The following is a 72,089-nucleotide window of genomic DNA, read 5'->3' on the forward strand; positions in this document are numbered from 1 at the left end:
CATTCGACCGAGTTCAAGCGAGCGATTTAACTCCAATGCAGCACTCTGGTTCCTACTGTGACTGCAGTTCCAAAATCACAGCTCCGAGAAATCGTCACCTCCGATCGACACGAGGTTCATAGAGATGGCGACTGATGTACTGTATGATAGCTTCAGAGTGCAGACAACTGCAAGTTAGAAGGTTAACTTCAAGGATAACATATGTTGGAAAATACTATCGCCCCACTGTAGAGGTTAAGGAGGGCCACTCTTTGATACTAAAGCTACATGCACTCGCTATCGACTATATTCTTCCACGCATGACATTCTTGCGACACATCACAGGTAGCTCAAGTTAGAGTGTGTTTTGTTTTTATAGGTATCCTACAAGACTCTATATGCATTTCTGGATTCGCCCATACGTGCTACATGCCCTGCCCATCTCAAACGTCTGGATTTAATGTTCCTAATTATGTCAGGTGAAGAATACAATGTGTGCAGTTCTGTGTTGTGTAACTTTCTCCATTCTCCTGTAATTTCATCCCTCTTAGCCACAAATATTTTCCTAAGCACCTTATTATCAAACACCCTTAACCTATGTTCCTCTCTCAAAGTGAGAGTCCGAGTTTCACAACCATACAGAACAACCGGTAATATAACTGTTTTATAAATTCTAACTTTAAGATTTTTTGACAGCAGACTGGATGATAAAAGGTTCTCAGCCGAATAATAACAGGCATTTCCCATATTTATTCTGTGTTTAATTTCCTCCCGAGTATCATTTATATTTGTTACTGATGCTCCAAGATATTTGAATTTTTCCACCTCTTCAAAGGATAAATTTCCAATTTTTATATTTCCATTTCGTACAATATTCTCGTCACGAGACATAATCATATATTTTGTCTTTTCGTGATTTACTTCCAAACCCATGTCTTTACTTGCTGCCAGTAAAATTCCCGTGTTTTCCCTAAACGTTTGTGGATTTTCTCCTAACATATTCACGTCATCCGCATAGACAAGCAGCTGATGTAACCCGTTCAATTCCAAACCCTCTCTGTTATCCTGAACTTTCCTAATAACATACTCTAGAGCAAAGTTAAAAAGTAAAGGTGATAGTGCATCTCCTTGCTTTAGCCCGCAGTGAATTGGAAACGCATCTGACAGAAATTGACCTATACGAACTCTACCAATAAGTAGCCACGACGTCAACTCGATAGCCGCATACCGCTCAGTTGTCTTTCCGTCCACTCTAAAGATTTTTTGAAGGAGATGTAAATTGTTGGATGTCACAAGCGAACGAAGAGGCAGCTTTTCGTGTAGTTAGGCTTGTAGACAATATTGTACATTTTAAAAGAGGGGCAGCATATTGTGTAACTTTTAACTGGTAATTACTGGTAATAACTGGACCACCCCCCATAATGACATGGCTGTAAACACGGTAATTGATATTAAAATGGGGAGTGGAGGCCGATAATTGCTGTGGTCCAGCCACCAATTGTATAATCGATAAAAATCAGATGTGAAACGAATGGTGCAATGCGGTGTCGCTAGAGGGAGACAACAATTCATTTTATTTAATTACAAGACTACTGATAATCACACTGTATCAACTGCAGCGGCTAACATCGGCCAGCAGGTACAGTTTGTGTATGCGTACGTCGAATATACACAGACAGAAAAAGAGAAAGTAAAAATGAGATGGGGATATAGGGATGCAAGAACAATCAAAATGAATTGTAGATCACTTAAAGAGGATATAAAAAAACAAGCGAAGGTAGGTAGAATTTACGTAACAAAAGATAAATAAATAAATAAATAAATAAATAAATAAATAAATGAAATAATAAATAAGTAAATAAATAAATAATAAATCATGAATAAATTAATAAATAGTGGATAAATAAACAAATAACTACATTAATTAATTAATCAATAATAACTAATGACTAAGTAATTAATGGATAAATAAATGAATAAATGAATAATAATAATGAATAAATTAATAAATAATTAATGAATAAATCAATCAATCAATAACATTATAACGAATGAATGAATAAATAATTATTGGATAAATAAATAAATGAATAATAAATAACGAATAAATGAATAAATATTTAATGGATAAATAAATAAATGAAATAATAAATAAATAAGTAAATAAATAAATAATAAATCATGAATAAATTAATAAATAGTGGATAAATAAACAAATAACTACATTAATTAATTAATCAATAATAACTAATGATTAAGTAATTAATGGATAAATAAATGAATAAATGAATAATGAATAAATTAATAAATAATTAATGAATAAATCAATCAATCAATAACATTATAACGAATGAATGAATAAATAATTATTGCATAAATAAATAAATGAATAATAAATAACGAATAAATGAATAAATATTTAATGGATAAATAAATAAATGAATACTAAATAACGAATAAGTGAATAAATAATTAATGGATAAACAAATAGTAAATAAATATATAATAATGAAAATATTAATAAATAATTAATACCTAAATGAACGTCTTTATATTCATCTTCCTATACTGTAGAAATACCTCGCCTCTGGAATTCGTTACCTAATGATGACAGGGACTGCCGGACTTTATCACAATTCAAAATTAAATTGGAAAATTTTGTCTTAGTTAATGTTTTTTAGGTATTGCTAGAAGTATTGATTTGTGTTTTTTTTTTCCTTTTTCTTTTTTAACCTAGATTAGAATTGCAAGTTTCTTGTCTATGTTAGATAATTAATTAGGATAGAATTGATTATGATACTTAATCACTCATTTAAAGTTTGTGTGACTGCAACCTGTGTATATTTTTGTGTGCCTTTACTTTGTATATAGTGTTTTTTTTTCTCTCCTTCATTTCTTGTGTAGCTTTACTTGTATATAGTGTATTTATTTTCTGTTTATTTCTGTTATTGTATTTGTATTCCTGGTGTTGTGGAAGAGAAGGCCTGATGGCCTTAACTACACCAGAATAAATAAATAAATAAATAATTGATTAAATAAATTAATTAATTAATCAATAATAAATCATGAATAAATTAATAAATAATTAATCGACAAATAAATAAATAAATAAATAAATAAAGTAATCAATGATAAATAAATAAATATAATAATAAACAAATTAATAAATAATTAATTGATAAATGAATAAATTAATAAACAAATGAATATAGAAATAAATGAATAAATTAATAAATAATTAATGAATTAATGATCAAATAAATATGTAAGTAAATAAATAATGAATAAATAAATAAGGAACAAATTAATAAATAATTTATAAATGAATAAATAAAAGAATAAATAAATAAAAGAATGAGTAAATAAATAAATAATAAATCATGAATAAATTAATAAATAGTTAGTGGATAAATAAACAAATAACTACATTAATTAATTAATCAATAATAACTTATGACTAAGTAATTAATGGATAAATAAATGAATAATAAATGATGAATAAATTAATAAATAATTAATGAATAAATCAATCAATCTATAACAAATAACGAATAAATGAATAAATAATTAATGGATAAATAAATAAATGAATAATAAATAACTAAGAAATGAATAAATAATTAATGGATAAATAAATAAATGAATAAATAATTAATGGATAAACAAATAGTAAATAAATAATAAATCATGAATATATTAATAAATAATTAATGGCTAAATGAGTAAATAAATAAATTAAGTAATCAATGATAAATAAATAAATATAATAATAAATAAATTAATTAATAATTAATTGATAGATGAATAAATTAATAAACAAATGAATATAGACATAAATGAATAAATGAATAATAAATGAATAAATAAATAAATAATTAATGAATTAATGATCAAATAAATATGTAAGTAAATGAATAATGAATCAATCAATAAATAATTTATAAATGAATAAATAAATATATAAATAAAAAATAAGTAAATAAAGGAGAAAGGTTTTACTGTATATAGAATAAATTGTGAAAAAAATCAAGAATGGAAGTCAGTTGTATAAATACGAAGAATAACAATGTACAAAACAAACAGTAGTGGAGTAGACGTGGAAAAGAAGGAATGAAGTAGACCAAAAAATAAACAAATAAAAGCGAAACCAATGAAAAAAAGCGAAGGAAAGAGAACAACAAAAGCCAGAGGAGCTGCAATACAAAACCCAACACATTGTCTGCTTAGCGTCGATCCACAGGTTTCTGTGCCTGCAGGCTCTCCACAGAATGAGGATCATGTGACGTCACAACGTGCCATCATGTGATTTGCACCACTTTCCTTCCAGGGCTCGTTTTATCCCCATCTGTCGAACGCTTTTCCGATTTCCAGTTACTTGCACAGCCCAAACCGAAAGAAAAGATAACATCCACACCAGAAAAGAGACGACGTACGTCTCCATGGAAACAGTTCTAATTAAGACATCATCGGTTTCCAGGCTAGCAAAAACACTTCTATTCGTTTCTCTGGCAGCGACATCGAGTGTAACAAGACAGATTCAATTGAGAGCGTTCTATTGTTGTTGTCCAATAGGGCGACGAAGACCTGCTCAGAGATAAGATTATAATTAAACCTTCCACGACTCACAAGTCAATGACAAGTCTTTAAAAATATTCAATGCTCGCTGTTTTCAAATGCAAACCGTCTACGTGTATGACCGAAGACCTTGTACTGCTTTAAGGTATGACTTTTTCGTCACGACTAGATCTGAGATCTGCGGGTTGAAACCCGACTAGGTGATACTGTTTACAGAAATGAAAACATATTTTGTGCGAGATCGTGCGTATTTCCTTGGTTTCCGCACAAAACCAATCCGCGGAAAGTCTAAAATTCCACATTCAGTATTCCCAACCTAACACACATAACAATTTACCTCTTCTTACCGCTTAAGCGCCATATTTATTTTACTGCTTTAGGCTTTTAACATATTATTTTTAGAGACGTTCAATATAGTAATAATTATAAATTGGAAACTTACCACTGCAATTTCACCTAAATTGCACTGTTAATTATTGTTTTTTAAATATTTGCAAAAATTAAGTAAAATCTACAACTCCACTAAAGTTACTGGATTCGTGATGCAAGTAACATTAAGGATGCCGTGAAAAAATTAACAAGATTCCAGACTCATCATAGACTGGGGGGGGGGGGAAAAAGACAGACGTATATCACGGCCTGCTGCAGTATAGTAAACACAGAAAACATTTGAAAGCAACAATGTTGAAGATAGATATTTTTGTTTTGCAAATTTGCCGTCATTGAACAGAAACCAAGATGAGATTTCATTGCAACCATTCCTTTAGATATTCTATGCATAATTTCGCACATTATTCAATATTCATATTAATTCTAGTTGAAATGCGAAATGCCGGACATTATAAATTTATTTAAAATGCCTGCCGGACAGGATAAAATGCCGGGTAATCTTTTGGCGAATCCTCAAACCTCACCTCATCACTGTAGAAAATTACTACATTGTAAAACTGTAAAAACTGTAAAATATTGTAAAAATTGTAATTGTAATATTGTAAAATTTTGACTTGTTCCACATCTTAAAGCTTCATTGCTCATGTAAGATCTATGGAAGATAATAAATAAATGAAAAAAAAAAAATTAAAAAGAGGACATATCCTCCTTTTGCCGGACGGATGGTAATCGTACCCATACAAAGACTCAATTCTGCTGGTATACGCGACTTCAGTACAAGTAGGTTTTCCCCACCTACACCTACAGGTTCTACCAGAAGTTCAAGGATAGCCCTTCGAAATACAGCCTAGATGTTACGAGACATTCCCTGATGTTTATAAAGGAACCAAATGTCTGTGAAAAATGAAGTTCTTTTTTTTTTGTGCAAACCCAATCTCTCCATCTTTCAAACTGTAGATTATAGGCTATAACAATTTTTCTGTTACGAAAACGTGCTGAAAAATTACATTTTTTTTGTAGGAAAAAATTAATTACTCTAGATTGGATGTATTTAAGGAGATGCACTATCACCTTTACTTTTTAACTTTGCTCTAGAGTATGCCATTAGGAAAGTCCAGGATAACAGAGAGGGTTTGGAATTGAACGGGTTACATCAGCTGCTTGTCTATGCGGATGACGTGAATATGTTAGGAGAAAATCCACAAACGATTAGGGAAAACACGGAAATTTTACTTGAAGCAAGTAAAGCGATAGGTTTGGAAGTAAATCCCGAAAAGACAAAGCATATGATTATGTCTCGTGACCAGAATATTGTACGAAATGGAAATATAAAGATTTGAAATTTATCCTTTGAAGAGGTGGAAAAATTCAAATACCTGGGAGCAACAGTAACAAATATAAATGATACTCGGGAGGAAATTAAAGACAGAATAAATATGGGAAATGCCTGTTATTATTCGGTTGAGAAACTTTTATCATCCAGTCTGCTGTCCAAAAATCTGAAAGTTAGAATTTATAAAACAGTTATATTACCGGTTGTTCTTTATGGTTGTGAAACTTGGACTCTCACTTTGAGAGAGGAACATAGGTGAAGGGTGTTTGAGAATAAGGTGCTTAGAAAAATATTTGGTGCTAAAAGGGATGAAGTTACAGGAGAATGGAGAAAGTTACACAACACAGAACTGCACGCATTGTATTCTTCACCTGACATAATTAGGAACATTAAATCCAGACGTCTGAGATGGAGAGGGCATGTAGCACGTATGGGCGAATCCAGAAATGCATATAAAGTGTTAGTTGGGAGGCCGGAGGGAAAAAGACCTTTGGGGAGGCCGAGACATAGATGGGAAGATAATATTAAAATGGATTTGAGGGAGGTGGGATATGATGATAGAGACTGGATTGATCTTGCTCAGGATAGGGACCAATGGCGGGCTTATGTGAGGGCGGCAATGAACCTTCGGATTCCTTAAAAGCCAGTAAGTAAGTAAGTAAGTAAGTAAGTAAGTAAGTAAGTAAGTAAGTAAGTAAGTAAGTAAGTAAGTAAGTAAGTAAGTAAGAATGGATGTATTTAGATAAATGAATTTTGGGATAGAGTTAGATATTATCTGATGTTATTCTTCCACATGCCAATAATCTGCCACTTCACTTCCACACTCCTGAATTTCGACTCATTTTCACTTTTTTTTTTCAAGAAGGAAATTTAACCTGTCCATACTTGGAACATCTCTACAACTGTTTACTTCAATGGACGGAATAAGCTGATTGATCAGTGTTACCAACTCCCAATGTTATGATGTAAATGGCAGTGGCGGTCTCGAGTCAATTTGCTGCGAACTTCAAACTCAAAAGAATTTTTGAAAATGGCAATTTTTTCTTAAGAGAATAAAGAAAACATCTGGAATTTAATTAGTGAAAAAGGTTTCACAATATATTATTAAATTTAACCCTTAACTTGGCAAAACTTCATTTCTCACACTAGTTTATTAAACCGTGTCGGACCGTAAAGAAAACAACTATCGCAATGTCCATATTTTTATATGTTATACAATATTATAGTATTTTGAAATTTTAATTTTCCCACCAAATTTTTTTCTATTGTTCTATTAAAATTATAGCATATTAGCCTATTAACCTGTTGTATCCTATAGGATAGATTGCAAATTTAAGGGTTAAACAAAAAAGTAATAACTTATTTGTACACAAGCCTTTCAGATATGTATAACTCTATCCCAAATTTTATTGATGTAAGTACATTAATTCTGGAGTAATTAATTTTTTCTCCTACGAAAATTTAATTTTTCAGTAAATTCTCGTAACAGAAGAATTATAATCCACTGTTTGAAAGATAGAGATTGGGTTTGCAGCGAAAAAACTTCACTTTTCACAGACATTTTGTCCCTGTATGAACATCAGGGGATTTCACGTAAGTGGAATAGAAGTGAAACATCACTTTTGAAGGGGTTTCCTTAAACTTTTGATAGTAAATGTATACTCAATAACGTACAAGGACTTCTATACAGGGTGTTTCGAAATTCCTATTACAAACTACCGGGGATTGTATAGTGGACCTAGTATGCAGTTTCGAATAGGCATCCATTAGAGATGAACAAAACTAACTGACGCTCTCGCTCGCTGTGTTCGTTGCATTTGTCTTTCGAGTCTCGTCTCGTCATTCTCAAAATAGCATTTGGTCGGCGTGGAAAGATTTCGTAACTTTGAATAACATACATCATTGAAATAAATAACATTATAAATGTTTAAATGACACAAAAAAGACAAACAGAACAGTATCTTAGTTGCCAAAATGTTCTGGTTCTATTATATGATATTACCTATGGTTATATAAATAGAAAAAAAACAATTCTCAAACAAATTTGCATTTCTAAGAAACGTAAAACATAACGTTAATATCTTTTTACTTGAGATTGCACACTTGATCTCAAACATATGAAAAGGAAATTCCTAGCCTTTTAACAAGGGCCTAGTAATTAAATAAAGACTGGGGAACGGATTATTATACACTGAAAGGTAGAGATGATGTTTCAAATAGGCTACTAGATTGTTTATAATATATAACAGTTGTCAAAGTAGATAAAAGTTCAGTCAGGTATAAACAACTGTGGCGATTCAAGACTGCTTGACGTTCGGGACTTCGGGAGTGATCAAACTCGGTGTCTCGAAACAATCACAAGCAGTCTTTACGTCAACGACGGACGTATACAACATTGTCGTGCGGGTTTTCGGCTTTGCGGGCGCTGTTAGTCTTGCTTTCTCGGTCGTTGTTCACCTCTAGAACCCATGTCCAGAAACGCTCCGTGCCACAAGCAAAATAAGATAAAATCTATCATTTATAAAAAAATAAAAAGGCAGTTGTTTCTAAACGATAAACTGTGTGTGATATTTAGAATGTTAGCAACCTATAAAAAATTGTTTTAGTTCATTATGAACGTCATTTAGAACTTCAAGACATTTAGGTAATTATTTATGCTCGACCATGCCGAAATGTAGTAATTATACACCTGGTAGTACCCTTTAATGGACCTCATTAAAGTACACCTATTCATTATAATTCAGTTGTTCAGCCAATGAGAAATCACCTTTGTACCATTATAAAACCGCAAGTATCGATTATTCTCGGATATGCAATCGAAAGACAATTAGCGAAAAGTCACGGAGGCTGGAAATCCAATACTGTCGCAGAAGGTTATGTTCTGTTACTATAATAATTAGCTATATTATTTTAATGTACCGAAGTACATATGATATTTCCATGCAGATATTCTGCGTCATCATACGATGAAAGAGTAATGGAACGGAGAAAAATTCTCTCCGGCGCCGGGATTTGAACCCGGGTTTTCAGCTCTACGTGCTGATGCTTTATCCACTAAGCCACACCGGATACAACCCCGGCGTCGGACAGAATTGTCTCTGATTGAGTTCCAACTCTTGGGTTCCCTCTGTTCATAGACATCTATGACGTAGTGCAGAGGGCGGCCACTAGAGGGAACCCAAGAGTTGGAACTCAATCAGAGACAATTCTGTCCGACGCCGGGGTTGTATCCGGTGTGGCTTAGTGGATAAAGCATCAGCACGTAGAGCTGAAAACCCGGGTTCAAATCCCGGCGCCGGAGAGAATTTTTCTCCGTTCCATTACTCTTTCGTCGTATAATAATTAGCGTTAATTAATTGTAAATAATATTCAAATAAATTCAATTTGTCATCTCGTTTTTCAATTCTAAATCAATTTCCAGGTTATATCAAGACTAATCTTCATGTTATTCTATAGATTATATCAAGGTCAATGACATTCGTGCCTCGGAAAAAATCAATACTTTCGCGTCTGCGCACATCTCACAATTCAGGCCAGTTCCGCTCTTCACTTACATAACCATAACATGAATACTTATGAATAATTTCAAGTTAGAAATATGAGCGTGCATAAAAAGTCGTACGAAACTTGCCTATAATTGTAATTAAGACGCTCGTATGAAAATTATGAAACGAGCGCAAGCGAGTTTCATAAACAAACATACTCGCGTCTTAATTACTACCATTATAGGCTCGTTGCATAATGTACTATTATCAGTCAAATGCAACATTTTGCATTTCGGAATTATTCCCCTCAAATTTTAGTATTGTATAATTTATAGGAGTATTTTTTTTTTTTGGTGAGTCATATTTTATACAATAACAGCGGATTTACGAAATATTCGGTTGGAATGGTTTAGTCGGAAATTGTAATACAATTTAGCATTCAATGCTGAAGTCGAAGTTACATGTAAAAATAAATTTGATAACTGACGAACAAACAATTTATACTCTACTATGTATAAAATATATTGATTTTGTTTTCCTACCGTTCTGTTGGTGACAGATGGCCTCCGTGTTCTGATGGGCAAGCATCAGTCGCACAACGGGTGTTCTCTGTTGCCTTCCTCCATATTTCCTCTCAAATCCACTTCTGAAATTCATAACAAAAAGATTCTAAACACCTGAAAATTGTTATAAAATCATAGAGAGCTATAGGCCTACCATGGACGTGAAGGTTGGACACTACTGTAAGAAAAATATTTGATAAACGGTATCAATATACATTTTACGAAACAATAAAAAAATGAGTTTGTTTAGTCAGCAGTCCGAAGATCGGTCATTTCTCCGCTGTGGGGATGAGTGTTAACTCCAATCAGGAAAATGTAAACAAAAACGTCTCCTCGGATGTTTCGATCAAATTATTGTACATACGTAACACTTAACACATTACTTAACATTACTTACTTACTGGCTTTTAAGGAACCCGCAGGTTTATTGCCGCCCTCACATAAGCCCGCCATCGGTCCCTATCCTGAGCAAGATTAATCCAGTCTCTATCATCATATCCCACCTCCCTCAAATACATTTTAATATTATCTTCCCATCTACGTCTCGGCCTCCCTAAAGGTATTTTTCCCTCCGGCCTCCCAATTAACACTCTATATGCATTTCTGGATTCGCCCATACGTGCTACATGCCCTGCCCATCTCAAACGTCTGGATTTAATGTTCCTAATTATGTCAGGTGAAGAATACAATGCGTGCAGTTCTGCGTTGTGTAACTTTCTCCATTCTCCTGTAACTTCATCCGTCTTAGCCCCAAATATTTTCCTAAGCACCTTATTCTCAAACACCCTTAGCCTATGTTCCTCTCTCAAAGTGAGAGTCTAAGTTTCTCATCCACTTAACATTACTGTAAACTTAATATTAAATAAGTTTCATGGTATAAAATTTAGAGGTTATAGCGCATTAAAAGAAAGTTAAAAAACAAATAATTTGCACAATTAATTCATTGAATACTTTACGTTTTCATTTACAATAATTTGATCGGAAAGTATCTGAAGAGACATCACTCACGACCACTATAAAACAGTGACTTCAAGGAGCAATGCAGCGTTGCAACATGTTACATTTCGTATTTTCAAAACTATTTAACAAAATTTGTTCGTATTGATTTGATCCATTAACGTAATAGGTTCCCTTCGATCCTATACAGGGTGATTCATGAGGATTTCCCGTCACTTTCGGAGCTTATTTCCGAAGACATTCTGAGCAAAAAAATGTCATATAAACATTTGTCCTAATCTCAATATTTTCAGAGTTACATATTTGAAATGTTATATACAGGGTGATTCACGAAAATTTACCATCTCTTACTGTCTTTATTTCCGAAGACATTCTGAGCAAAAAATGCGATATAAACATTTTGTCCTAATCTCAATATTTTCAGAGTTACATATTTGAAATGTTATATACAGGGTGATTCACGAAAATTTACCATCTCTTACTGTCTTTATTTCCGAAGACATTCTGAGCAAAAAATGCCATATAAACATTTGTCCTAATCTCAATATTTTCAGAGTTACACTAATTCGAAATTATTTGTAAAATACCATTATTCTTGAGTTTTAAGGGTAAAAGAATATTACAGATAAAGAATCTACTATTCAGGAGTATCATTTTTTTAATCAGCTAGTATTCTGAAGCTAAAAATGTGTTGTGAATTCCATAGTTGCTTCGTACAGAAAATATATATATATATATATATATATATATATATATATATATATATATATATATATATATATATATATATATTCGGTTTTTAACTACAAAATTACATTTTCGTACGCATTTCTCACAACAATTGTTACAAATTACGCCACTCTTATAAATTCTTCAAGACTGTACATTAGGATGCATAATTAAACTGTAAAGAATCAAGTTCCTAAAGTCGTATGATTTGTAACAATTTTTGTGATAAGTACGTAAGAATGATGTAATTTTTAGTTAAAAATTGAAAAACAAAATCTTTACAAAGCAATTAACAACGCATTTTTAGCTTCAGAACACTAGCCAATTAAAGAAATGACACTTCTGAATAGTTCATTCTCTGTTTGTAATATTTTTTACCCTTAAAACTAAAGAAAAAAAGTATTTTACTAAATATTTGAAATTAGTGTAACCCTAGATCATAATATACCCAGATAGCTCGGTAACAACTTTTGTCAGATTTACTATAGGCCTACTGCCATCTAGTTGCTGCATAAGGAGTCACGTGGTAACAACCATTTGAATTGCATTAGCGACTGTACTGCCATCTCGTGTTCGTTTACAGCGGGCGGGTGGAGATCCTGGCGGTTGTTCTCTTCAACGTGCTGCCGATTTTAACACAGGAATGAGCCATCTGTTACATGTATGATCTAGGATGTAACTCTGAAAATATTGAGATTAGGACAAAATGTTTATATGACATTTTTCGCTCAGAATTTCTTCGGAAATAAACACAGTAAGAGATGGTAAATTTTCGTGAATCACCCTGTATATAACATTTCAAATATGAAAATCTGAAAATATTGAGATTAGGACAAATGTTTATATGGCATTTTTGCTCAGAATGTCTTCGGAAATAAAGACAGTAAGAGATGGAAAATTTTCGTGAATCACCCTGTATATAACATTTCAAATATGTAACTCTGAAAATATTGAGATTAGGACAAATGTTTATATGGCATTTTTTGCTCAGAATGTCTTCGGAAATAAAGACAGTAAGAGATGGAAAATTTTTCGTGAATCACCCTGTATATAACATTTCAAATATGTAACTCTGAAAATATTGAGATTAGGACAAAATGTTTATATGGCACTTTTTGCTCAGAATGTCTTCGGAAATAAAGACAGTAAGAGACGGTAAATCCTCGTGAATCACCCTGTATATGACATAACATTTGAAAGAGGTAGAACCAAATAATATATTGGAAAAATAAAAAAATAAATAAATCAAATTTTCCCTCAAAATATAATTCAATTTCCTCTAAAATGTTTCTCCTTTTATTTTCACATTCACATACTGTACTTCTCACCCCTACCTCCTGATGTTTGTATCCAGATAGGACGAGTTTAAAAGGTCCACGAACAGAAGGACCTTCATCCAACGCCTCCGTACACGTATAATATACGTCACGGCAAGTGTCGCAGAGAGGCGCCACCCCCACGGGCCCTGATTGGCCGGTCGCGTGCCTGGCGGCAGTTACCCGCAGAGCTGCCCCTGCGACAAGGCTTCCCGCACTACACGTCAGTCACAAGAAGGAGACGCGCCGATCAATTAGCACAAAGCGGCGTGGGGCCTGATCAAAGAGCGAGAGATCAGGGAGAAGATGTTACACTGAGACAGATTAGCGGGACAGACAAACAAAGGAAACACGGAAGCGAAGCGCTCAATGAAAGAAATAAGTCCATTTTGTATAGTTTTGTAGGAAAGCGAAGAAAAAATACTGCGGTATGTTTCCTGTATCCATGGAGACCAAGAATAAAGTGATATTGTTTTCAAAGCAGTGAATAAGATTTCGAAATTATTCCTAATGTCTTTCCATATAAATCACTAGTACGTCCAGTAATGGAATATGGTGCTGCATGTTGGGATCCTTACAGATTAGAACATATTAAGACACTGGAAAAGATTAAAAAACGGGCTCTCAAGTGTTGTCTCAATAATTCACCATTAAAATGGGACACACTCACGGACAGGAGAACGCGAATTCGATTATGCGCAATGTTCAAAACATACAGAGGTGAGCCTGCCTGGAGAGAAATAAAAATTAGGGTGCAGCCGCCAAATTACTCTTCAAGGAACGACCACTCATATAAATTCAGGGAAAGAAGACAGAGGACGGACACTGGAAAGTTTTCTTTTCTCAATCGTACTATCAGGGACTGAAATGCTTTACCTGCAGACTTACTAAAGGCTTTACCAACAACCAAAAATGTATTTAAAAATAGGCTTAAGGACTTCACTAATAGACGGTTGACAGCGAAATGAGTGTAGTGTTGAAAGGTACTTGTATAGATATGAACATATCATACTCGTGGGTTTTAGTTCGAACTTAGGTTTAAGATACAAATTAGATTTATTTTAAATGTTATTTTAAGTGATCGTGATTCATTTAATTTAGGATGTTCCCTGTTATTATTATTATTATTATTATTATTATTATTATTATTATTATTGATTATCGTTAGTATTAATTATTAGTATTATTAGTAATTGTATTTTAATTACTAAGTTTATTATTGTCATTATTGAGTGTAATTAGTTACCACTGCCACCGGGTATATACCCACTGCAGTGTGAATAAATAAATACATACATACATACAAAAAGGTACCTAATTCTAGACTAAATATCTGTGAAATGAACAGACTGAGAGCAGACATTACCAGAACTTCTTATGGAAAGGAATCCTTCAATTATAAGAATAAACCAAATAAATTTATGATAAGACTTTCTTGTGTTAAATTCTAACGTATCTTGTTTACATTATTCGACCTATTTATAGGTCATCCTCAGAACTGGTCGTTGTTGGTCTTGATGAATCTTGTTTTGTTTCCTGTGAGGGTGTGTTCGTGTGGTGTAAAGTGGAATCAAAGAGTGTGTTTGTTCTGAAATTGAGTTGTGTGTTGAGAATTTCATTGGGGTGTGTTTTTTGTGTCTGTATATTTCATATTATTCTAGTGTGTTTATTTTCTGGCTTTTTGGTTGGATGTGCAGTATTTCCATGTCTGTGTTGATGTCTCTGTAGGTGTGGTTAGCATTTGTGATGTGTTCTGCATATGTGGATGTGTTTTGTAATTTTGTTATGGCTGTGATGTGTTCTTTGTAACGTGTTTGAAATGATCTGCCTGTCTGTCCTATGTAGAAGTTGAAAATACAAATAAACACATATTTTTTACTGATGGTATGTTGATAAGTATTTAAAATATCAAATAAAGAAAATAAATAGTACACGCGTGAACTAACCAGCTGACTGTGAGACGGGAGCTAGCCGAGACAAGAAAGGCCAGGATACAAACACGTGATGTTTCGTCTAGTAGCGCATAGCTGGGCTAGCTTTATCACAAGTTTTCATAAACACAGGAGTAAAATGACGCCCAATGCTCTCTTATCTTCAGCTCTCGGCCAGTGCGTGCGGTACTGCGCCGTTCAAGTCTAGGCGTGTGAAAATAATTTATTTAATACCCTCGAAACTCATTGTCGAGCCACTAAGCAAACAATGCCGAATCCCTCTTAATAATGCAAGGTTACATCTCAATATTTTTTTACATTTTTACAAATGGACAAAAAGCCTAAAAGTAAGTAAAATCAGATTATCTGTCTCTCTGTGTACAATAAAAATAAGGATTACTTCTTAACATAACCTACCAAATATCAGCTTCAAAATGAGCTCTCGTTCAATGTTCTGCAGTAAATGGTTCCAGAGTTCTGAGCGCTGAAAGAGGCTTGTTTTTATAAAATACGCTAAATTTGTCGCTCAGCAATACGAAAACCGTTTGACTTTCGATAGTATATTTTTGCAAATGCACTCTCCTCAGCACCATGTATAAATAGGGAAAAAATTAGAGTATAAAAATATGCGAGGTTTTTTACTGATCGATTTCATATGGAATTGCCCGTAGATAGTTGCTAACAACTAGGATCGCTACTATCGCCTCATCACAGACAATGCGAAATACTACCGGCACAGTCTATTGTTCCTAGCACTCTCAGTTAGAGCATTGTATCGCGAGAAATGCAAAAAATCACATCAAGCTTCTATATACTAGGCTGTGGTAATATCTTGAATATAATCTATACTAATAATAAATCTGTAGCCGGAATTTTTCTGGTAATTTTCGATTTTCCAAAAATAATTGGTCCTAACATATATAATTAACCACCCTGAAAACGAAAATAGCTTTTTTTAAATATTTGTTTGTATGTCTGTCTGTCTTTCTGTCTGTCTGTATGTTTGTTACCTTTTCACGCGATAATGGATTAACGGATTTCGATGAAAATTGGAATATAAATTAAGTTCATTGTAACTTAGATTTTAGGCTATGTGGCATTTAAAATACATTATTTAAAAGGGGGCCTGAATTAAATAAATCGAAATATCTCGCTTATTATTGATTTTTGTGAAAAATTTTACATAACAAACGTTTCTTTAAAAATAATTTTCCATAAGTTTTATTCCTTGAAAAATTTTGATAGGACTGATATTTAATGAGATAAATGAGTTTTAAAATTAAAATAACTGCCATCTAAGGCCGTGTAATGAATTAAAAAACAAGTGACTTCGTCTATAAGGGGCCTTGGACAGCAACAATCGAAAGCTATGAAAAATAGCCTACATAGAATGTTTCTGTGTTTGTATGAAGTAATATCGGAAGCTAAATTAACCGATTTGTATAATTAATTATTTCACCATTGGAAAGTGTAGTTTCTCTAGATGGACATAATGCTATAATGTTATTACAGTAACTTCTGATATAATATAATATAATATAATATAATATAATATAATATAATATAATATAATATAATATAATATAATATAATATAATATAATATAATATAATATAATATAATATAACATAACATAATATGTAATATTATATAATATAATTTAAGTTATTTGAAGGATTCAGAAGCATAGTGGGCCAAGCGCCATTTACTGAATACGTAGAAAACAAGGTTTAAAATTAAGTTCATAATTCAATGGAAACCTATAACAAATAAAATAAAATAAATACATTCAATCTAAATTATGTCAATCTTCATTAAACTATGGTTGCATGTAATAAAAATTAAGAAACATGTTAAAGGAATTGTCATTGCACCAAATGAATGTCTCTGGACCAAAATGATCGCATTTTAATTATTTGGATGCAATTTAAATTAAGTAACATAATAAACGATTTATCCTTCTATCAAACACGAATGTTCCCTGGATCAAATGTCCTATTTTAATTATGTAATTACTTTATATTTATTTCTAACAGGTGCAGCGGAGCGCACGGGTACGGCTAGTAATAATATACGATGATATTCAAACCTTATTTGTTTTTCAATAACGATATGTTGCTGGTTCCTAAGCAACAATATGCGTGTAGAGAATAACAGAAATGGTAACGGACATTTTTCCGAAGGCTCTCACTTAAACGTTCCATGTTGAAATGAGATAGTTTGATCATGTAAGCGATTAAAGTAGACAGAGAAAAAGACAAAAACAAGGAATACGAACATAGGCGAAAGAAATAAGTAGCAAGGAAGGAGTTTAGATAACGGATAAGGCGTGAGAAGGTATAAAGTGTTTCGTGACACGTCCAGAATACATCCGACTGACACACGTGTCCATCATCTTCAGCGAATCGATCGAGGGTGTTGCGCGGCTCACATACACAGCAGGCGGCCCAGAGTGGCTGTCACCGTCCCTGAGGATCGAACCTCCAACAGAGAAGTAGTGGTGGGAAGAACTGAAATGTGTCACGTGCAGAGGCGAGGAAACAACGAAATAAACAGGAAATCTGGCAACTGAGCGTAATACATACTTCTGATTTATATTTAAAAGAATTAATCGAAATTCGGCAGCCCTTGGCTTCAGTGGTTTCAGTGACGAGATGAGAAAAATGAGTAATACAGAGATGTAGGTCTTTTATTATATCTGTGCCTTTATGCAACGTTAGAGTAAGGGAAGATAGATTACAGAAGTTTGCAATACTTTTTAGTACTCTGACGCACACGACACATATAAGCCATTTGATGTTTACCGGAAAAGACATAATAAAGAATTGTATGTGATGTGGAATATCTAGTCTGTTATCACATGTTGTGATCGAGTGTCTTAGTTATGATAGCGAGAAATTTTAAGGAAATCGGACAAACTAGTAGTTGTTCACTTATTAGAGACCTCCGATATTAGATCTCCTCTTTACTATAAAAGGAAAATATAAATAAATAAATAAATAAATAAATAAATAAATAAATAAAATTAACTAAATAAATAAATAAAATTAATAAAAGAAAATAAATAAAAATAAATAAATAAAATTAATAAAATTAATTAAATGAAAAAATAAAATACATTAAATAAATAAACACATAAAAATTAATTAGTAAATAAAATAAATAACATTAAATAAATAAATAAAATAAATAAATCAAATAAATAAATAAAATTAATTAAATAAGTAAAATAAATAAAATAAATAAATAAATAAAATTAATTAAAAAATAAATAAGAAAATAAAATAAATAAATTAAATTAATTAATTAATTAATTAAATGAATAAAAAAGATAAATAACTAAAATAAATTAATTAAATAAAAAATTAAGTAAATAAAATAAATAAAATGAAAAAAATAAATAAAATAAATAAATAATAAAAATTTATTAAATAAATAAAATACATGAAATAAAATAAATAAATAAAATTAATTAAGTAAATAAATCAAATAAATAAATAGATAAAATTGAGTAAATAGATAAATAAATAAAATAAAAAAATAAATAAAATAAAAATATTAAATAAATGAAGACATAAATTGAAAAAAATTAAATAAACTAAACAGATTAATTAAATAAAACTAAATATATAAAATACATTAATTAAATAAATAAAATAAATTAAATTAAAGTAAAATAAAATAAAATAAATTGAATAAATTAAATAAAATATATAAAATAAATAAATTAAATAAATTAAATTTAAAAAATAATTTAAATAAATAAATATAATAAATCAAATTAATAAAATAAAATAAATAAATATATATCCTGATATTAAACCCCTCCGATATACAGGGTGGAAGTGAAATATCATTTATAATTTATATTTGTTACTGTTACTCCCAGGTATTTGAATTTTTCCACCTCTTCAAAAGATAAATTTCCAATTTTTATATTTCCATTTCGTACAATATTCTCGTCACGAGACATAATCATATACTTTGTCTTTTCGGGATTTACTTCCAAACCTATCTCTTTACTTGCTTCAAGTAAAATTCCCGTGTTTTCCCTAATCGTTTGTGGATTTTCTCCTAACATATTCACGTCATCCGCATAGACAAGTAGCTGATGTAACCCGTTCAATTCCAAACCCTCTCTGTTATCCTGAACTTTCCTAATGGCATACTCTAGAGCGAAGTTAAAAAGTAAAGGTGACAGTGCATCTCCTTGGTTTAGCCCGCAGTGAATTGGAAACGCATCTGACAGAAACTGACCTATACGGACTCTGCTGTACGTTTCACCGAGACAGTTTAAAAATCTCAAAATCTCTATGTTTAGGCCTACTGTTACCTAACTTTTAAAAACTTTATTTCCATACTGCTCTTCTTTACATATCATCGCTGAGCCTCCAAGATTTCTTACGTGCATTTAAATACATTTTTTATGAGACAGAAAAAAGCACCATCATTTTTAATTCGCTGATTTCCAAAGCTGCTAGAAGACATTCCGTCCTCAAAGCGTATGAAAATCTCTGAAAATACAACTATCGTCGGAAGGAATACGTGTAATCGAACACGTGTCTCCATACGCCAAGTTTAATTAACTTTATTCCCGTGTTCTCGCAGGAGATCAAAGTGACTGCAAACTGTGCCATGCAAGACTCGAACTCGCTCTCTCAAATATTCATATGTAAATACAGGTGTTGGGGCAAGACTTTTAGGAACATGAATAGCTACGTGCTTTCTGCTACGTGCCTCGTCTGCAAAGAAAGCGATGGTTCAGAGGAAGTCTGTAGCCAAGGTAACGAAAGAATAACTCCGCTTTTCAAAGGCTTGTTAACATAGTCTAGGAAAGAGCACGGTTGCTATAGAAATACATGAAGCTCCTAACTTTAACAAGACTGCATTTATATGCAAAATTGCTATCGCATGTGAATTTTTATCACATCCAAAAGCGATGCAGATTTATTTCTCTTTTGTTTGAATGCCTTAATGACTTTAGTTGATTTTAATGTGTACAAGCACATTTACTGTACATTTATAGGGGAGGTATTTATGAATATTAATTTTATAATTTGTGATTTTTTTAATTGATTGTCAGCAGAAACTTTATTTACTTACTTACTTACTTACAAATGGCTTTTAAGGAACCCGGAGGTTCATTGTCGCCCTCACATAAGCCCTCCATTGGTCCCTATCCTGAGCAAGATTAATCTAGTCTCTATCATCATATCCCACCTCCCTCAAATCTATTTTTATATTATCCTCCCATCTACGTCTCGGCCTCCCCAAAGGTCTTTTTTTCCTCCGACCTCTCAACTAACACTCGCCTATACGTGCTACATGCCCTGCCCATCTCAAACGTCTGGATTTAATGTTCCTAATTATGTCAGGTGAAGAATACAATGCGTGCAGTTCTGTGTTGTGTAACTTTCTCCATTCTCCTGTAACTTCATCTCTCTTAGCTCCAATTACTTTCCTAAGCACCTTATTCTCGAACACCCTTAGCCTCTGTTCCTCTCTCCAAGTTAGAATCCATGTTTTACAACCATACAGAACAACTGGTAATATAATTATTGTCTTATAAACCTATGAAAATTGTGGAAAATACAATTATTTATTATTTTGTAAGCGAAGAGGATCCTACTAATTCAATATGAATATTCCCTTTTGCTATCATAAGTAATATTAAATGCTCATTCATTAATAAGCGCAGGTCTTTCACTACAAACCCAGCATTCTCAAATCTTTCCTATTTTCTGCCTTCCTCTTTGATGTTGTACGCCGAACTTAAATATAAGGTTCTCAGCCTTTTCAAAGCTCAATGGGAAGCATATTTACATCATCTCAGTATTTGCAACACATTATTGAGAACCCCGAATCCTCTTGTCGTTTCTACGAGGAACATAGGAGCAGAAAAGAAAGTCTGTTCAAGGAAGTTAAAAATTCCACCAGAAGATCTGGACATAAGTAATATCAATGTCCATAAACTACGACAAAATCTTAGGAAACAAGAGTACGACAAATGGTGTGCGCTTCCACATAAAGGAAAAGGTGTTATTTTATTTCAAGAATATACTCCCGGAAATAAATGGATTTTTTCTAAGGAGGGTCTATCTTCCTCTGAATGGCGGGACGCAATTAAGATGAATGCTAACGTAGCACCAGTGAGAAGTCTTCATGGGAGATCCTTGGACGGTTTCCGTTGCAGATACTGCAACGAGATTGAAACCTTAGCACACGCCCTAGGATCCAGTCATCATGGAGAACTCCTGAGAAATTCACGCCATCATAACATCCGAAAACTAATAGCACAAGCCCTTAGAAACAAACCCTTCGAGGTCCATGAAGAGGTGCACTGCGTTGCGTCTGAAGGCGGCGGAATTAGAAGAGCGGACATCGTGGCTCTAGACAAGACTAGTAGTAAAGGCTTTATACTGGACCCAACTGTTAGATTTGAGATGAGCCAGACCCAACCATCCGAGGTCAACAAAGAGAAACAACAAATTTATGAGCCTACTATTCCGTATTTTCGAGAAAAATATCAGATGGAAGGCACCTGGGAAGTACATGGTTTAATGATCGGAGCGAGGGGCACCATCCCACGATCAACTGTAAACACTATCAAAACATTTGGAATCCATGACATCATTCCAAAAATAATTACTTCTAGCATTAAAGGGTCTGTGGAAATTCTGAAAAATTATTTATACGGGATATCATAATCCCCCCCCCCTTTTCTATTCTTTAGTGTGTGATTGTTATATATATATATATATATATATATATATATATATATATATATATATATATATATACAGAAATTTATTATTTCTTAAATTTAAGCTCCTAGTTCACATTTCAATTTGACTCATCTATCTTACTTTAATCGTTACTACTCTTATATATGGGTTATTCTGTGTTTTTGGCAACCCAGGATGCCTGGACAGACTATTTCTTGGAAATAAATTACATATATCTTAATGTCGTCTTTCATCTGATATCTTCTTCTGCCCCGAACTCTTCTCCCGTTCACTATTCCTTCCAGTGCATCCTTCAGTAGGCAGTTTCTTCTCAGCCAGTGACCAAACCAATTCCTTTTCCTCTTCCTGATCAGTTCCAGCATCATTCTTTCCTTAGACTTTGATATATGTGTAGTATGATCAAGTTGAAATTTGATTCATCTGCAGTCCACACCTGTGGAGTAACGGTCAGCACGTCTAGCCGCGAAACCAGGTGGCCCGGGTTCGATTCCCGGCCGGGGCAAGTTACCTGGTTGCGGTTTTTTCCGAGGTTTTCCCTCAACCCAATATGAGCAAATGCTGGGTAACTTTCGGTGTTGGACCCCGGACTCATTTCACCGGCATTATCACCTTCACCTCATTCAGACGCTAAATAACGTAGATGTTGATAAAGCGTCGTAAAATAACCTACCAAAAAAAAAGATTCATCTGCACTGCTGTAAATACAGGGTGGGACAAAGAAACAGAAGATTTTTAAATAGTGAAATAGAATTTTATATATCGTATTAAATTAACGTTTATTATTTGAAAACATAGAATATTCTATTCTATTAGTATGTAACCAATACTTCTTGAAATGACATCCTTCAAATGCCCTCCACCAACGTGGATACATTCTTGTAATCGCTCTTTGAAGTTTCTCATTACACTTCGCAACATTTCGACTGTGATGTTTGAAATTCCTTCACGAATTACTGTCTTTAGTTCTTCAATATTTTGTGGTTTGTTTACGTATACTTTACTTTTTAGAAAGCCCCATAAAAAGAAATCACATACGCTTAAATCGGGGGATCGTGCAGGCCAGAGAATGTACCCATATCTCGATATTACATGATTACCAAAAAAAATTCGCATTTCCGTCATAGAAATGGCTGCAGTGTATGCTGTTGCACCTCTTGATAAAAAAAAAAAGTTGATCTGTTGATACGAAAATTTCTTATTCTCAATTGACCACTTAAAAAATTTTAATCATTATTACATAACGAGCTGCATTAACAATTTGCGGTAACGGTCAGCGCGTCTGGCCGCGTAACCAGGTGGCCCAGGTTCGAATCCCGGTCGGAGCAAGTTACCTGGTTGAGGTTTTTTCCGGGGTTTTCCCTCAACCCAATACGAGCAAATGCTGGGTAACTTTCGGTGCTGGACCCCGGACTCATTTCACCGGCATTATCACCTTCATTTCATTCAGACGCTAAATAACCTAGATGTTGATACAGCGTCGTAAAATAACCCAAGAAAAAAAACAATTTGCGTATGACCATTGGCAGTTATTTCTTTGCCTGGAGATTTCTACTTTAGTACTGAGTCCTTAAAGAGGAAGATCTAGAGATGGACAGGGGGAAAATTAGTAAAAGCTGTTCGGAATATACATTCTAGCAGCCAAAATTGCATCATGTTGTAAATGCTATAGACAAATGAATCACAGAATCTCCATAAACCGCAAAGATATAGGCCTAAGATAACTAATAGTAATATGCGTTACAAGAGAGGTATGTTGAAGTTTTTAATGTTCGAGGAAAAGTTTGAAAAAGCGAAACGTAGCTGAGCATTTTTAATTTCCGAGAATTGAAAGAAAACATACCGCTCGTGTATCGTACATTATTTTGTGCGAAGATCGTTTATTACATACCTGAAAGAGGAATTTCTAATTAGTTGTAATGAAATCTCCATCTTGGTTTCTGTTCAATCACGGCAAATTTGCAAAACAAAAATATCTATCTTCAACATTGTTGCTTTAAAATGTTTTCTGTGTTTACTATACTCCAGCAGGCCGTGATATACGTCTGTCTTTTTTTCCCCCCCAGTCTATAAATGCGAACTTAAAACAAACGGCTTCCTTAATGTTACATGCATCACGAATGCAGTAACTTTAGTGGAGTTGTAGAGTTTACTTAATTTTTGCAAATATTTAAAAACAATAATTAACATTGCAATTTAGGTGAAATTGCAGTGGTAAGTTTCCAATTTATAATTATTACTATATTGAACGTCTCTAAAAATAATATGTTAAAAGCCTAAAGCAGTAAAATCAATATGTCACTTAAGCGGTAAGAGGAGGGAAATTGTTGTGTGTGCTAGGTTGGGAATACTGAATGTGGAATTTTAGACTTTCCGCGGGTTGGTCTTGTGCGGAAACCAAGGAAATACGCACGATCTCGCACAAATCTTATTATGTGGGGCAGAAAAACGCAAAGTCGAAAAACTCACATTTCTAACACTACTAGTGGCTTGTGCAGCAAATGTTACAAACTAAGTTCATTACAATTCAAATTAAAACTTTTCATATTTATTTCCAATGAAGAATACCAGTTTGGAAGTCCCTATCCTGAGCAAGATTAATCCAGTCTCTACCATCATATCCCGCCTTTCTCAAATCCATTTTAATATTATCCTCCCATCTACGTCTGCCTCTCTCTCAAGGTCTTTTCTCTACAGGTCTCCCAACTAACACTCTATACCATTTCTAGATTAACCCGTACGTGCTACATGCCCTGCCCATCTCAAACGTCTGGATTTAATGTTCCTAATTATGTCAGGTGAAGAATACAATGCGTGCAGTTCTGCGTTGTGTAACTTTCTCCATTCTCCTGTAACTTCATCCCTCTTAGCCCCAAATATTTTCCTAAGCATCTTATTTTCGAACACCCTTAATCTCTGTTCCTCTCTCAAAGTGAAAATTCAAGTTTCACAACCACAAAGAACCGGTAGCATAACTGTTTTATAAATTCTAACTTTCAGCTTTAAATATCTATACCACACCGCCATTAAATGTATGGAAAAGACCTATACCACTTGATTAATAACTATAAAAATATTTCACTTTAATAACAATATTGTTATGTTACGTAAGTTTTTTATAGACTACTATACAGCCGTCACTCAGTAAATATTATAGAAATGAAGATCTAACTTCAGATATTCTCCACGCCTATTTATATAACCCCAAAATGTTTCGCTTTCATATCATCAATAAAGCATTAATCTGTATAATTGGTGACAATTCCTTCATGGCATTCACTATAATAATATTTCATTTTTAATGGCAATAATATTATCAAACATTCTTAAGTTTTGTAGCTTTTAATTTCCAATACACAGACAGCTGTACTCAGAAAATTACACACCAGAGAATCTTCTGTTTAGTAAGTCTTGAAGTTTTTAATAACCAGTATTACAGAAACGTTCAGAAAAAGTTAAACAAATGAAGCTCGACATGTTGGCATTATGTCAGCCATCTGAACTCTAAATATGTTAGCAGTCCTGCAGGTCATAGCCTTCGTGTGATATTGTTTATTGTAGTGTGTTTTGTTTTATTCTGAAAGGGCCATTACCTATTTCTCAAAACTGACGACAGATGGATTTTGGAAAATAGGAAAATGATGTAGGAAAATTGACATTTCACTAAAAATTACAATTTTTCTGAAAAACTTTGGGTTCCAAGCTTCAAAATGAGGGGTCATTTATTAAAATCCGTTCAGTCGTTTTCCCGTAATTTCCATTACCAGTTCAAATTATATATAGACTAGTAGCTTGTGCAGCAAATACTGCTGCAAACTACGTTCGTTAGACGTTCAAATAAAAATTTTTCAGATTTATTTTCAATGAAGAATACTTGTCTTTTTAATAGTTATTTGCTTCCATAATAATGAAACATACTCCCTCTGAATGGATTTTTTTTAGGCCAAATACTTTTTCTTGAACCTATCCAACTTCAGTTTTTGAGTTTCAACGCGAAAACGCAAGTATCAATGTCAGGACGATAGCAGTAGCTATTTCAGGTCATTGTGGATTGTAGGCAAAAGTTTAAAAAAATGTCAGGTTTGCTAAGCTTTCGAACAATAGCATTTTCGTATAGCTGCTGCATGTAGAACTTGAAATGTAGAGCGTAAAATCATTTTATCCTACTAAGAGATCTTGCTGAAATGATCTGGAGACTACAAAATTTTCTAGGCCTCTTATTTTAGCAGTAAGTAATACCTTTTGATCTTTCCTTAGGAACGGTAATTTTTGCGCTCTCTCGAGCCAATACTGAAGACAATGACACATATCAATATCTACACTACACCGCCATTAAGTATATGGAAAAAGACCCAACCCCACTGGGTTAATAAGTATAAAAATATTTGATTTTTAATAACAATATTATTATCTTACTTAAGTTTTGTAGTTATATATAGCAGCCACTCAGTAAATTATAGAAATGAAGATCTAAATTAAGATATTCTCTACATTTACTTACATAACCACAAAACGTTTCACTTTCATGTCATCAATATAGCATCAATATTATGTACAATTAATGAAAAATAGATGCATCATGATATTAACTATAATAATATTTAATTTCTAATGGTAATAATGTCATCAAACCACCTCAAGTTTCGTAGATTTGAATATCCAATACACAGCTGTACTCAGAAAATTATACACTGCAGAATCAGTTTCCAATAGCAAATTGAATTGAGCTCTAAATATGTCGGCAATCCTGCAGGTCATGGACTTCGTGTAATAGCATATTGTTTACTGTAGTGTATGTTTTGTTCTGAAATTCAATCAAGTCGGCCGTGAGTCAATAAAATTAGTTCTCAAAACTTACAACAGATGGATTTAGGAAAATAGGAAAATTATGTAGGAAAATTGACATTTCACTGAAAACTACTACTTTTCCGAAAAACTTCGGGTTCCAAGCTTCAAAATGAGGGGCCATTTATTACAATCCGTTCAGCCGTTTTCGTATAATTTCCATTACCAGTCCAAATTATATATATATATATATATATATATATATATATATATATATATATATAGATTATTAAAAGCATTGAAAATTGCAGCTGTGCGGTGTGGCTGATACCCAAAGAAAATAAAGAAAAATTAATAACTGTTCGTGCTGGAAATGTATTTTAGCGTCATTCAGTTGGATTTAGGAAGCCACGAGTGGAACATAAACACAACACTAACATTGGAAAAAAAAATGAAAGTAGAAATCACGGTTAGGCCTATAGACAATAAACGCAAGAAACAACTTTCTTCGTATGGCTATGGTCTTATGATGGAAGCCCAAAGATTACCTCAATAAGTGATGAGTTGGTATTGTCCACGAAGGAAGAGAAAATGGCGAAGGAAAAGCAGATATAAAGGAATTCAGGAGGCAATAAATGAACGAGGATTACAACAGGGAATGTGGTAGAATCAAAATGAATGAAAAAAAAAACGACGTCGACAAACTTTTAAAATAGTATATACAGGGTGATTCAGAATATCTGCACCAAACTCTGAGGGGCGATAGGTCTCTCATAGAGGGCCATTTTTAGTCAGATAACCCAACAGATTTAAAATAATATTTTTTGTTTATGTTTTCCTTCATTTTTCACACAAATTAATTACTTTTTAACATGCGAAATCTCTCATCGAATTATTTGGAGAGGCTATGCCCTGTATTAATTTTATTGGGTCGGGCGAGATTAATTAAAATGTGTCTCAGTGAAACGTACCGCAGAGTCCGTATAGGCCAGTTTCTGTTTGACGCTTTTCCAATTCACTGCGGGCTAAAGCAAGGACATGCACTATCACCTTTACTTTTTAACTTCACTCTAGAGTATGCCATTAGGAAAGTCCAGGATAACAGAGAGGGTCTGGAATTGAACGGGTTACATCAGCTGCTTGTCTATGCGGATGACGTGAATATGTTAGGAGAAAATCCACAAACGATTAGGGAAAATACGGAAATTTTACTTGAAGCAAGTAAAGAAATAGGTTTGGAAGTAAATCCCGAAAATACAAAGTATATGATTGTGTCTCGTGACAAGAATATTGTACGAAATGGAAATACAAAAATTGGAAATTTATCGTTTGAAAAGGGGGAGAAATTAAAATATCTTGGAGCAACAGTAACAAATATAAATGACACTCAGGAGGGAATTAAACGCGGAATAAATATGGGAAATGCCTGTTATTATTCGGTTGAGAAGCTTTTGTCATCCAGTCTGCTTTTAAAAAACTTACAAAACACTTATATTACCGTTCTAAGTTGTGGTACAACATAACTAATATAAATGTTGATGACAAATAAATATCCATCTATCTATCTATCTATCTATCTATCTATCTATCTATCTATCTATCTATCTATCTATCTATCTATCTATCTATCTATCTATCTATCTATCTATCTACCTACCTACCTACCTACCTACCTACCTACCTACCTACCTACCTACCTACCTACCTACCTACCTACCTACCTACCTACCTACCTACCTACCTACCTACCTACCTACCTACCTACCTACCTACCTACCTACCTACCTACCTACCTACCTACCTACCTACCTACCTACCTATCTATCTATCTATCTATCTATCTATCTATCTATCTATCTATCTATCTATCTATCTATCTATCTATCTATCTATCTTACCGTTCTGTATGGTTGTGAAAATTGAATTCTCACTTTGAGAGAGAAACAGAGGTTAAAGGTGATCGAGAATAAGAATATTTCGACCTAAGAGGGATGAAGTTACAGGAGAATGGAGAAAGTTACACAACACAACTGCACACATTGTATTCTTCACCTGACATAATTAGGAACATTAAATCCAGACGTTTGAGATGGGCAGGGCATGTAGCACGTATGGGCGAATCCAGAAATGCATATAGAGTGTTAGTTGGAATACCTACGGAAAAAGATCTTTGGGGAGACCGAGACATAGATAGGAAGATAATATTAAAATGGATTTGAGGGAGGTGGGATATGATGATAGAGAATGGATTAATCTTGCTCAGGATAGGGACCAATGGCGGGCTTATATGAGGGCGGCAACGAACCTACGGGTTCCTTAAAAGTGTTTTGCCCCCTCTGGAAAAGTCGGCGCCTAAATTATTGGCAGTAATTCTTCGTATAACCGCTGCCCATTTATGGTCGCATTTCAGAGGCGACTCGCGACCCACAGTTGAGGAACCGCAGGTGCGGATAAGTCGCCGTAGCTAGCTGCCAGCGCCTCGCGCATCGATTTTGTAATTTGACGCCAGCAGGCGGCAGGCTTGTATTGTTGCAGCGCTCACCGCTTCATTATGCTGACACTGGCTCCTTTCAGCGGACTGTTTGTCGGATTCATCAAACCATCTCGCTGCCCTACTCCAGGGGTTGATAGATGGAGGCACCAGTTAATATAAACTAGGAAACGTCACGGCTTAACGAAAGAGGCTCAAACAGATGCAGACGCTAGGGTAAACGCCCCAGTGATTGACATCTGTACAAAGATTTGACAGATCACACTGAAACGAATTTTATAGAAAGTTTCGTGCTTTTTAGACGAATGGTTTCACTTATATCTCATAGATAGGAAACAGAAAGTTGAAATCAACATGGGGAACTATTAATAATGGAGTTCCTCAAGGATCAATATTAGATCCCCTACTTTTTCTAGTGTTTATAAATTATCTTGCCCCCCCCCTAATAAAAGACGTAGGTCATCCCATATTATTTGCACATGACACAAGTATAGTAATTACAGCCAATAACTCCAACACATTCCAATCTTCAACAGAGGAAATTCTCTTCAAAATATGTGACTGGTTCTCAGTCAATAAATTGGTATTAAATTGTAACAAAACTAACATAATTCAATTTAAATCCTATGCAAATTCAACCTCGCAAATTTCTAGCGCAATAATTATCAATAGATCCCTATTAGAAACAACAACCAAATTTCTTGACTTAAAAATCGATAATGTGTTAAATTGGAAAAATCATATTAAAGAAATTACCCCCAAACTAAATTCAGCTTGTTTTGCTATTAGATCTATGCAAAAGATAGTAAATATCAATACCTTAAAAACAATATACTTTGCATACTTCCACTCGGTAATGAGTTTTGGAATAATATTCTGGGGAAATTCCACAGATAGTAACAATATATTTCTATTACAAAAAAGAGTAATTAGAATAATAGTAGGTGCCAAATCTAGGGAATCTTGTAGGACTATTTTCAAAAAACTACAAATAATGCACATGGCTTCTCAGTATATTTTTTCATTAATAATCTTCCTCGTATGTAATCGTGAAAAACTTTGTAACTAATTCAACAGTTCATAGCATAAATACACGTCAAAAAAATGACTTTCATACTCCATCGGCAAGTCTATCATGCTATCAAAAAGGAGTGCGTTATATGGCAGTAAAAATGTTTAATAGCCTCCCTATCGATATAAAAAATGTAACTCAAAACATAAGATTATTTAGGGCCAAATTAAAGAAGTACCTAATTTCTCACGCCTTCTATTCTGTAGGTGAATTCATGACATTCAATATCGCTTCATGAAATTGATACTAAAACTTTGTGTAGTACTAGTAGACTATATTGTAAACCTCTTCTGTATATATTTCATCTAGACTGTGACCATAAATTAAGACTTTATAATAGTATTAAGTTTTTTGACTTGTTCCATATTTTAGCTGTAAAGCAATGTATGAATACCATGGAATGTTAATAAATACAATACAATACAATACAATATAATACAATACAAAATAATTTGAGTGTTTAGGAAATTGCATATTTTCAGATTTCCAACAGACATACTAACGGCATGCACAAAATTACATTTTTTTTTCTTCACTATTACCTAAAATATAATTTTTATACTCCCATACTGGTATTTACTTATTTACTATGTGTTCATTTCTATACAGATTTCCGTTGCTATGGCGACTACGCTCACATGGCTTACTTTGTTTTGTTTCCGACTATTTCAGACGGTGTTGATAATTTCATATCGTTAGTTACTTTCTTACTTATAAATAGCTTTCTAGAGAACCCGGAGGTTCATTGCCGCCCTCACATAAGCCCACCATCGATCCCTATCCTGAGCAAGATTAATCCATTTCCTACCATTATATCCCACCTCCCACAAATCCATTTTAATATTATCCTCCCATCTACATATCGGCCTCCACAAAGGTAGTTTTCCCTAAGGTCTTCCAACTAACACTCTTTATGCATTTCTAGATTCATCCATACGTGCTATATGCCCTGCTCATCTCAAACGTCTGGATTTAATGTTCCAAATAATTATGTTAGGTGTCCCGCCTAGGACTCGTGTTACGAAATGCGCGCTAGTTCGAGTCCTGATAGGGGAAGAAATTTTCTCATGAAATTTAGGCCAGTATATGGGACCGGTGCCCACCCAGCATCGTGATGCACTTGGGGAGCTACGATAGGTAGCGAAATCCGCTTGCGAAAGCCAACTATAACGGCTGGGAAAATCATCGTGGTTAGCACCACACGATACCTCCATTCTGGTTGGATGATCGTCCACCTCTGCTTCGGCATGTGGGCGTGAGGCCAGCAGCCGGCTGGTCGGTCTAGGCCCTTCATGGGTTGTAGCGCCATTGATTATTATTATTATTATTATTATTATTATTATTATTATTATTAATTTGCCATTTTTAACTAGATTTTACATATTTTGGTTATGATATTTATATTTATCTATTCTTCATTTTTTTTTATTTTGTATTTTTTCATTTATATCTGTACCTGTGTCTCTTATTTACGTACGTTGTATGTACTCGTATCTGTCTGTTTTTTTTTTCATTTTTCATTTGTATTTACACATGTATCTTGCATTTGTATCTCTTTTTATCTCTTTTTTCATGTTATCTTCAGTTTCATGTTCTAAGCAAATATTTGTACTGTCTACTGTAATTGGGGCTTTGCCTTGTTACAGGAATGCATGAATGAATGAATGAATGAATACATAGATAAATAAATACATAAGTAAATAAATACATAAATAAATAAATAAATGCATAAATAAATAATAAATACATAAATAAATACATATATAAATACATAACTGAATAAATAAATACATAAACAAATAAATACATAAATCAATACATAAAAAATATATAAATAAATAATAAATGCATAAATAAATAAATCAATACATAAATAAATAATAAATGCATAAATAAATAAATGCATAAATAAATACATAGATAAATAAATACATAGACAAATAAATAAATACATAAATAAATGCATAAATAAATAATAAATGCATTAATAAATACATAGATAAATAAATACATAAATAAATAATAAATGCATTAATAAATACATAGATAAATAAATACATAAATAAATAAATACATAAATAAATACATAACTAAATAAATACATACATATATAATACATAGACAAATAAATAAATACATAAATAAATGCATAAATAAATAATAAATGCATTAATAAATACATAGATAAATAAATACATAAATAAATAAATACATAAATAAATACATAACTAAATAAATACATACATAAATAAATACATAACTAAATAAATACATACATAAATAAATAAAGAAATACATAAATAAATAATAAATGCATTAATAAATACATATATAAATAAATACATAAATAAATAAATATAACTAAATACATAAATAAATACATAAATAAATACATACATAAATAAATACATAAATAAGTAAAGAAATACATAACTAAATAAATACATAAATAAATACATAAATAAATAAATAAATACATAAATAAATAAATACATAAATAAATAAATACATAAATAAATATATATATATATATATAAATACACACATAAATAAATACATAAATAAGTAAAGAAATACATAAATAAATACCTAGATAAATAAATACATAAATAAATGCATAAATAAATAAATGCATAAATAAATAAATGCATAAATAAATACCTAGATAAATAAATACATAAATAAATAAAAAAATACATAAATGCATAAATAAATAATAAATGCATAAATAAATAAATGCATAAATAAATACATAGATAAATAAATACATAAATAAATAAATACCTAAATAAATAAATGCATAAATAAATAAATGCATAAATAAATAATAAATGCATAAATAAATAATAAATGCATAAATAAATAAATGCATAAAGAAATAAGTTCATAAATAAATACATAACTAAATAAATACATAAATAAATACACAAATAAATACATAACTAAATAAATACATAAATAAATAAAGAAATACATAAATACATACATAAATAAATAAAGTTTGCTTAATTTAAAAATGTTATTAAGTTTTATGCAAACATTCGAATGGTGATGAAAAACTGATGTAGGGTGTATTATGGCTCGTGACTTAAGGGTGGTTTTCTTTAGTCACTTCTTATTAATATTTCGATGTCAGTACTGCAGAAAACTGTTTTTCCACGAAAATCTCGAAATTTATTTTCTGCAGCATTAATAATTTCCATAATATAAATAATCAGTTGTGCGATAGCCCATGTAGGACCACACCCTAACAGCACATTGCTGGTCTCATATCCACCTCACTTGACAGAGGTGAACGATCATCCAACCAGATGATTCCCCCAGCAGTTATAGTTCGCTTGTAGAACAGGATTTCAGTACTTACTGTAGCTTCCCATATTCATCACGATGCTGGGTGGGAACTGTTCCGATACACTGGTCGAAATTTCGTGAGAAAAATTTCTTCCCTCATTAAGACTCGAACCAGATCTCATAAAGTAACGCTAGTGCAAGGCATTGCGTCTTAGAGCAAGGAGATACGGTAGGGACTTACTTTCTATAAAGATAAGGAAAATAAATGAAGGTAGAAATGTCATAATTCCCTTTCACGTGAAGATAAAACACGAATACAAAACCAAACTCCCGGACGTGTGCCGTGGTCCCTGTACAGTACTCCATCAATTTAAATGAAAACTCCCCCTGAATAATTCATCACTACCTCTTCCTTTCCCCTTAACATTATTACTCCAAACCACGTGACTTGTCACTCCTGATATGCGAATCTCAATTATCAATCAACTTTGTCAACTTTGCTTTATTCTCTCTCTCTCTCTCTTTTTATTGTAGAAATTTATCTGCGCACCATTCGAGAAAAACTGTAACAAAAATTGCAACATTGGTCTCTATGGGCGGTGTGTCGATGCCACCCGAAATTCATTCGTTCAAAAACCTAATTTGTTCACTCATAGCCCAAGTTACGCTTCTACTACAACATTGATCAAATGGAATGCGCAAGTTATGTTAATTTATTTATTTATTATTTTGCTAATAATTGTAACATGAAATATAATATATACAGAAAAACTTTAGCTCGCCCCTGAAAGAGTAGAACTCGTGCTCAGGGGCGGATTCCTGAATTTAAATTAATATTTATACAATACAATTTGTCTTATGTCTACTATGCAGTTAGAATATATAAATTTAAATTTACAATTTTTCAATTTTTATAAAATCCATACATAACTTTCTAAATTTAATACTAGAACTATTAGAATTGACAAGATTAGGATATTTAAATGTACATTTTTTATATATTCTTGGGCCTAAATTACTACTAAGATTAAATACTGTAGCAGTGTTGCATTTTGGTTCAAACAATCTTAAAGAATTCATACCTTTTGTTTCATAACTATGAGAATACAATTCAAAATTATTTCGATTTTTATGTATGAATTTTATTAATACAATATAATAAATTTGTCTTACGTTAAGTACATTAAAGTCTAGAAACAAATTTTGATATGGAAAATCAATAGGTTTATGAAGACATATTTTAATTATTTTCTTCTGTAATAAATAAAGTGGATTAAAATTGGATTTAAATGAGCTACCCCATCCTATAATTCCATATATAATTACCGATTGAAATAAAGTTAAATATATTGTGCGTAATAAACTTATTAACAAGTAATTCCTCAATAAAACAAAATAATATACTATTTTACGTAATTTATTACAAAGGTAATTAATGTGTTGGTTCCATTTTAAATGATTATCGAAAATTATGCCTAAATACTTAACTTCAGAGGACTCTTTAATAATCGGACATTTACACTGTATAAGGCAACAATCAGAATTATGTAATTTAATACTTAATATAGATGTAGGAGGTTTGTTACATTTTTCAGATAATGAGAATGGAATAATTATGGTTTTATTTTCGTTGATAGAAAGATAATTTATGTCAAACCATTTTTTATTAATTTAAGTCCATTATTTGAATTATTATATGCATCGTACCAGGTTTTTCCACCAAAAAGTAAAACTGTGACATCTGCATAAGAATAGTGAATAGTGAATTATATTGGCGAATTCATTCTCACTTCTTTTTATATTTTAAGTGCTATTTGCATCGCACTTTCCTGAAACAAACCCCCCAGCTATCCCGGATGTAGTCTCCTTATATAGAGAATTCCAACAATAACGATGACGTATTAATAATTAATAAATGAATAACGTATATCGATGCTTCTTTATTTCAGCGATTTATTTCTTTATACAAGGGGGCCGTGTCAGAAAGAGTTGCTGTAGATCTGTGATTTCGGCATCAGATTACTTGAAATTATCATTACACATAATTTGAATTTAATAATAGTATATTATGCAACGAGCCTATAATGGTAGTAACTAAGACGCGAGTTTCATAATTTTCATACGAGCGTCTTAATTACCATTATAGGCAAGTTTCATACGACTTTTTATGCTCGACCTTATTTCTAACTTGAAATTATTCATAAGCATTCATGTTATTCTTATCTGACTGACGAGCGGAAGTGACCTTGTGCAATATCTCGTAAATTGTGAGATGTGCGCAGACGCGAAAGTATTGATTTTTTTCCGAGGAACAGATTGTTATTCTAGATTTAATTTGTAATTCAGTAAATATAAAATATTCTTTGTTTCTCTATGATAAATTATCTAGCTTTAATTATTCAGGTAATCTTTTCGTACTTTGATTTTATTGTAATTGTAAATTTAATACTAATTGTAATTTTATTGTTGATATTGTAGTTGGAATCTCCTGGTAGAGGGGCAGAGAAGGCCTGACGGCCTTATCTCTACCAGGTTAAATAAATAAATACTACTAAATGTCGACATTACATTTATATAATCTAGATAGTAAAATGAACATTAATCTTGATATAACCTGGAAATTGATTTAGACATTGAAAAACGAGATGACAAATTGAATTTATTTGAATATTATTTACAATTAACGCTAATTATTATAGTAACAGAACATAACCTTCTGCTACAGTATTGGATTTCCAGCCTCCGTGACGTTTCGCTAGTTGTCTTTCGATTGCATATCCGAGAATAATCGATACTTGCGCTTTTCTATCTATTGCTACAATGGTGCTTTCTGATTGGTGGAAAACCTGAACTTTAATGAATAGGTGTACGTTAATGAGGTCCATTAAAGGGCTGCTACCAGGTGTATAATTACTACATTTCGGCATGGTCGAGCATAAAAATTATTCGTACACAAACAGCTGTGATTAATAAATGCGGTGGGTATAAAGACAGAAATAGTTAATTTAACATGTGTAATTCTGAAGTATTTAACTCTGATATTATATTCCAATTAAATCCAATTCTTTGTAGTGGTATAATTATTATTAAAAAAATATTTCAAACAAAATATCATTGGCGTCATATTGATGTGTGAATCGTTTCGACTATCAATAATTGCATTGTTGTGTGGTGACAAGGCCTCATGGAACGAGGAAGCGATTATGAAGTAGTTAACGAGAAGGCTCCGCCTTGTTAAATTTAAATGCGGGGAGTATGAAGACAGAAATGAAAAGAAATATCAAACTTTTATTTCAATTCCCAAACATAACTTAAAATCCTAACCATGCTTGCAATCATACTCACGAACAACATAAACTTTCCATGAATTTAGAGGTAGTAGATGAATAATTTATTAATTTATTTTTTTTTAATTTTGTGCCATTAGGAAAGTCCAGGATAACAGAGAGGGTTTGGAATTGAACGGGTTACATCAGCTGCTTCTCTATGCGGATGACGTGAATATGTTAGGAGAAAATCCACAAACGATTAGGGAAAACACGGAAATTTTACTGGAAGCAAGTAAAGAGATAGGTTTGGAAGTAAATCCCGAAAAGACTAAGTATATGATTATGTCTCGTGACCAGAATATTGTACGAAATGGAAATATAAAAATGGGAAATTTATCCTTTGAAGAGGTGGAGAAGTTCAAATATCTTGGAGCAACAGTAACAAATATAAATGATACTCGGGAGGAAATTAAACACAGAATAAATATGGGAAATGCCTGTTATTATTCGGTTGAGAAGCTCTTATCATCCAGTCTGCTGTCCAAAAATCTGAAAGTTAGAATTTATAAAACAGTTATATTACCGGTTGTTATTTATGGTTCTGAAACTTAGCCTTTCACTTTGAGAGAGGAACAGAGATTAAGTGTGTTTGAGAATAAGGTGATTAGGAAAGTATTTGGGGCTAAGAGGGATGAAGTTACAGGAGAATGGAGAAAGTTACACAACACAGAACTGCACGCATTGTATTCTTCACCTGACATCATTAGGAACATTAAATCCAGACGTTTGAGATGGGCAGGGCATGTAGCACGTATGGGCGTATTCAGAAATGCACATAGAGTGTTAGTTGAGAGGTCGGAGGGAAAAAGATCTTTGGGGAGGCCGAGACGTAGATGGGAAGATAATATTAAAATGGATCTGAGGGAAGTGGGATATGATGATAGAGAATGGATTAATCTTGCTCAGGATAGGGACCCATGGCGGGCTTATGTGAGGGCGGCAAAGAACCTCCGGGTTCCTTAAAAGCCAATAAGTAAGAAGTCATTTCTTATTTGAATTCTGAGAGTTTTCTGAAAAAAAAAAAATGACAAGGGATTGCGTTGTATCACAGATAAGCTTATACTGACACGTAGAATAAGTCAGTCAGTTTTTGGAATGAAACTACATATTCTGTTGGTTTCAATGTTTTATTTTTGTTTCGGTTTACAAATGGAGAATATGGATTTAGGAACAGGTAATTAATTAATGAAGGACATGAAATATATTTTCTCTTTATGCCAAGGGGCATTTCGAAATTAGTCCTAGCTCACAACAAATATTTCACCATAGTTCACTCAAAGTGTATCGTAAGTGACTATTATCACTTTAAAATTGCAGAACTCTCGATTACAAATCAAACTAATTGTCACACAGATCTGTAGTTGCTCTCGATGCCGAGATATTACTGAGAGAATCCACATGGCACAGCTAATTTTGAATGCAACTTCGGCGCCCTCATGCCCGTAGGAAGAGAAGGTGACGTCATTAGACGTGGTCACTAAAGTTATATTGGTTCATGGCCTAACTTCTAATAACAATAGCATTGAAACAGTAATCTTGAGATTCTATCACTTTTTGTTTCACCACAGAACGGAGTCCATAAAGACGTATTCAATGTCGAAACTTGCATTCCAAATGTTTTTAATGATTTACTACGAAATGGCCTCCCTTGCATGATATGTATTATCAATTTCTGTATATCACAACTGATTGATTGTTTATGGCTTAAATTTAATTAACTTACTTGTTTTGTATTATAATATAGCTCAACTTATGAATGATCGTTTGCGTTTGTAAATTTAATAATCTGATTGGCTATGCATTGTATACTTTTAGTACAGCCATCGATGTAGCTCAGTCGGCAGACTCGCTGGGCTGCTGATCCGGAGCTGCGTTCGGGCTTGGGTTGGATCCCCCTTTTGTCTCATTGAATGGTTTCTTCCGAGGTTTTCCCCAGCCGTGGGATTGAAGCCGGATGGTCTATGGCGAGTCCTCGGCATCAACCCCTTTGATTCGATTACCCCCCTTTGATTTGATTACCTGGTTGGGTTTTTCCGAGGTTTTCCCCAACCAAAAGGCAAATGCCGGGTAAACTTTTGGCGAATCCTCAAACCTCACCTCATCACTGTAGAAAATTACTACATTGTAAAACTGTTAAAATTGTAAAATATTGTAAAAATTTGTAAAAATTGTAATTGTAATATTGTAAAATTTTGACTTGTTCCACATCTTAAAGCTTCATTGCTCATGTAAGATATATGGAATAAAATAAATGAATGAATGAACTACCCCGTTACCTCCTGGCTTAGTTGTCTCATGAGTGATAACTTAATGGTGTCACTTATGAAGTTAAAACTATTTCTGGACAGTTGACTAAACAAAAGCAGTAGGACAATGTTCTATCTGTCTTCTGGGCTTTGACGTATGCAAATTATTCATTTGTTTTCGTACTTTAGTGGAAACATGTACTTAAGTCGCAGGAGAAAAAGTGGTGGAAACAATCCTTTGTACTCTTGGAGTAGAGTGACTCTGTCCCCTGCTGTTTATACCACCAGCAATACAAAGTGGGAATCTGTGTTAATTCACTCTAATATGAACCTAAAAGGATTATGATGCGAAATCCTCACCCTGTTCTCAAATGTCTTTTGCCACCCTTCGTTTTAATAGAACAACTAGGTTCATAATCCAGGAATTGCGCCCTCATGCTTACTTCCTTTGCAGCCCCACCAGAAGGATTCCAACCCTTCGAATCCCAGTTGTAAGACTTCAGCACACACTTCTTGTCTGGCTTTCTTTCCGAACATAACATAATGTGGAACCCAAGTGAATGGTTTACTGGGTACTTTACGTATGGCTAACTGGAGAATCAACGTAATAATAATAATAATAATAATAATAATAATAATAATAATAATAATAATAATAAAATCCATATGTAGACGAAATTATTGCGGATCATCAGTGTGGTTTTAGGCGTAATAGATCAACTATTCATCAGATATTTTTCATTCGAGAGATAATGGAGAAAAAATGGGAGTATAAGGGTACAGTACATCAGTTATTCATAGATTTCAAAAAGGCATATGACTCGGTTAAGAGGGAAGATTTATATGATATTCTTATTGAATTTGGTATTCCCAAGAAACTAGTTCGATTAATTAAAATGTGTCTCAGTGAAACGTACAGCAGAGTCCGTATAGGTCAGTTTCTGTCAGATGCGTTTCCAGTTCACTGTGGGCTAAACAAGGAGATGCACTATCACCTTTACTTTTTAACTTTGCACTAGAGTCTGCCATTAGGAAAGTCCAGGATAACAGAGAGGGTTCGGAATTGAACGGGTTACATCAGCTGCTTGTCTATGCGGATGACGTGAATATGTTAGGAGAAAATCCACAAACGATTAGGGAAAACACGGAAATTTTACTTAAAGCAAGTAAAGAGATAGGTTTGGAAGTAAATCCCGAAAAGATATGGTATATGATTATGTCTCGTGGCCAGAATATTGTACGAATTGGAAATATAAAAATTGGAAATTTAACCTTCGAAGAGGTGGAAAAATTTAAATATCTTGGAGCAACAGTAACAAATATAAATGACACTCGGGAGGAAATTAAACGCAGAATAAATATGAGAAATGTCTGTTATTATTCGGTTGAGAAGCTTTTATCATCCAGTCTGCTGTCAAAAAATTTGAAAGTTAGAATTTATAAAACAGTTATATTACCGGTTGTTCTGTATGGTTGTGAAACTTGGACTCTCAATTTGAGAGAGGAACATAGGTTAAGGATGTTTGAGAATAAGGTGCTTAGGAAAATATTTGAGGCTAAGAGGGATGAAGTTACAGGAGAATGGAGAAAGTTACACGACACAGAACTGCAAGCATAGTATTCTTCACCTGGCATAATTAGGAACATTAAATCCAGAAATGCATATAGAGTGTTAGTTGGGAGCCACGACACAGAACTGCAAGCATAGTATTCTTCACCTGGCATAATTAGGAACATTAAATCCAGAAATGCATATAGAGTGTTAGTTGGGAGCCCGGAGGGAGAAATACCCTTGGGGAGGCCGAGACGTAGATGGGAGGATAATATTAAAATGGATTTGAGGGAGGTGGGATATGATGATAGAGAGTGGATTAATCTTGCACAGGATAGGGACCAATGGCGGGCTTATGTGAGGGCGGCAATGAACCTCTGGGTTCCTTAAAAGTCAGTAAGTAAGTAAACTATGTTAAATGAAGTATTTCTGCCTTTTTTACTTCCCGCATTTATTAAAAACCCTCATTTGTGAATGAAATAATGAAATTGGGATTTTACATTAAAGTTTGATATTTCTTTTCATTTCTGTGTTCATACTCCCCGCATTTAAATTTAACAAGGCGGGATCTTCTCGTTAACTACTTCATAATCGCTTCCTCATTCCATGAGTCTGGAGACAACAATGCAATTACATCACTATGACGTCAATGAGTTGTTTGAAATTGTAATGAATCATATATTACAAAATACAGATGATGACGATGATGATTCACGCATAACATCCATGAGTACCAAACGAGCACCAACGTTGAAGTGATAACCTTTAGAAGGCGGAACAGTCCGACACGGCTAATTGGTTCGACGCCTCCGTAATGGCGGACGCGTGTCTGTTAATACTCTTGACCTATAAAGTGTCCGCCGGACCACATCTGGCTCCCCAGCGCCCATACTGGACGTTGATCAGGTCCATCGCAGACTTGCAGGCAGATGATCAAAATTTAAATTACGGTTTATTTTAACGACGCTCGCAACTGCAGAGGTTATATTAGCGTCGCCGGTGTGCCGGAATTTTGTCCCGCAGGAGTTCTTTTACATGCCAGTAAATATACTTACTCACAAATGGCATTTAAGGAAACCACAGGTTCATTGCCGCCCTCACATAAGCCCGCCATCGGTCCCTATCCTGAGCAAGATTAATCCAGTCTCTACCATCATATCCCACCTTCCTCAAATCCATTTTAATATTATCTTCCCATCTACATCTCGGCCTCCCTAAAGGTATTTTTCCCTCCGGTCTCCCAACTAACACTCTATATGCATTTCTGGATTCGCCCATAAGTGCTACATGCCCTGCCCATCTCAAACGTCTGGATTTAATGTTCCTAATTATGTCAGGTGAAGAATACAATGCGTGCAGTTCTGTGTTGTGTAACTTTCTCCATTCTCCTGTAACTTCATCCCTCTTAGCCCCAAATATTTTCCTAAGCACCTTATTCTCAAACACCCTTAACCTACTGTATGTTCCTCTCTCAAAGTGAGAGTCCAAGTTTCACAACCATACAGAAGAACCGGTAATATAACTGTTTTATAAATTCTAACTTTCAGATTTTTGGACAGCAGACTGGATGATAAGAGCTTCTCAACCGAATAATGACAGGCATTTCCCATATTTATTCTGCGTTTAATTTCCTCCCGAGTGTCATTTATATTTGTTACTGTTGCTCCAAGATATTTGAATTTTTCCACCTCTTCGAAGGTTAAATTTCCAATTTTTATATTTCCATTTCGTACAATATTCTCGTCACGAGACATAATCATATACTTAGTCTTTTCGGGATTTACTTCCAAACCTATCTGTTTACTTGCTTCAAGTAAAATTTACGTGTTTTCCCTAATCGTTTGTGGATTTTCTCCTGACATATTCACGTCATCCGCATAGACAAGCAGCTGATGTAACCCGTTCTATTCCAAACCCTGCCTGTTATCCTGAACTTTCCTAATGGCATATTCTAAAGCGAAGTTAAAAAGTAAAGGTGATAGTACATCTCCCTGCAGTAAATATACTAACACACTTAAATGCCATCGACCTGGGCCGGGATCGAACCCGCAACCTCGAGCATAGAAGACCAACGCTATACCGACTACGCTACCCAGGGCGTCGGCAGATGATCAATCTTTCAAACACGGATTTATTATCATGTCCACTTACGAACTATTTGTTTCATCGGTCCCCTTCCACCCTATATAACTCGGTTTTTCACTAATTAACCCTTAAATTGGCAAAATATCCTATAGGATACAACAGGTTAATTGGCTATATGCTACAATGTTAGTAGAACAATACAAAAAAATTGGTAGGAAAGTCAAAATTTCCCAATACCATATAATTGTACGACAATGATGTCAAAGCAAGCGCATTTTTCTGACCTTGACGTCGTGCGCGGGCAGCAAGCGCTAAGTATGGAAAGAGGAAGGGTTGTGTATATGTATAAGCAGCCTGTTGGATTAAGAAAACAGTGGTGCACAAACTTCAAACGGAACGTGAAATTTTATGTCGTTATTTTTATATGGCTTCTTTCTGTTTAATATTATCTATATTGTCTGTAAAACAAAAGTACTAACACTGATTTCTTAACATTGCACTTGTGTTTTAAATCTTAATAACATAATAGAGAGTTAAGAAGGAATATTCACTTAAATTCCATAGTAGTATAATATTATACTGTATTAAGTGGATGAAACACATCATTCATAAAGAAAGTGATATTCCAAAGAAAGAGATTGAGTATGACATGATAAGTTAGAATTTATATTGATGGTATCTTTAGCCTTACAAAAGTGATCAATAAACCAATTAAAACAATATTACAGTACAAAGAAAAGTTACCTAGGTACTGTATCTGTTTTAAGTGTAACTAATATTACATAACAAAACTCTTATCGCTTTATGCTTTTAAGGTGATATTTGTGAGCAACTTCCTATCATCAGAATATTAAATTATTTTCTCGAAATCTGCTGAAGCTATAGAGCTGACATTTTTACAACACATGGGCACGTATCTTTTGCTTACGATGTAACAGTAGTTGCTTTGTTAATTCATTTCCTTACAAAGAATTTCCATGCGAATATTTTCAAAATTTTCAATACAGTACCTTCAGTAATAGGTATATACGGTATATTAGATTTACGAAAACATTCTGTAAGGCTACTAAATAAATAGGCCTATACCTGAAAATTTCACTTTTCTATACGAAAAGTTGAGACAATATTTCTTTTGAATAAAAAATCAAACTTGTGAAAAATGAGCATTAAAATTAAAACTTACATTCTTATAATGCACTTATACTTCTCAGACAAATCTAAAAATTAACATGGATACAGTTTTAATAAGTTCTCTTCCCTTTATCTATTGAATCAGTGCTGGCCATCCCTGAATATAGCTCGACCAAGCGGCATATACCACCTCTTTCGTCTGTCTCTTTCCTTTCCGCTGTAAAGCGCTCAGGCTCTCCTGGACTCTAAAGAGCGCGCTTGCTCCTGTGGGCATCAATTGACATGCCTGTTGTACGACATATAAAATATGTACATTGCGATAGTTGTTTTCTTTACGGTCCGACACGGTTTAATAAACTAGTGTGAGAGATGAAGTTTTGCCAAGTTAAGGGTTAAGATGGATTTTCCCCCCATTAATCCGAATTTTAGAGGTTCCACTGTACTTTTGTTTAAATACGTAACAACCACTAATGAAGCCTTGGTTTAATTTAAGCGAAGTCATTAACTACTATTTCTCGAATGTTTATAAAAGTTTAATATTTTAATACTTAAAGACAGTTTTTACATTATTTTGTTTCTTTAGTACTTGTAGTACTAAATGATTCATTTCTTAAGCCCAGAAGGAGGACAACTGCCCCTCTCAGTCACTCCTTGGCTGCAGTTTCAAAAGTTCGCTTTAACCGTGGCGTGCAAGGAGATCGACAAACAAGCTTTCAGATTACGAGGATTCCATTTTCTTGTCCCGCACTTCCTCCCACCAGAACACGCGCATTCCTTTAGAAGCAACCTCATTAAAGTGGCAGAGTTCTTTCACATCCTCGTGCTTTCATCTCGCATTTAATTCCCAGTATACGCCTCAAACTTCAGTCAGATTCATTTTCATTAACTCCTGCCCTTGCAGTTACTCGGTTTTAAAGGCGCATTGTCATGGCGACGGGAAGGTCGTAAAAAAAAAGACAATCGAGTCATTTCCCACACCTGAAACTCGTAAAGAATGTATACACAGAAATTTTCTTCAATGTACAACAGAGCTTTTTTGTTGAAAATGTTGGCCCGAACTACCGGAATTCTTTGGTGTGGAGATTAATATTTGAAATAACACGAAAAAAAAAATGCAAATATTGTGTTATTTGAAAACTCAGACATATTGTATTAGGTTGAAACATGATTTCGTAGCTTTTTTCCTTCATCACAACACAGCGTTGCTAGGAGATTTTTATCGTTTGTCATTTGGTATTTAGAGCGTTGTGCTTGTAAATACGCCTCTAATTTTGCGGATGTGACAAAAGTTTGTGGTTTAAAAAAGATGAGCATCAAGTGAAAAAAAAAAACTCTTCCGACATTTTTTAGTTGATTATTTAACGAAGCTGTATCAACTACTAGGTTATTTAGTCTCGATGGATTGGTGATAGCGAGATGGTATTTTGAGAGATGAGGCCGAGGATTCGCCATAGATTACCTGACATTCGTCTTACGGTTGGGGAAAACCTCGGAAAAAACTAGTGTTGTGGAATTTAATCGATTAATCGATCAATTTCTGTTGTAAGATTAATCGATGAAAAATATTTAATCGAATAATCGAGTCGACTAAAATTAATCAGTTGTAGTTGATATTAATTATTCTTTTAATACAAACTCATACTAAAAATTCCGACAATATTCCTCTCTCGGAAATTGCTTGCTTAAAAGCACAATAGTACTGTTATTTTCTAACTGCAAAACAGGTAGCGTAGGAAAATTTTTGCACAAAAACTTTAGAAAGAGATGGAGATTTGAGTACAGTAACCTAGTCTACCTCTATTGAAAGTTGAAACACAATGCGAAACCCTTATTAAGTTTTATGGTTTTCCGAGAAAACTTCCACCTTGTTGTCAGCTCATCTTCCTAGCATGTGAAATACATACTTTTCTGAGATTCGTCCCCCTCATCCCTTATAAAATAGCCATGTCTACACTGAGTGCAAGTGAGAGCGTAACTATCTTCTTCTCTTTCTAAAATCTGGTAATTCTATTACAATAGGGGCCAGTCTTCTGTTTCGACCGCTGTACTTTTGCAGTTGCAGTTTCTGTACTGAGTTTGTATATGAAGGTTGTGTGTTTAGTTTGATAAAGAAAAGAAATCAGTTTTCTGTGGTTTGTGAAAAGTGTAAACTCCATTATGTCATATGAGATTTTGAGAGGTAAACTCAGTGAAACGTTTGGATTTAAATTGAACGATCGTGGAGAAGTGCTTGACAAAAAAAAAGTTTTTTCGTGTTTAGTTATGCAGGAAACATTGTTACTAAACGTAGAGTGGCACTTAATTCGGAGCATGTGAATGCACTCACATGTTTAAAATCATGGATGAAGCAGTATTAACTAGGCGAGTCTTCATACTTTTTGTTATTTATGTTTGTCTCAAAAATTCCCGGAGAAATTGACACAATAAATTATAAGCCTCATAATAAATATGTTAGTAAGTAACTAAAATAATTGTTTTGTAATATAACGATACAATGTATATTAGTACATTATGCAACGAGCCTATAATGGTAGTAATTAAGACGCGGAGTATGTTTATGAAACGAGCGCAAGCGAGTTTCATAATTTTCATATGAGCGTCTTAATTACCATTATAGTCAAGTTTCATACGACTTTTTATGCTCGACCATATTGATTTTTTCCGGCAATTGGTGAAATGAATTTGCGGGAATGTGCTTTGTGAAAGGCTGGAAGATGACGGTGAATTGATGTTAATTTGTGTCTTGTTTTTTTTTCGACTGAGTTTAATACCGTCTAATCTCGCGCTAGTTGCCTTTCGATTGCATATCCGAGAATAATCGATACTTGCGCTTTCATATTGCTAAAATGGTATTTTCTGATTGGTGGAACACCTCAACTTTAACGAATAGGTGTACTTTAATTAGGTCCATTAAAAGGCTGCTACCAGGTGTATAATTACTACATTTCGGCATGGTCGAGCATAAACAGATATACAACATTTAATGCTTATGCTTATCAACGAACAGAAGTTAAATTTAACAATAATTGTGTATTACAGTATATTAAAACATTTTTTTTCAAATCGATCAAAACTCGATTAATCTACTCCAGATTTCGTACATCATTTCAATTTACTTACAATTTAAAAGTAACCTATGGACGCAAAGTTATAGCTAATTAAAAAGTGGGATATCCCACTGAAACACACTGTATTATGGCGGTTATATAACCTACACGCAGCCCCCAAAGTGGAGGACCATACCTGTGTTTGGTTAGCGGGTCCATATGACCGGGTTTGTCAGACAACCATATTATCTCTTCTTCGCCACTTAAGGAACGTCTCTGCATGCCATGGAAGGTCAGCACGCTGAAATGGCATTTCCTCTATTTTTGATGGAGTGATTTGGTTCCCAGAGCCTCGTTTGTTAAAAACAGGTTGCACCACGGGAAGGTGAGGATGGGATTTGAGTAGGAGAGGTTATGGAATGCACTTCACTACTCTTTGCAACCCAAGTAGATTCTTCAACTTTCCTTAATTATCGATCAGGTTCAGGAAATAATCCAGTTATCTTGCTAGTTTCATCAGATGTTGTCAGAAAGATAAATATGAGAGCTATAAAAGGGCTTATCGGCTAAAATTCTTATTTTGTATTATTTCCATAAGCTGAAGCCTTAATATACTATTATTCCTTTTTATTCATTCAATCCAGGTTCTGACCATAGAGTTATTTCAATCACATATTTAAATAAATCAAGAAATAACTCATCTCATCTGAAATTATAATGTAATTTAAAAAGGCACACTTAAAAGAATACAGAGATGAGTTAGAAAATATGTTCGGCGAATCTTAAGCACACTTAAATGCCATCGACCTGGGTCGGGATCGAACCCGCAACCTCGAGCACAGAAGGCCAGCGCTATACCAACTGCACTAAAATAAAAAAATAAAGAATAAATAAGTAATAAATGAAAAATAAATAAATACAAAAATAAATAAAAAAGAAAAAAAAGAAAATAAAAATTGATAAATGAATATAAAAATATATTAAGAAAATAAAAAATAAAGAATATATAAGTAATAAATGAAAAATTAATGAATACAAAAATAAATAAAAAACAAAAAACAGAAAATAAAAATTAATAAATGAATATAAAAATATATTAAGAAAATAAAAAATAAAGAATAAATAAGTAATAAATGAAAAATAAATAAATACAAAAATAAATAAAAAACAGAAAATAAAAATTAATAAATGAATATAAAAATATATTAAGAAAATAAAAAATAAAGAATAAATAAGTAATAAATGAAAAATAAATAAATACAAAAATAAATAAAAAACAAAAAACAGAAAATAAAAATTAATAAATGAATATAAAATATATTAAGAAAATAAAAAATAAAGAATAAATAAGTAATAAATGAAAATAAATAAATACAAAAATAAATAAAAAACAGAAAATAAAAATTAATAAATGAATATAAAAATATATTAAGAAAATAAAAAATAAAGAATAAATAAGTAATAAATGAAAAATAAATAAATACAAAAATAAATAAAAAACAAAAAGCTGAAAATAAAAATTAATAAATGAATATAAAAATATATTAAGAAAATAAAAAATAAAGAATAAATAAGTATTAAATGAAAATAAATAAATAAATACAAAAATAAATAAAAAATAAAAAACAGAAAATAAAAATTAATAAATGGATATAAAAATATATTAAGAAAATAAGAAATAAAGAATAAATCAGTAATAAATGAAAAATTAATAAATACAAAAATAAATAAAAAACAGAAAATAACAGATTGCGTAAAACAATCCACAAATTTTCCATTCTACGCTCTTATTTACCTGTTTATGTTCTGCGTACTGTGTACTTAGCTCTGTTTCAATCAATAATTCAGTATGGTATTTTAGGTTGGGGAGGAATGGCAAAATCGACTCTCCGTCCTTTAAATCTGCTCCAAAAAAGAATTATCAAAATTTGTCTATATAAACCTTTTGATTACCCAACAAAATTAATTTTTCAGGAATTTGGCGTATCAAATCTAGAACAAATTTATAAACAAAAATTGCTGATTTACTTCCATAAAAACCACAATAAATTTAAATTTGATCCTCATGAATACCAGACGAGACAAAACTACAGTTTCTTTCTAAATACTCCCAAATGCCACACAACTGCTGGATTAAAACACAGCAGAAATTTTGGACCCAAAATATATAATACATTAATTAGAGCTTACCCTGAGCTAAGTACACTTAACACACATAGATTTAAGAAACAAATCAGATTAATTATTTAATTGTTTAAGCTAATTGAGTTAAAAATTGTTACTCTAATATTCATGTACTTTTGTATTTTCTATTTGTATATAGACCCTGTTATTACATGCTGTATGTATTTTACCATTTATTAATGTTATTGTGCTCAATGAACTCTCTTAATTTTGTGATATATTTTGTATAACTGATCTGAACTGCGCCCGAGCACGAGCTTCTGCTCTTTCGGGCTGCAATGCCTAATGTAGCTCAAGTGTAAAGTATTAAATAAATATTATTATTATTATTATTATTATTATTATTATTATTATTAAATGAATATAAAATATAGGCCTATTAAGAAAATAAAAAATAAAGAATAAGTTATAAATGAAAAATAAATAAATAAAAAATTAATAAAAAACAGAATATAAAAATTAATAAATGAATATAAAAATATATTACGAAAATAAAAAATTAAGAATAAATAAGTAATAGATGAAAAATAAATAAATACAAAAATAAATAAAAAACAGAAAACAGAAAATAAAAATTAATAAATGAATATAAAAATAGGCAAATAAAGATAAATAATAATAAAATATAAAAAATTAATAGATATATAAACAAGTAAAGAAATAAGTAAATAAGAGAATAAATAAATAAATAAATAAATAAATGATTAAAAATTTAAATCTTAAAAAAGTAAAATAGACTAAATAAATAAATGTATTATTATCTTCATTATTATTATTATTATTATTATTATTATTATTATTATTATTATTATTACTTTCTTGCCCGCTTGACAAATGGCGGAACAGCAAATTCACGTCCTCGATCTCTAAAGCTTTCGCAATAGCCAGTTAGCGACGTAGGTAGGTTTGAAACCCGTTGTGTTAAAGGCCAGGCATACAAGGGTTGTTTCCACTCTAACACGCTCGTTGTCACACGCGCTACTTAGCACGGCCATGACTTGTCAGTGTAAGAAGTAACAACATATAATCCTCATGTCAGACCTGCATATTCATCACAGGAGTGCAGCCTAGCTATCTGATGTGTGCACCGACGCTAAACCAGTGGCAAAGCCTATTTAGCACCGATGAAAACTTATAGGATGATCTTAAATGGCTAGATGGAACTATTTAATATTCGGATATCGTCCTCATGACACGATACTATGCTAATTGAAACAACCACCAGCACATGATTTAGTATTCGTCAAATGAATCAGAAAACATGCAGCGTTTGGTGCATTATAACAGGCTACATACAGGGTGGATCAAAAGTTTGTGTCCAAACTTACAGAGTATAAACAGAGTGAATCGTAATTAATTTCAGGTGGTTATTCTTTGAGATATTTCAAACAAAAATTTGCTTATTTTTTGCTTCCTTTCGGAAATAAAAATTATTTTATACGAAACATTTCATAACGTCTTTTTAGAAAGCCAATGATTTAATTTCCAATATGCTCAGTGAATTTAAGAGAGCAGTGTATTATGATAATAAACGATTGAAAGAATTTTAGTTTTGTCCTTTAAATGTGCAGAAATTTGATCCGAACAAATGTTACATTGTACATTTTTTTTTGCAGAACGAAATTCTGGTGTACTCTCCAAAATATCCCCTAGCGGTGTTTCAGAAACGACTCTCTTGATATGGTCCCAAAAGAAGTGATCGAGAGGCCTCAAATCAGGGGATCGGGCTGGCCATGCAACTGGACCTCCTCTTCCGATCCAACGCACGGGCCAGTGGCCTGCAGCATCTGATGTGATTCGAAAAATGGCTGGGATATTTTTTTTGGGGAGAGTGCGCCAGAATCTCCATAGAAGATGCCCTGTCTCATGTGTTTACATATTGACATCTTATTTCAATAGACATTACACAATAATGTGCATTCAAAATTTGATAACATGTATTCAAAACATTCTCAATCAAGAATAGAAAAACTGAAAATGTTAAAAATGTCCGTAATTATGTGAACAGAAAGTAATGTATTCCACTGTACATAGAAACTAACTACCAATAAAAGCATCGTACCACGTAGCAGAAATTAGATTATTTTACGACGCTGTATCAACATCTAAGTTATTTAGCGTCTTAATGAAAGTTACCCAGCATTTGCTCATATTGGGTTGAGGGAAAACCCCTGAAAAAACCTCAACCAGGTAACTTGCCTCGATCGGAATTCGAACCCGGGCCACCTGGTTTCGCGGCCAGACGCGCTGACCGTTACTCCACAGGTGTGGACCGTAGCAGAAATTAAGCTATTTACAGATGGGGTGGTTGTTAAGGAGTGCCTTCCAGCTGTGTATGATACTTTATTTTATAAATTTCAAAATTCAAAACAGAGCACAGGTAAAATAAAACAGCAAATCGACCTGCTCATATTGATATGATTTTGCATAAGAGTAGCAAAATTCCAATAATATGCATCATTTCTGTTACTTTACATTAAAATAATAAAAATAATAATAATAATAATAATAATAATAATAATAATAATAATAATAATAAAAGGCAAAATAATTTAATAATTAAAAATCGGCGCATTTGTCAAGATTCAATATTGTGAAATGCATTGTGGCTCTAGGCTATTTACTATTCCGCACTTTTGGCTTTACTCTAAATTTCTAGAGAGTACCACTGCTCTACATTTTTCGGGAGTTTGGGTATAACCTTTAGAATCACCCTGTATAATGGATTTACAAAAATATGTAACAAGTGTAGCTAAGGGAAATTAAATAAAAGAAAGAAAGATAAGTCGGCCTGGATGGCGCAGTCGGTATAGTGTTGCTCTTCTGTGCCCGAGGTTGCGGGTTCGATTCTGGCCCAGGTTGATGGCATTTAAGTGTCAGTAGATTTACTGGCATATAAAAGAATTCCTGCAGGACAAAATTCCGGCACACCAACGACGCTGATATAACCAAATACCTTACTATAATAATACCGGTCAGCTAGCGGTTTTACGTGCGAACGACGCTGGTGCTGCTACCTACCTGCCGGTGTGGAGATACTCGCGAAACAAGCTGTAATCAACTGCAATGTATATTGTTGCTGGGCTAGTTAATTTGTTAATAGTTCTATGAATTAGTACTAGTGTTAAAATGTCGGGTGTATATGTGCTGTTTATAATTGTGACAATTGCAGCATTACAAATTGCTCCAAATCGTACTTTCGATTTCCGAGGGATCACAAAACTTGAGTCAACAACATTCTTTAGTAGGCATAATTCCTTCGTCTTTGTGTTGATAGAAAAATACTAATTAGTTTTTTTTTATTTAGACCTAATAAGTGAATAGAAGTTAAAATCTATTCGATTTTAAGGTTTTACCAAATTAAGTTTTATTGTTGTCCACATGCCTTTACTAATTATTACAAGCATCAGATTACTATCAATTTTATCTCTGCAGTTGCAATGCGTATATAAAACATTACTGTAAATTCATTCCTAATATCAGATTGATTTTGTCTCGGTAAACCAAAGAAAAAATATGTAACAATTAATTACAGAAAGTAATATGAAGTATGCAATATTTCTCATAATATGCAACTTTGATATAAGATAATAATTTTGTGAGAGATCGTGCGTATTTGCTTGGTTTCCGCACAAAACTAATCCGCGGAAAGTCTAAAATTCCACATTCAGTATTCCCAACCTAACACATATAACAATTTCCCTCTTCTTACCGCTTAAGTGACATATTGATTTTACTGCTTTAGGCTTTTAACATATTATTTTTAGAGACGTTCAATATAGTAATAATTATAAATTGGAAACTTACCACTGCAATTTCACCTAAATTGCAATGTTAATTACTGTTTTTAAATATTTGCAAAAATTAAGTAAACTCTCCAATTCCACTAAAGTTACTGCATTCGTGACGCAAGTAACATTAAGGAAGCCGTGAAAAAATCAACAAGATTCCATAGACTGGGGAAAAAAAAAGACAGACGTATATCACGGCCTGCTGGAGTATAGTAAACACAGAAAACATTTTAAAGCAACAATGTTGAAGAAAGATATTTTTGTTTTGCAAATTTGCCGTCATTGAACAGAAACCAAGATGGAGATTTCATTGCAACTAATTAGAAATTCCTCTTTCAGGTATGTAATAAACGATCTTCTCACAAAATTCTCGGAAATTAAAAAAACTCAACTACGTTTCGCTTTTTCAAACTTTTCCTCGAACATGAAAACTTCAACATACCGCTCTTGTAACGTATATTACTATTTCATTAAATATTATTCAACTTTTCTTAAGTGTTTCATATATTATTCCACATTAGTAACTCACGTTTTAAATAGTCCGAATCTCGCTATGTTAATATTTGTATATGTGGACGTAATTCCATCCCTCTCCGCTAGATGTCAGGTCCGCGATTTTTCGCACTCACGCCAATGCTGCTAGTATACAGCTGTCCGGTATTATTAAAGTAAGGTATTTGCTATAACCTCGACAGTTGCAAGCGTCGTTAAATAAAACGTAATTTAAATTTTAAGAAAGGTATAACTGATTTTGCATCGAAGACAGGACAGGGGAAAAAAAGCTGTTTCGTATGACAATAAATAATTGATGACAAAATGGAGCAATGATAGAAAGGCAGTAAACGAGGCAAACAGAAATTCTGGAGTCAAATATGTCCTAGAGACATTGTGTTCGAATCCAGTTGACGAAGGCGGGCAGTTTCATTAGTCACGGGTGGCGGAGCCCTTCAAGGACGCGGCGGTCACAGCGGCTGACTCACGCGAGCCGGCCGGGAGTCTTTGGCCTCCGCCAGCGAATTAAGACGACTTTCAACAGAACTGAATGCAAGTTGAGTTGTCCCCCGAGGCTGACAGCAACCGAAATGCGTGGCATCAAAACGATAGAATCACCTCAGGAAGGAGGTCTTAAGGAAACAAACAAAAGACAACTACTGTTCAATTTACTAATCCACGTTCAAAAGTAGGCCAGGGATTAGATTTCACAACAGGATATGTATTCCAAACGAAGGGACGAGACAAAATGGGAACTGACGATAAAAAATATGGCAGTGGATTTATCGATTTTCTGTAATTGCGTACAACGTTTATATTTTATTGTGAGCATGGTCGGCCTCCCAAAAGGTCTGTTTCCCTCCGGCCTCCCAACTAACACTCTATATGCATTTCTGGATTCGCCCATACGTGCTACATGCCCTGCCCATCTCAAACGTCTGGATTTAATGTTCCTAATTATGTCAGGTGAAGAATACAATGCGTGCAGTTCTGTGTTGTGTAACTTTCTCCATTCTCCTGTAACTTCATCCCTCTTAGCGCCAAATATTTTCCTAAGAACCTTATTCTCAAACACCTTTAATCTCTGTTCCTCTCTCAAAGTGAGAGTCCAAGTTTCACAACCATACAGAACAACCGGTAATATAACTGTTTTATAAATTCTAACTTTCAGATTTTTTGACAACAGACTGGATGATAAAAGCTTCTCAACCGAATAATAACAGGCATTTCCCATATTTATTCTGTGTTTAATTTCCTCCCGAGTGTCATTTATATTTGTTACTGTTGCTCCAAGATATTTGAATTTTTCCACCTCTTCGAAGGATAAATCTCCAATTTTTATATTTCTATTTCGTACAATATTCTGGTCACCAGACATAATCATATACTTTGTCTTTTCGGGATTTACTTCCAAACCTATCTCTTTACTTGCTTCCAGTAAAATTCCCGTGTTTTCCCTAATCGTTTGTGAATTTTCCCCTAACATATTCACGTCATCCGCATAGACAAGAAGCTGATGTAACCCGTTCAATTCCAAACCCTCTCTGTTATCCTGGACTTTCCTAATGACATACTCTAGAGCAAAGTTAAAAAGTAAAGGTGATAGTGCATCTCCCTGCTTTAGCCCGCAGTGAATTGGAAAAGCATCAGATAGAAACTGACCTATACGGACTCTGCTGTATGTTTCACTGAGACACATTTCAATTAATCGAACTACTTTCTTGGGAATACCAAATTCAATAAGATTATTATATAAGACATATCTCTTAACCGAGTCATATGCCTTTTTGAAGTCTATTAATAACTTCCTTACTCCCATTTTCTCTAATATCTGTCGAATGCAAAAAATCTGATCATTAGTCGATCTATTACGCCTAAAACCACACTAATGATGTCGACCTGGTTGGCAAGTTGGTATAGCGCTGGCCTTCTATGCCCAAGGTTGCGGGTTCGATCCCGGGCCAGGTCGATGGCATTTAAGTGTGCTTAAATGTGACAGGCTCATATAAGTAGATTTACTGGCATGTAAAAGAACTCCTGCGGGACAAAATTCCGGCACATCCGGTGACGCTGTTATAACCACTACAGTTGCGAGCGTCGTTAAATAAAACATAACATTTTAACACACTAATGATCCCCAACAATTTCATCTACATATGTAGTTAATCTTCTCAAAAGAATATTTAATAAAATTTTGTAGGACGTCAATAAAATAAAATTGATACTCTTCGAAAGTTACAATTATTATTATTATTATTATTATTATTATTATTATTATTATTATTATTATTATTATCAGGAAAAGTAGGCCTAATGGTCAGAATTAACGGATCTTCCTGGTCAGCATGACTGGTGACCGGTGTTTAAAACAAAACAGGACAAATACAAGCTCTGACTGACAGAAACATGAACTTTCGCGTTGCCAAGTTAACTCCCTTCCCATAAACGTGTATCCTGATCCGCTACAACATGGTTTAAGGTACAGTGGAGAACTTCAACAAGAATATTTCTGTGTGAATCGAAGCACATCACTCTTTATGACGGAATTAAGAAAAATCAGTTCCTCACGCGTAGTTTTCCAGGAAACCACGATACTTCGTGTACGCTACCTCGCACGCACGGAAGTGAAATATTCTCAAGTTGTAATAATCGTTCATTTTCTCTGCTCAAAAAATGCGTGTGGACTCAGTTTATTCTTCAAAAATCATAATGGTTTTGGAAATAGATTCCTTGGGAAGCGGTACAGGTTCTCAAATATAATATAACTATTCTTCGTCATATTCAACAGGAAAATATAGCAGGTTGTTATCCATCTCTTGATATTCTCGAAAATTTCACTCGTTTAAACGCGTTCCAGCATCCAATTTTTTTGCAAGTTGTTATAGCCTATTAGAAGAAAAAAACGTTTAACTGTTATAGAAGTTTACGTAATATAGAATACTTGTAATAGTAATATGCGTTACAAGAGCGGTATGTTGAAGTTTTCATGTTCGAGGAAAAGATTGAAAAAGCGAAACGCAGACGAATTTCTAATTAGTTGCAATGAAATCTCCATCTTGGTTTCTGTTTAATGACGGCAACTTCGGAAAACCAAAATATCTTTCTTCAACATTGTTGCTATAAAATGTTTTCTGTGTTTACTATACTCCAGCAGGCCGTGATATACGTCTTTCCCCCCCCCCCAGTCTATAAATGCGAACTTAAAACAAACGGTAAGGTTATGTAATGATTTATTTTTCATTTTAATATTTTAACAATATTATTTATATAACATATTGCAGTAATAACATCGGCATCTGGAATCTTGTTCATTTTTTCACGGCTTCCTTAATGTTACTTGTATCAGGAATGCAAAAAGTTTCGTGGAGTAGTAGACTTTACTTAATTTTTGCAAATATTTAAAAACAATAATTAACATTGCAATTTAAGTGAAATTGCAGTGGTAAGTTTCCAATTTATAATTATTACTATGTTAAACGTCTCTAAAAATAATATGTTAAAAGCCTAAAGCAGTAAAATGAATGTCGCGCTTAAGCGGTAAGAAGAGGGAAATTGTTATGTGTATTACGTTGGGAATACTGAATGTGGTATTCCACACTTACAGCGTATTGGTTCTGTGCGGAAAACAAGCAAATACGCACTATCTCGCACGAAAGTATTTCTTTTGTCTATATTTTGGAAAGAGTTTATGTTTTATTATCCTTCACTTACGGTTTTAACTTATCGCGAGTTACCATATTTCAACAGTTTGACAAACCGTTTTCTGTGAGGTCCGTTACATGTAGTATGTTCCGTTACTAAGCAACTGAAAATTATATCTATCTTCAATGTTGTAATTTAGTTAAACTAGTGGCTTGTGCAGCAAATGCTGCAAACTAAATTTATTAGATGTTCAAATAAACATTTTTCAGATTTATTTCCAATGAAGAATACCAGAGATTTTGAAAGTTATTTGCTTCCATAATGATGAAACATACTCCCTTTGAATGGATTTCTTCATGCCAAATACTTTTTTTTTGAACCTATCCACCTTCAGTTTTTGAGTTTCAACGCGAAAACGCAAGTAACAATGTCAGAACGATCCGTGGGTTTTTCATGTGGGAGTAAAGCAATAGCTATTTCGGGTCGTTGTGGATTGTAAGTGAAAGTTAAAAAAAAAGTCAGGTTTGCTATGCTTTCGAAGAATAGACATAGCATCTTGGTACAGCTGCTGCATGTAGAGCTTCAAATGTAGAGGGTAAAACCATTTTATCCTGCTAAGAGATCTTGCTGAAATGATCGGGAGACTACAAAATCTTGTAGGCCTATTATTTTTCAGTAAGTAATACCTTTTGGTCTTTCCTTAGGAACTATAATTTTTGCGCTCTCTCGAGCCAATACTGAAGAGAATGACGCATATAAATATCTACACCACACCCCCATTAAATATATCAAAGACCCAAGCCCACTTGATTAATAACCATACAAATATTTCATTTTTAATAACAATATTATTATCTTACTTAAGTTTTGTAGTTATATACTACATAGCCGCCATTCAGTAAATTATAGAAATGAAGATCTAATTTCATATATTCTCTACATCTACTTACATAACCCCAAAACGTTTCACTTTCATATCATCAATATAGCATTAATACGTATAATTAATGAAAAATAGTCACATCATGGCATTAACTATAATAATATTTAATTTCTAATGGTAATAATGTCATCAAACCACCTCAAGTTTTGTAGATTTTAATATCCAATACACAGCTGTACTCAAAAAATTACAGAATCAGACCTGTGAATTATTTAAGTCTTGAAGTTTTTAATAACCAATTGAATTTGAGCTCTAAATAGTCAGCAATCCTGCAGGTCATGGCCTTCGTGTAATAGCCTATTGTTTATTGTAAGCTAGTGTGTGTTTTGTTTTATTCTGAAATGATGCAATTACTGTAGTTCTCAAAACTGACGAAAGATGGATTTTGGAAAACATGAAAATTATGTAGGAAAACCAACGCTTCACTGAAAGTTACTATTTTTCTGAAAAACTTCGGGTTCTAAGCTTCAAAATGAGGGATCATTTATTAAAATCCGTTCAGCCGTTTTCCCGTAATTTCCATTACCAGTTCAAATTATATATATATATATATATATATATATATATATATATATATATATATATATATATATATACATACTAGGTTCAAAAAGTTCCCGGAATTTGCTGGTATCATAGAAACAACGTACCTTAAACACTATTCTACAGCATTCCCTTCAAAATAATTGCCTTCCGCAACAACACACTTTTGCCAACGCGTGTAGAGTTCCTGGAAGCAGGCCTGCAAGCCATTTTGTGAAACCCGTCTTAGTGCTCTCGTCGCGTTTGCGATAACCTCTTCAGCATTGAATCTCCGTCCTTTCAGATGACTTTTCAGACAGAGAAACAGAAAGTAATCAGGTGGTGAGAGATCAGGAGAGTATGGTGGATGATCAAAAGCAGTTATGTTGTGCCTGGCAAGAAAATTCTTTACAATAATTGCGCGATGACCAGGTGCATTGTCATGCATAAGGAACCAGTTGCTTTCTACCCACTTTTCTGGACGTTTCCTTCTCACTGCGTCCCGGAGGCGAAGGAGGATTTCTACGTACAATTCTTTCGTTACAGTACGACCTTCTGGAATGAACTCATGGTGGATGAGACCCTGAGAGTCGAAGAAAACTTCCAACATAACTTTGCCTTTGGAAGTGTCCCTAGGAAATTTTTGCTTCCGAGGAGATGTTTTCGATTTCCACTCAGATGACTGTCGTTTAGGGACTGGGTCGTACAAGTAGCACCAAGTTTCATCACCAGCAATATTTTTTTTTTAAGAAATCACCATCTTCATCAGCCATACTGATCATGTCCCCAGCAAGAGTCATTCCTGTTTCTTTCTGTTCTGCCGACAACATTTTCGGAACTAACTTCTGAGACACGTAATGCATGTTGAGATGCTTGTGAAGAACATTGTGTACACTTGCGACTGATATTCCGACCTCTGCTGCTATCTCTTTTATGGTTTTACGTCGGTCGTCCCTCACAACATTACGCAAACGCTGAGCGATTGCTTCATTTGTTACAGTTGTTGGTCGGCCGCTGCGTACGTCATCTTTGATGCTATCGCGGCCACCAGAAAAGCGTTTATGCCAGGCATACACTTGAGTTTTTTTCATTGCTGCTTCGCCATATGCTTCTTCCAACAATCTTAATGTCTCTGCTGGAGTTTTGTGTAACAAAACACAGAACTTGATGATTGTACGTTTTGTGAAACAAAACACAAAACTTGATGTTTGTACGTTGCTCTGTGGACATAGTTACAAAATGCGACGAACAAACAAAACACTATGATAAACAATTCCCTACAACTCAAAACCAACAATCGCCATTATCAACAAACTTTAAGGAATGACATCATGAATGTTACCAACAAAACAAATGTATAATATTCCTTGTTATATATTAATACGAAAAATGGTAGTAAAATTCCGGGAAATTTTTGAAGCCAGTAGTATATCTTCAATGTTAAAATTTAGTTAATTATTACAGTTTTCCATCAAATGCGTCCTGTTTTCTTCATGCAGCTTTCAATTTCAGCCATTTCAAAAATTATCACAGTATATTTGCTTTCATTCAAGTTTATTAACCATGAGAATGTAATTAATTACACAAATGTATAAGTTCCCTTTCTCCTTCTGGCGCACGCAGTTCATCATCTCAAGGGCTAGTCCACTATTCCGCGTTTATCTGTCTATTTTAATAATCTGTTGCATACTGCAGTTGCCAGTGTTGCCAACTCGATTCTTAAAAATCCGCTATGAGATCGTGCAGAAACCGCTAAATTGCTATATTGCCAATGTAAAATTATATTATTTTGCCGCTATGAGTGCTAAAAAATACCCGCTAAATCCCTCTATCAGCAATACAAATTTAATAAATTTTATCCGCTAAACTAACACTGAAAAACGCTAGATCTAGCGGTAAAACCACTGAATTGGCAACACTGAGTTGCAGATGACTAACAAAAACACGCATGCGCATAATGATGTCAACAATCGAGTAAACTTCAGTTACGTCGATCAATTTAATTTGTTCTTTGTTCTATGCTTAACCCTGGATCACATAAGTCAATTTATACCTCTACTGCATAGGTGAGGGCCCATTTGTTTGCCTCTCATACAAATAACGAATTATCGATAACAGTGGAACACAAAGTTCGACCACAATACCCAATTCACCCATCAAGTTACTATAAAATTTCAAACACAAAAAACAGGGCTGGCACGAACATGGGATATTTAAACAATTACTAATTCCAAGCATCGGTAAAGGGCGAATATATGACCCCAATAATACTACAAACCTAATTCGCGTTTGACCCCAGTTACATCTAAACGCAAGGGACATCTGTTGCCATACGTCAGAGTTTGCACAAACCAACATGTCTAGACACCAATTTCAGCTTTATTATCTACAAGGTAGGCATTTCAATTTTTTTGCTTCAGGGTAGGGAGCAAAAAAACTGAAGCTAAACGTTAAAATCAAAATTCCAAAGAAATTTCAATAAAACAGTAATAAATCTTGGTCAGTATTGCTTACTGAAAAATCACATACAGTCCGATCCGTTTGAGTATGGATAATATTAATTTATTATTATAAAGCAGTTATGAAAGTAGGAACAATTTCTTGCTGGTTATATTATGATTATGATTGAAAGCTATAAGAATAATGATCGGTGTGCATAAAAGGACCTCATGTAAAAATATTTGCCGAAACTTAGAAATCTTGACTTTACCTTGTGAATACATTCTTTCCCTAATGATGCTGTATATTAAGAACCAAGATAAATTCAGTACTAATCAAGACATTCATCATTTTAATACAAGACATAAATCAGATCTTCATCTACCCTCTGTTAGTCTAAGCTGTTTTAAAAAAGGAGTTCGCTATTCATGTATAACAGTCTTCAATGCACTGCCTAATTATCTTAAAGATTTGAAGAACAACGAGAAAAGGTTCAGAAAAGAATTAACCAAATTTCTACATACTCATACCTTCTACACAATTGATGAATTGTTTATGCTTGTGAATTGAATTATTCTACTTAAATGACATGTACAATTTTATATAGCTCAACTAAAATATGTTTTTATATTGACTTAATCTGTTTACTATGTATTGTATTTTTTGTTTAGCATAACTGATGAATTGTATGTACTGTAAATTGAATAGTATACTGTATAGGTCAACTGATGAATTGTTTAAGCTTATAAATTGAATTAATCTACTTCATATGAATTGTATAGCTTAACGAAAATAAGTTTGTAAATTGAACTAATTTGATTGTATATGTTTGTATAGTTTGGCTGATGAATTGTATATGCTTTTAAAATGATTACTAGTCTGTGTAGCTCTACTGATGAATTGTATATAGACCTACTGTAAATTGAATGGTAGTCTGTATAGCTCAACTGATGAATTGTTTATGATTATAAATTGAATTAATCTACTTGATATTAATTGCACAAATTTGTATAGCTTAATGAAAGTATGCTACTTTGTATTGTATGTATTTGTATAGTTTTGGCCGATGAATTGTATATGCTTTAAATTGAATAGTAATCTATATAGCTCTACTGATAAATTGTTCGTGTTTGTAATTTGAAGTAGTTTGCATGATATGTATTATCAATTTCTGTATATCACAACTGGTTGAATTGTTTATACCTTAAATTTAATTAAATTGTTTTGTATTATAATATAGCTCAACTTATGAATGATCGTTTGCGTTTGTAAATTTAATAATCTGATTGGCTATGTATTGTATACTTTTAGTAGAGCCATCGATGTAGCTCAGTCGGCAGACTCGCTGGGCTGCTGATCCGGAGCTGCGTTCGGGCTTGGGTTGGATCCCCCTTTGGACTTTGGTTTCTTCCGAGGTTTTCCACAGCCGTGGGACTGAAGCCGGATGGTCTATGGCGAGTCCTCGGCATCAACACCTTTGATTTGATTACCCCCTTTGATTTGATTACCTGGTTGGGTTTTTCCGAGGTTTCCCCCACCGAAAAGGCAAATGCCGGGTAATATTTTGGCGAATCCTCGGACCTCATTTCATCTCACTACATCTCGCCAAAATGTAAAAAAAAAAAAAATTGTACAACATTGTAAAAATTGTAATTGTAATATTGTAAAATGTTGACATGTTCCACATCTTAAAGCTTCATTGCTCATGTAAGATCTATGGAATAAAATAAATGAATGAATGAATTAAAAGATGGGAGTTTCCATATATGACAATCAACAACGTATAATCTGAAAGGACAAATGAAAATCGTAGATGATTAAAATGGCTACTACAAATCAACAGCGAGCACAATGTGTTCTTTGGTATGCTAAATTTGAGAGTTAAAAGAGTTCAAAGGGAATTTCGACGTGAGTACGGTGTGCGTAATGTACCTAAATACGATTCCATAATGTTGTGGTATCGAACATTTGTAGAAACAGTTATGTGTTTAAAAACATGCAGGCGGTCGCAGGCGAAACCCAGTACGAGAAGCAGCTATCTCTTGGCTTGGCCCCCAAACTCCCCAGATCTAACCCCTCCTAACTTCGTATAGGGTTTTGTTAAAGACATTGTCTATTCACAGAAACCCAGGAACATTGAGTAAAATTACTCAAGCTTTTCAACAAATCACCCCTCAGACATGGGCTGAATTGCATCACCGTTGTGTAGGGTGCTCAAATACCAATAATCGTTTACTTTATTCAGGCGTGTTTAATTAAAAAAGAGTTACTCTTTGAATTTATTTCATGGACTGTTCAAAAAAATGTACAGAAAACAACTACTTGTGTGTGTATGTATGTGTGTTCATATTTTTATTTCACACTTTAAGTACTACACAGTAGGGCTCACGTAGCACCAGTGGTACGCGCACAACATGTTGAGAACCGCTGCCTTAGACTACAAGTTGCTACAGGTACGGTAAGTTAAGCAAACGTTAGTGGCAATGCCATGACGAGCCTCGAATCAAAGGAGAGGAGAAACAAGAGAAGATGGTCATAAAATGCAGTATTCCGAACAATTACGCCTATCCCCGAACCAAAGACTTTGGTCAGCTCAGTAGATATTACATAATATCAAGTCAAAATGAATAATGCGTTTAATCAGCGAATAAAGAGAGTTATTTTCCCTGGATCAAAAAATTATACTTTCTCATACGATGGTAATGATAATAATGTAATATGAAAGGGAAATATAACTTGTCTATACAGTAGGCCTTGATTTCTGTTTTTTTTTTTTTTTTTTTTTAGCTACTTAACTGTATTCTAAAATCATTCCGCGGTGTGGCAATTTTGAGGTTAGTTTCAATGATTTAATTACGTTTTTTTCTTCCGTGTGTATCTCAATCAACATTGTATATCCTACCTATTTTCGAATAGTAATACTAAAAGTACTAGAACATCTACGAGTTTTAACATAATTGCTATATTTTTTAACATCCATGACTGAAATGATGGCAGGAGTGAAAATTATGCTGTAATATTATGTATACCGGTACTTCATAATTGCTACTCGATCAGGTACATACCTGCAACAGAAGTCCGCCTGAACTGTTCACATATTGTATCCAACGCACTGATAGCTTGAGGATTTATCAAAATCAATTGTAATAGCAATCAAAGATCTAGCATTTAAAAAGAAAATCACTCAAAAACACCATCACTTCACAATGACGATCTTCAAGCTTTTCAAATATTACAAAACATGTGTCACTTACGTAAGGAAAGGGTATAGATAAGCAACATACAAAATATAAATCTCCCTTAAAAGTAAAAGATTGCCTTCGGATATAATGGTTTAAGGGTTAAGACAAATGAGTTTCATCAATACTCGCTAGGGAGCATTTTTCGTACACTTCGAATAAGTACTCCTGGGGAGGGACAAAACCGATGTTACTGCAAAAAGGAACTTAGACGTGGCGTAACAATGACAGAGTCGGGTTGGGGAGAGATGTTAACATAATTTTATTGCTGATTTCACTTAGTATACACAGTCACGAAGCTTGAGTTGATGAGGGTATTGTAGGAACAATGGACTGTGCAGGTAAGGTACTATTTCGCATTGTCTGTGATGAAGCGATAGTAGCGATCCTAGTGGTTAGCAACTATCTATGGATGCATATTTTCTACATATTGAGCTTCGTGACTGTATATACTAGACTGTGCTTATACTGTTATTTTAAAACGATAATTATAAATAGATATTTTATCTTAAAAATAAACACAGGCAATGATGACTAAGACTATGCGGATGACGTGAATATGTTAGGAGAAAATCCACAAACGATTAGGGAAAACGCGGAAATTCTACTTGAAGCAAGTAAAGAGATAGGTTTGGAAGTAAATCCCGAAAAGACTAAGTATATCATTATGTCTCGTGACCAGAATATTGTACGAAATGGAACTATAAAAGTTGGAGATTTATCCTTCGAAGAGGTGGAAAAATTCAAATACCTGGGAGCAACAGTAACAAATATAAATGACACTCGGGAGGAAATTAAACACAGAATAAATATCGGAAATGCCTGTTATTATTCGGTTGAGAAGCTTTTATCATCCAGTCTGCTGTCAAAAAATCTGAAAGTTAGAATTTATAAAACAGTTATATTACCGGTTGTTCTGTATAGCTGTGAAACTTGGACTCTCACTTTGAGAGAGGAACAGAAATTGAGGGTTTTTGAGAATAAGGTTCTTAGGAAATATTTGGGGCTAAGAGGGATGAAGTTACAGGAGAATGGAGAAAGTTACAAAACGCAGAGCTGCACGCATTGTATTCTTCACCTGACATAATTAGGAACATTAAATCCAGACGTTTGAGATGGGCAGGGCATGTAGCACGTATGGACGAATCCAGAAATGCATATAGAGTGTTAGTTGGGAGGCCAGAGGAGAAAAGACCTTTGTGGAGGCCGAGATGTAGATGGGAAGATAATATTAAAATGGATTTGAGGGAGGTGAGATATGATGGTAGAGACTGGATTAATCTTGCACAGGATAGGGACCGATGGCGGGCTTATGTGAGGGCGGCAATGAACCTCCGAGTTGCTTAAAAGCCAGTAAGTTAGTTAATGATGACTAAGTTGTTGTTGGCCATGAAACAACTTTAAAATAATTCTGGTACCATTCACCTTAAATAAACCATTATTAAGAAATAATATCATACATGCTTATGTGTTAAGTAGAAAATAAAGAGAGATTTATGTCCCAAAAAATTGCTGTCTAAAGATGTTGGAGGATATTTCAACATAGCAGTCTGAATTTCGTTGTCCCATAATTCCTCTATTTTCAATTTCTTTCTCTTCCGTCTAGATTTTCTTAGTCGGCTATTTAACAACATTGTATCAACTACTGTTTTTCTTTGTGGAATACCCCCTGAGCACGAATATGTACTCTTTCTGGGAGTGCTAGAGTGATTTTTATATGTAAAAAAATATGTAACTTATTTTTGTTCTAGCAATAAATTATTATTTTAGCGTCGATGAAATTGGTGATAGCTAGATGGGGTCCAGGATTCGCCATAGTTTATCTGACATTCACTTTACATTTGGAGAAAACCGAGGGGGGGGGGGGGGGAACCTGATAATCAGCCCAAGTGGGAATCGAACCAAACGCATTACAGGCTGAGCTACGCCTGTGGCTCTCTTCATTCATATGTGCGGAAAACAATATAGAAACCATATCCTCAAGACATCAAATTTCTTACAAAAAAACAATTGTTTTTATCAGGGACACACTGACATGTAGAATACGTCACCCAGTTTCGAGAATGAAACTGCAGTTGTGTTGGTTTGAATGTTTTTATTTTTGTTCTGGCTTACAAATGGAGAGTTAGGGTCTATGACAAGAGAAGTAATTAATGAAGAGTATGCAATTAATTTTCTCTTCATACGAAGCGACATTCCGAAATGACACAGCTCACAATAAATTTTTCATTATGGTTCACTCAAAGTCTATTCTACGTGTCTATTACCACTTTAATATTGCAGAACTCACGATTACAAATCAAACTAGTGGTCACTCAGGTCTGTAGCTGATCTCGATGCCGAGATATTACTGAGAGAGGTCGCACAGTACAGCCAAATTTATATGCAACTTCAGCACCCTCATCTCCATAGCAGGGTGAGGTGGTGTCATTGGGTGTAGTACACAAGTTACATTGTTTCTTGGCCTTACTAATAACATTAGCATTCGGCTGTGGTGAACTACCTTTGTAGTAGATCAGAATGGCAAAAAGTCAGCATTGTAACATATGGTAACTTAAAGTAGCATTTCACGTTAAGAAAGAAGCATTGGTTTTATGGGCTTTGCCTAGTACATTGTGGAAGCTATGTGGTAGGTAGGTGTTTCTATGGCAACCTCTATATACGTAAACTAATGATGTATTAGCAATATATTGAAGTTAAGAAATGCTTCCCTTAAAAATCAAGTACAGCAACTAAACATATTCTTTCCGTGGACCCAGCATTTGAAATTCCCCCCACAAATGAACGTTTAATGGATGTCCATACTTGGTACAGGGGAAGATGTATTCCACGCTCCTTTTTAAGGAGGAAGAGTGGACACTGGAGTTTAATGTGGTTGAGGGCATAATTTTTCTCTCCATTTACGACCAGCGAATGAAAAATTTCAGAGGAATTCTTCAGTTCTTACCTTTTAGTTTTCAATTAGCTTCTTGAGGAACGATAGTTCTGTTGTTACATCAGTGGTTGTAGACTGTTTGAGTGGTTAGCAATTATTCTACTAACCATGTTCATTATAAATCATTTTTTTTCTTCTTCTTGATGTGCGTGACCATAGTGTATTGGCTATGTAGCAGCAACCAGTCTGTATTAAGGAAATGGATGACAGACACTATAGTTACCAGTTGTGTTCTGTATCTGATGATGATAGTTCAATGCTACTATGAAAGCAATACGAGTCTTTCTCAAGATGTGACAAAATTTAGAGCACTTGACAATTTAAGGGGGGACACACTTTTAAGTACTGAAAAATTGGTGAAATTCAGTACAATATTTTCAGATTTAGTGAAACTTTTACCGTTATGGATTATTAAAAATACAAAATGGTACCTGTAACTTTTGTTTATTCAAACAGTTTCCCTGATAACTCAGTTTTCGAGATATTGCAGTGAAGATTTGTATGGAATTGTATTTTATACTTGTAGGTTATTTTTACGACGCTTTATCAACATCTTAAGTTATTTTGCGTCTGAATGAGATGAAGGTGATAATGCCGGTGAAATGAATCTGGGGTCCAGCACCGAAAGTTACCCAGCATTTGCTCATATTGGGTTGAGGGAAAACCCCGGAAAAAACCTCAACCAGTTTATACTTGTAAACAAACCTATCTAAAATTATTGACTTAACACTTATAGTTTATTAAAAATATATATTTTTTTTTACCTAAAATAAATTTAAAAAAAAAATTGACTTCAAAATAGAATGAAGGATGGTTGAAGTGGAGAAAAATTCTCTCCAGCACCAGGACTCGAACCCAGGTTTTCAGCTCTAAGTGCTAGTTTAAGTTCCAGTTCTTAGTTTCCCTTTAGTGGCCCAACCCTCAGATGTGTGACAGTGGCACAATGTCCAACACATTATGTGCAGAGGTGCACTCATTACGAGTGACTAAGTGGCCGGGATCCAACAGAATGAGACCCGTCTTAAATCACTAAGTGATTATTTACGCATATCATATTATTGTGATGTACTGAAGTACGTATGATTTTTCTCCGCTCCACCCATCCTTCATCATACGGCAATGCAGAATTCCAGCACGGAAATATCATACGTACTTCGGTACATCATAATAATATAATATTCAAAATAGAAACTGAATTGAAACAAGATACAATTTTTTTGTTTTGTTCCACTCTGTGCTTTACTTCTTATCCTCCCAAACGTTCAATTTTATTTCTCATTTATTCATTTTTTTTTAATCTAATGGCAGATACTTGATTATTCCTCATGTACTCATATCAAGCCAGTTTTGTAGACCAATTTATTGACAGAGTCATTGCTCAAGGTGTGCCATAGGAGGCTAGTCTAAGCTACACCCACAATGAGATATAATGGAGATTTAATGGGGTAACACAGGGGAACTCTATGTATTGTGGGTCCCTATCACCACGGCATGGCACGTCCTCAGGTTGCGGATAGAGGAGACGGCCTCCAGATATGGAAGGTAGCTGCGAATATATTGAATAAGCAGTCACGGACGAAAAGACTAAGTATATGATTATGTCTCGTGACCAGAATATTGTACGAAATGGAAATATAAAAATTGGAGATTTATCCTTCGAAGAGGTGGAAAAATTCAAATATCTTGCAGCAACAGTAACAAATATAAATGACACTCGGGAGGAAATTAAACGCAGAATAAATATGGGAAATGCCTGTTATTATTCGGTTGAGAAGCTTTTGTCATCTAGTCTGCTGTCAAAAAATCTGAAAGTTAGAATTTATAACGGTGTCGTGTATAGTTCCTGGGGTAGCTCAGTCGGTAGAGCATTCGCGCGATAAGCGAAGGGTCCCAGGATCGTTACCCAGCTCCGGAACAATTTTTCCTTGAAATTATTCAAACCTGCTTGACAGGGAGCTACTACCTGAAAGCCAGATTTGCATAATACATTCGTTACTGGAGGTACGTCAACAGAAAGCCACAATTTAAAGTCACACAGTATTGTGTGCACTCACAGTTGAGTTTTGGCGTCTATAAAAGGAAAAATTGTAATGGTGTCATGTATAGTTCCTGGGGTAGCTCAGTCGGAAGAGCGTTCGCGCGCTAAGCGAAGGGTCCCGGGACCGATACCCGGTTCCGGAACAATTTTTCCTTGAAATTATTCAAACCTGCTTTACAGGGAGCTACTACCAGAAAGCCAGATTTGTATAATTTATAAAACAGTTATATTACCAGTTGGGGCTAAGAGGGATAAAGTTACAGGAGAATGGAGAAAGTTACACAACACAGAGCTGCACGCATTGTATTCTTCTCCTGACATAATTAGGAACATTAAATCCAGAAGTTTTAGATGGGCAGGGCATGTAGCACGTATGGGCGAACCCAAAAATGCATATAGAGTGTTAGTTGGGAGGCCGGAGGGAAAAAGACCTTTAGGGAGGCCGAGACGTAGATGGGAAGATAATATTAAAATGGATTTGAAGGAGGTGGGATATGATGGTAGAGACTGGATTAATCTTGCTCAGGATAGGGACCAATGGCGGGCTTATGCGAGGGCGGCAATGAACCTCTGGGTTCCTTAACAGCCAATAAGTAAGTAACACAGGGGAACTGGAGGCTGTTGGAGAAAACAAGTTATAAATTGGGTATATGTCGGGAATCAAACCTGGGTCCACAGGGATTATGAGTCCAATGCTCTAGCCATTAGACCACTTCTAAATGAATACTTGAACCCGCTTCATTTCTGCTCCTTCATCCAAGAATGAATTTAAATTTCCAGTTCTATGAACTGCCAAATATTCTGATTTTCGGAAATCAACTTTGAGGCCCAGGGATTCATATACCTAATTCAATCTCTTACAAAAAATACGCATGCATATACAGGTCAACTGTAAGTAATGTCATTAACTTCAGGAGGTTACTCTTTGAGACATTTCAAGCAAAAAAGTTTCATACAATTTTCTTCGTTTTTGCTTCCTTTCTGAGATAAAAATTGTTTTATATGAGACATTTCACATCATGTTTTGGGAAAGTTACTGATTGAATTCCCAATATGCTCAGTTAGTTCAAAAGAGCAGTGTATTTATGATAATAAATTATTAAAAGAATTTTAGTTTTGTCTTTTAAATATGCAGAAATTTCATCTAAACAAATGTAACAATTTAAAATTAATTTACAAAACGAAAAGTTACATTTGTTCTGATCAAATTTCTGCACCATTAAAGGCCAAAACTAAAACTAAAACATTTTCAATCATTTATTATCATAATACACTGCTCTCTTAAATTGACTGAGCATATTGGGAATTAAATCAATGGCTTTCTCAAAACACGCTATGAAATGTTTCATATAAAACAATTTTTTTATACCTTTTTATGCCTTTTGTATTACACAAACACATCCCTACATGAAACAAAACAAAAGGCGCCAAAACCAGCAACAACCAGTTCTGATGATGGCCAAAAGCAGGCCGAAACATGTTTACAAGGTAACATAAAATTTAACACGTGAAAGACACATAATACGTTTTCCGAAGTTAAAAGTTGTGTAATCAAAATGTATAAAAACAGTTTTTATCTCGAAAAGGAAACATAAACGAGGAAAATTGTATTAAACTTTCTTGTTTGAAATATCTCAAAGAATAACCCCCTGAAATTAATGACATTACGTACACAAACATGGAGGGTTCTTACATGTACAAATAGCCTAAACAAAATCACTTCCTAATGAATAAAACAAAGAAATGTAAATAAAAGTTATTACACAAAATTAATCAGCAACAAACAAAAGAAATATAATACGAAAAATATGAAGGATTTCAAAGATTTTCTTTTTATATCTATTTTTTTCTTCATTTTATGAGTTAGACAATAAAAGCAGCTTCAACTTCATTTGTATCCCTTCCTAATAATATTGTACTCAACTTACACAAATATTGAACAAGCTATGCTAGGAACTAAACAAAAGACAAACAAGAAACAAACGAATAACACCATCTCAACATAAAATGCATTAACAGAAACTGGAAGCTAATGGGAGAAGAAAGGAATAAAATAATCTGTTGCTAGGAGCTAAACAAAAGACAAACAAGAAACAAATGAATAAACACCATCTCAACATAAAATATATTAACAGAAACTGGAATACTAATGGGACAAGAAAGGGATAAAAGAATTTGTAACACATTTTTATCAATTCACAACAAGTTTTATTTATTGTTTAATTGATTCCTGTTAGAATAATTTTATAGAACAGATTTAAAATTAGTCTTAGTGATCACAAAAGATTATTCAACAAAGTATAAAGAAAAATAATGTTTAAGTATGTTACCACAATTAAACACAGGCTATTTAATCATGTCAATTATAAAAAAAAAGTCACTGTAACACTTGTTGAAGAAAAAACAACAAAATGCAACGTTGTGAATGTAAATTTTCGATTTTATAATTTCTGTTGGAATCATAAATTTTACAAATAATATTAATTAATTTAATTCTAGTCTTAGCATTACTATTATTTTATTACCAGACCCGTCAACTCAATTTGAAACTCAAAACCCCAGAATCGAAGTAATATACAATATAACATAATACTATCTTTGGCCTGGAAGTAAAGAATGAATAAATAGTTCAGCTGGAACATTATCCACAATCTCTGGCGGTATTGTATAGCCACTCCATCAACAATTCATAGCGTGTAGTTTGCAGGAAAAGCACTAAAATTATTTATATGAGACAGAATCTCTTTCATATACAGCACAAGCAAAAGTAATAATAAATTTGTTGAGATAGAAACTCTATTCTGTCTGGTAACTAACCTAACATAAACCCCATT

The sequence above is a fragment of the Periplaneta americana genome, chromosome 6 (assembly GCF_040183065.1).
Source record: "Periplaneta americana isolate PAMFEO1 chromosome 6, P.americana_PAMFEO1_priV1, whole genome shotgun sequence".
Classification (NCBI taxonomy): domain Eukaryota; kingdom Metazoa; phylum Arthropoda; class Insecta; order Blattodea; family Blattidae; genus Periplaneta; species Periplaneta americana.